The sequence below is a fragment of the Cavia porcellus genome, unplaced genomic scaffold (assembly GCF_034190915.1).
Source record: "Cavia porcellus strain 051 isolate PalLab524CR breed Dunkin Hartley unplaced genomic scaffold, mCavPor4.1 scaffold_18, whole genome shotgun sequence".
Classification (NCBI taxonomy): domain Eukaryota; kingdom Metazoa; phylum Chordata; class Mammalia; order Rodentia; family Caviidae; genus Cavia; species Cavia porcellus.
Genome location: NW_026947501.1, coordinates 56,855,870 through 56,927,958, shown reverse-complemented (window position 1 = coordinate 56,927,958; position 72,089 = coordinate 56,855,870). Strand labels below are relative to the sequence as shown.

Below are 72,089 nucleotides of genomic sequence, written 5' to 3'. Positions count from 1 at the left end.
CTCAGATAGATAAGCTGTGATACCATGATGCTAAGTTATGCGACAATGTCTCTGCTGAGGCTTGGATGACTCCAGAGGAAAATTCTTTCCAAGCATTGACTAAAAAGTAGGTTACTCATTAGCCATGGCCTAAATCTAGCTGTTCCATCTCTTTTGCATTGTTCCTTCCATTACAAGCCTTGCCTGCCTCACCACTTGTCTATGCATCCAGCTGCCATTTCCCCAATGGAAGTGTGATCAACAAATACCAAGATTCTGCTTGCCTCATGGCCTTCTGCTCCCGGTGAACAACTGTTCATCTCAGATCCCTGCTGCACCACAATTTTGTCCCTTGCTCTTTTCACTGTTAGCTGTGATGCCCAGCAGGAAATAAGCCCACTCTAGGGGTCCTCAGTAAAGCACTCCCCAGTCACTACTTGGGTTCTGGTCTAGAAGGGATCCCTCCTGTGTGCTGACCTTCTGTGCTGCAGCACAAGCCCTGTTAAAATAAAGACTTGCTTTTGTGTTTCTATAAACCTGTGGTGCCGTGGGCTCCAAAAGTCCTGAAAGTCTACTCAGGATTTTTACAGTATGGACTACAATAATATGGTATATATAGTATATAGTATAATAGTATGGAAAGAGCAGTCATTTCAAAACAAAGAGCAATAAACACTCAGGACGATCAATACCAAAGAGCTCCAAAGCCAGCAGCCAACAAAGACCAGCAGCAATGAATAGTACTCAGTAATAGATTAGCCTACAGTGTCCAGCACAAGCCAGCATCAGATGGTGATAGCAGATGACTGTGTCGACTATTAGCATCCAGCATCACCCAGTGTCATTGGAACTACTAGCAGAGAGTCACTTTGCCCATTCAAAATTTCCAGCTGAATTGAGCAAAAGGACCCTAGGCGATTTGCAACATCTCTACAGGTGGAAGAAAATCCTCAGTTTCTTACAAGGCTCTTCTATACTTCCCTGCCTACTCCTGTGCTTGTCAAGATGGGCCATTCACTGTCTCTGAAACTTTGTCTCCACTCTCTCAGTTCTTTTAGCTTAGTTTTTGTTTTCTTTTACTACCATATCCTCATCTTCACATATATTTATTTACCTGTCAAAATTCTGGGACACTTTCAAAGCCCAAATCCTATCCTGCTTCCTTTAGGAAGCTGTGGAAAATCAGAATATATCACTTCAAAATATGACTTTTTGCACAAGGTCTGTTAAACTAAAAATGATTAGGAAACAGGTGGAGCTGACCATGGTTTTAGATGCCTGTGGTTCCAACTGTTTGGAAGGCTGAAACAAGGATTTCTTGAACCCAGGATCTGAGACTAGGCTAGGTGACATAGTGAGACCCTGTTGAAGGAAGGGAAGAAAGAAAGAGGGAAGGAAGGAAGAAAAGAAGAGAGAAGAGAAGAGACAAGAAGAGAAGAGATAAAAAGAGACAAGAAGAGAAGGAAAGAGAAGACAAGAGAAGGAGAAGCTGAAGAAGGAGGAGGAGGAGGAGGAGGAGGAGAAGAGATAAAGCACGGAATAAGAAGGAGGAGGAGGAGGAGGAGGAGGAGGAGGAGGAGAAACATATGCTGCAGGAAAGCTCTCTGCTCTTCCTCTGTTTGCCCAACAAAGCATGGATTTAGGAAGGCAGAAGGCAACTCACCCTCTGTCTATGTGAGGGGAAACAAAGGTTAACTCCTGATTGCAACATTAGACCCTTACAAACTAGAAATGCTACCAGATGAATGTCCAAGCTTTACTCACTAGCCTTTATCTGCCATTTACTTGGCTTAAGTTGGACATTTATCTGGGGAGCAGGGGGACAAATGGCTCTTCAAGAGTAATGGCTTACTTCAGCTAGCACAGGAGGCAGCTTGATGCTTCTTAATGGTTTTCAGCATTCTTTCAGTTTTTTCCTGCAGTGCCTGGAAAACAACCTTCATCAGTATATTTTTTGTTACCATCAAAAATACCTGAGGTTAGGTGCTTTGTAAAGAAAAGATATTGATTTAGCTCACTTTTCTGGAGGCTCAAAAGCATGGGCATGGCTTCTGGTTCTCTCTAGCAAAGGCTACATAGTAGATGGCAGAACAGTGATGAGGGTGTATGCAGAGTGAGGAGCAGCTTATGCAGAGGAAGGAAGTGCTCAGCTCACTTGTACCAATCAATTCTTGTAGAAGACAGTCAAGTCCTGCCTGGCCTACTGGAGCCAGATGGCAACTATCCTTTCATGAGAGTGGTAGCCTCATAACCTAGTTACCTCATAACGGACCCCCATCTAAATGTCCTACCACTTCAGCACTGCCACAGTGGGGACCATGTTGCCAGCCCATAACCCATAATTACGTATAAACCAGAGCAACCACATGTCTCAGACTCTCTTGCAGCTAGAGTTCCAGCTGTGATTTCAACTCTGTCAAGCAAATACATTTGTGAGAGACTTGAATTGGAGTGTATCACTAGGATAGAGTCATCCATTTTAGATTTTAGCAAGCACAACATGCTTCAGAGGATATATTTCTGATATCCAGATCACAGGTAAAGCCATGTGTTTCTGGAGATAACAGCTATGTGATCCCTATACTGGGGTCCAATTGTGTGTAGGCACAGAACTGCAATGGCACTTTCCTGATTGTAATAGAAATGGCAGCTCCCCAGCAAGGCAGTTCTGGAGGATTCCTCTAGAAATTTTTCTAAAGTGTCTGGTCTAAAGCCCCATCTACAAAGCTGCTAGCAGATTCTGCAAGTATCTAATTCTTTACATGAAAGAATTTCCTGATTAGAGTATTTTCTGTTTGCAGTCACAGAATCCCAACAAATAAAACATTTCCATCATTTTTCTCATCTCTGTGTTTCAGCATGCATTTTATTTATTTATTTATTGACACAGAGTCTTGCTATGTAATTCAGACTGGCCTTGAACTCTCTATGTAGCCTAGGCTGACCTCCAACTCACAGTAATCCTTCTGCCTCAACTTCCTGGATTATAGGCATGTGCCACCATGCCCAGCTGGGATGTATTCTTGACTCTGTCTATCCCTTGCCTCCTTTCCCTGACTGTTTGGATAACTCCTTCTTTTACCACTATACTTGGTTCAGATATCACCTCTCTGTTGAACCCTTTCCTGCTTATTTATAGTAGGACACACTTGTTACTTCTCATCATATCTATGCACACTACATCTCTCCTCCTCTCCCTGTTTTCCCCATCTTCTTTCTTTCCTAATTTCTTCTCTCCTTTATTTTCATTTTCATTTACTCACTAATCACAAGTTTATTAAATATCCACTGTAAAATAGTTGCTGGAGACACGAAAGGACATATAGTCCAAGCCCCTGCCTTAAATTGCTTACAGATTCATGGAAGAGCCTCATAATTAACATTTAGCTTGGCAAATACTATGCTAAGGATGATCAAGGTCTCTTATCTGTTAGACAAGGTATAAAATTAAATCTGGCTGCACATCAACACATACATTTCTGGAGTAGTTAATCTTACCTGAGCACTGAAGTCTTAATAAAATTAGCAACAAAGGAAAGAGGAATGATTTTTTAATCAGCAAGAACAGGATTTATAATAAGACAGAATTTGTGAGGGATCACTTCCAGTATTTCATGGTGACTGTTTTTAAATATGCCACATGTGCAGGGAACTGGGAGGGCAGCTAAGATATCCTGGGATGTGTCTGTGCTAACACCATATGACAAACCATTGAAGGCACAAACTACAATATCTAGGTAAAGCAGTGTGGACTAAGATTTGGAACAAGGCAAGACTGCAGAAAAGAGACTGATTAGGAGTTTGCCTCAGAGACTCATAGACGAGAAGACAGAGTCTAAACAATGATACTGTCCATCAGGAAAGAAGTTGGTAAATTCAATAGGATTTAATGACTGCTGAATTGTAAGAGATGAGCACTAAATGTGGAGGGACAGTAAAGATCAAGGAATGTTTTCATTTTGATCTAAAATGATTCCCAAATCCTCATGTGTTTGGAAGGTGATTGCATGATGGTGGCTTATAGCTGACTTAAGGCTGTTAGATGGTGGGATCTGGTCGGAAGAGGTGGATCACTGGGGGTGAGGCCTAGAAGTACCTCCCTTCCAGGTCTTCCCTTCGTTCTATGCTTCCTGGCTCCCCTAAGCAGCTTTCCTCCACTGAGGCTCTTCTACTGTGCTGTCAACCACACAAGGATTGATATTTTTGAAATCTGAGACAAAATAAAACATTGCAAGCCTAAAGCCAGTAGTTTGATCATCTATTTAGAGGACAACACATAAATAATATAGCATCTATGAGGGATCTCCTTCTGAAGGTGGTAGCCATTGTTGATTCCCTATGATCTTGTTTTAAAGTCTTGTATAGTTTTCATTGTTTTGTTTCGTTTGGTTTTATTACTTTGTCTTATTGATTTTATTATATCTAATGGCATGGGCAGTTATTTCAAAGACAACAAGATATATTGTGGTAGCCATTTCGGATTTGCTATCATCTTGTTTTGATGTTCTGTTTTGCTTGTTTTGTTTTTATTGGCTCTATTATATTCTGTTTTTTTTACTATGTCTGAAGGTATGGGCAGCTATTTTGAAGACAAAAGAGGCATTATGGTAGCTATTGTTGATTTCCTATTATCTTGTTTAGGAGTCCTGTATTATTTACACTGTTTTGTTTTGATTGGATTTATTCTGTTTTATTTTGCTTAGTTTTATTCGCTTTAAAGTAAAAAATAAAACTAAAAAACCCTCTCATCCTAAATTGCGGGCATCAGGGTATCAGGTATTTTGTCTCATTGCCAAGGAAGGTGACTAAGACCAGGTTATTCTTATCTAGAGGTTCAGGTAACTAGATGGGTGAGAAGAACAGTAGCATCACTTCCTGAGAAAAGATACAGAAGGAGGAACAGGTCATTCTTCAAAGAGTAGTGGGGAGGGTAGCTAGTCAATTTGGAGTTGTTTTGTGTTTGAGATGAAGGTGGAGAACCAAATGGAGGTGTCCTGTCGGCAGCTGGGCTTAACACACTTGCAAGTTAGAAGACACGACTCCGTTAAAACAGAGATCCACAAGCAGTGGCCAAAGCATGGAAGTAAAAGAGACAGTATGGAGTGGAGTATAAACCAACACATTGTTCATAAAATGACTCAAAATATTATCAATATTCCCTGCCATTAAAGAGTCTAATATTTTTATCTCTAGCTCTGTTTTTACTGCAGTATTTGCAATAATAAGATCTCAGAAAGTGGAAACAGATAAAACAATGATGAGTTAATTTGGTCATTTTAAAAAAGAGGGGCTTTAATATAGCTAAAAATTAGCTATATTAATTTTAAGAAGAGGCATAGGTTATGAGAGAATCCAGAAAAGCAAGACTACAGGATTCACAACCAAGAAACATCAAACAATGGCGCGCCAGTTTGACTCTGAGTGGCATTTCCAATGTTCTGGCTACTTAGGTACCGGAGAGGATTAAGGGTTCAGGACCACTACTCTAAAGTTGTGTGGTATAAAGGCATCCTCCCAAATACCCTCCATTCTCATCACCTAGCTACTGTTCCTGGGTTTTTTTCTATCAGAGATCTATTAAGAAAGTAAATTTCTTGCATTTACTGATTGCTGGTGAAGTAAAACTTCCTTTCCTTTGCAAAAAAAAAAAAACAAAACAAAACAAAACAAAAAAAAAAAAAACCCAAAACCCAAAAAACTCCAAGCTTCAATGAATGTCACGTCTGAAGTGCTAGCGACTTCCTTTTGCTGGACTTGAAGAGCGCCATTGTTTCCCGAGCCGCGTGCGAACTGTTTAGGAGCGCCTAGGAGACCGGCTGCACTGCCCTCGCTGCAAGGGTCTGCTCTGCTTTCTAGTAGCTCTGTTACCTTTGGTTCCTGTGGGCAGGGATTGCAAGGGTTTCCAACAGGCCTAGATGTCTAGTAGGTAGCTGAGAACTTGCACTGACCACAGCTTCCCCCAGGGGGCCACAATGAGAACAAATTTCTGTGGGAACCCTGGAAATGATTCTGCAAAGTCACTGGTCCCCCTGCAGTGATTAGCAAACCCTAATCTGCTTTCCTCCATCTGCTACTCAGTAAAATTTCCAGGAAGCATGAATCCAATAAGAGCTATCTGAATTTACCCCAACAGAGCTCCCACAGAACCCCCTATTCCTTCTGGAGGACATAGTTGGTGACAAATAAGTCCCACTTTCTCTAGACACTCATGGTTACCCAAAATATATGGAGAATGTATTTGCTCAGGCGTTTGTTGTCTGTTCCCATCACTGGAATATAAATTCTTTATTCTTATTCGTAAAACAGTGTCACACACATAATAAATGCTCAGTAGTTATTTGTTAAAAGAGTGGAATCTTTCTATACTGTTTTCTAAATAATCCTCCAGTTCTTGCACTGGCTGAAATCTGCCTCTTCTCTAGGACTGTCTTTCCCCTGCTTCTTTCTCAAGGAGAAGTACCTCATGCCCCTACCATCTACATATTCCGGGTTCAAGGAGTTAGGGCGATTGTGGGCATCCCACTGAGATTTCCAGGTTATGACTTCTCTAACCTTTATAAAATGTAAAACCAACTCAAACAAACCAAATTCGCAGTCCTCTGAAGTTTAGATCTTCCTATAATCCTCTTTGTAACTTTCAGCCACGGATATCTTGCTTATTCCTTCTATTTTTTAAATATTTGGCACTTAGAACTTCTTCTTTGTCCCGATGTCTTCATTTTTTCCTAGATGCATGTCTCCTGTGATCTCTCAGAGCTATTCTCTCCTCATCAACCCCTGAAGTTATCCTTTGTCTTGCCATCACTCATAACCTTTTGCCTCTAAAAAGTCCAACTATAAGCATTCTATTCTCTGACCAAACAAACGATCTAATGGTCTATTTTCTTGTTTGATTTGTACTCAGGATTGAACCCAGTGGGCACTAAGGTATAGCCCAGCCACATCTACCTGTCACCAGAGCTTGTTCTCTGTCTCTTTCTTCCCCTCTTTTTTCTCAGTCTATTATTTCCATTGCTTTTGTAGTTCAACTTCCTGCAAAGCCTTTAGGCTTTTGACTTAGACAACTCTGCTCGACATCCTCCTCTTTAGAAGCCTTTTCCTTCTAGTCAGTTGTTGTACCATCCTTTTGCTCACATTCTCCAGTGCTTAGTACCTTCCCTTCTCACTGTACTGCAGGCAGAATTTTGGATCTGCACAGGATCTCAGATTCTACCCCAAAGTCAATGAGCACCTGAGGTGAGGGGCAGATCAGCACTTAGGGCAGTGATGCTATCTGAAACGAACTGGCCTTTTGGTTGACTCACAGCCCTTCCATGTTTTTGTAACTATTTGGCTGTTGCAGCTCAAAAAAAAAAAAAAAAAGCTTTCAAATCATCTCTGCTTTCTTCAGTCTCCTACTCCACATCCTCTTCCCTCACTTAGAGTGAAATTACAGAAGCAGGAAGAGACTTTTTCAGTTCCTCATCTGCCTACATTAAAACCTGACAAATCTTATTTTTATCTTTTCCTTCTTCTTTCTCATTGACAGAGGCAGACACCCACTCTTATCGGAGGCTGGCTATTTAACTGAAACATTCAGCCTCAAAGCTCTGGCATGTTAATCATTCTGAAGTATTTAGTAAGTAACTCTGAATGCCTAAATCACGCGAAGGGGTCACTATGCAAGAGCTTGCTCAGACAAACCCCAAACCCTACAGTTTTTTTTTCATTAGTACCAGGAATCAAGTTCATGACCTCATGCCTGCCAGGCAGGTGCTGTGCTACTGAGCTATATCCCCAGAACCCTCATAATTTTTTCTCTGTGTATAAACTGCTTGCCCAAGTTTATACAAGGTAGGTTAAAAAATTTATGTTCTTTATCCCCTTATTACTAAATAAGATCTTATTTAGTCTTTATTTCATTTCAGCTTGGGTAAATCTGAAGCATAAAGGTCTGCTTTTTTTGCTTATCACACAAGTAGTATTACTTACAGTGATCATCTGCAAAATTAATAAATGAACAGACAAGAAAGCCTCAGCAGTTCAGAGAATGATTCTTGTCCCTAACAGCTTCAGCAGGAAGATGATACTTCTCCAACATGAACTTGTTCGAAGAACCCATTTGAGAGATATTAGCTTAAGAAGAGTCATAAGCTAGCACTTTCCTTGGTATGCATTAGGGAGCAGAAAGACAATTCATTATCCTCACTAACCCATATGGTTTTTGTTTTGTTTTGTTCTTTACTGAGAATCAAACTCAGGACCCTGCACTTGCCAGATAGGTAAACTTGAGCCGCTGAGCTATATCCCCAGTAACACTTTTGCTCATTGTTAAAATAAATTTGCCTTTGCAAGTATTTGGACAAAAGAGTTTTGTTATACACTGGAGGCTACAGAAATTGTTGTTCTGTCCTGTAGAAGTTTCCCTGAAAAAGAAACTTCTCATTTTAATTTTTTTTAAATTGGCAATGTTCTGCTGTTGGGGTTTTACAGCATACTTACAATCATTAAGTCCCAGAGGGCGGGCTGGCTGGAAGATAGTGAGTTTTGCTCTGTGCCTCTCCATTACACTCCAGAGGGTGGGCCACTTGAAAGAATGTAAGACCAGGACAATAGTGTGACACACAGACCATGCTGTGGTTTATTTAAATGTCCCCCAAACCCTCACTCATTCCTGGAGATGACTGAATCTAGCATTTGATTGGTTCCTTGTCTAGCGCTGAGATTGGTGGTGTGAGTGTTCCACCTGCCCAGGGGTGGAGCCAGTATAAGGTGCAAAGACAGTAGGTATTGTTCTTTTGCTTTTGCACTTGTTTGCAGCTGGCCATGAATGGCTGCCCCGCCATGCCACCCTGCTGCTGGGAGCCAATTGAGTGTGGACTGAAACTCTCAAGAACTGTAAGAAAGAAATCTTTCCTTCCTTAACTTTGGGTGTCAGGTATTTTGTCTCAACAAGTAAAAAAGTAACCAAGATAGATGCACACACACACACACACACACACACACACACACACACACACCTCTAGAGGCTGAAGTAATCAGTGAAGCCGATAATGTGGAAGTGTCTGAAGCAGCAGGAAGGAAACGGCAGCTTCTCCCTAGTGAATTCACAGACAGAAAACCAGTCCTAGGCCTCACATCCAGAGGCCAACATCAGTTCTATATCTGCACATCTCTGGGACGCAACATGGACATTAGTACAGAACTATAGACACCAGAAGGTAGGTTATTAGGATAGCTATAAAGAGCCAACTACATCTGCAAGACATCTGTGAGGAGGGGACATCTCCTTTCCTCCTTGAGGGAGGCCTCAATGCTAGTGGCAAGTGATATATTATGGGAGGTTGGCTGGCATTACCACAGAAGACAAAATTAAAGAAAAAAGAGAAGGTGGAGAAGGGCAAGACACAGAGGCAGGGTTCAGCCCCAGATCTCAAGCCTAGGACAGGCCTTGAACCCAACAAGATGACTGAAGTTGGAATTCAAACACTGGACTTTCTGAAGTGATAACAGAAGTGAAAAAATAAGTGGAAAAGCTAAGTGGGAAAACAATCTCTCAGGTACAAAAAGAAATGATGCTCAAAATCAAAGATATTAGATGAAAGAACAGGTGAACTTAGAAAAAATGGAAACAAAAAATTCCCAACATAGGAGAGAAATGGAATCCATGAAACAGATACAAAAAGAGATCCAGGAGATTAAAACTTCCAGAGAAAGTATATGCAACAGATTGAATGAAAGGAAGGATAGAATTTCAGATCTTGAAGACAGAATTGCAGCTAGCGATCATGAAAAGAAAAACATCTTAAAAATAGCAAGAGACCATGAGAAATCAATCCAACAGCTACAAAATGAAGCAAAGAATAACTACACAAGATTGGCAGGAGACAGCATAAATGCCATAACAATAATAAATAAATAAATAAATAAATAGATATAGATATATACCTAATACAGGAGCATCCAACTATGTAAGACAATTATTGGTAGACACAGAAAATCAAATAAGCAATAACACAATTGTAACAACTGACCTCAATACCCCATTGTCACAGACAGACAGATCAACTAGACAGAAAATCAGCAAAGAAATTGCAAGCCGAACCAAACCTGTGAACAAAATAAATAGTAAGAAGCCATACCCTGGAACCCCACTGTAGCATCCAAGAGAAATCTGGTGAGCCCATGAGGGGCCAGAGAAGAAGCCAATCCCCGATGCCCACGACTATCAGAGGAGCATCTGCAAACTACTACCCTGTGCCTCTCCACCACTCCAGGAACCCCAGATTAGAGGAACCCAGTCCAATCCCCTGCACTGAAGAACTGGCAGCAAATGCAGGAAGCACCAGGTATGCAGTAATGGGCACATTCAGAGAAACACAGGGAAATGTCAAGATGAAGGAGCAAAATACAGTCTCAGACCTCAGCCCACTCAGAGCAAGTTCAGAAGACACAAGCATAGTAGAATCTAGAACAATTGAAATTTCTGAAAAGATAACAACTGAAGTAAAGAAGCAATGTAGTTCTTGTACTCTGATTGGTTAATTTTACATGCCCATGTCTGATAGTCTGGATAGCCAGTTTGAAAATAACAGGAAGCATTATGGTAGCCATTGTTGATTTTCTGTTGTATTATTTTGAAGTCCTATATCACTTTCATTGTAATATTTTGATTGCATTTATTCTGTTTTATTTTGTTTTTATTCCCTTTAAAATAAAAGAAAATAATAAAAGGACATAAGAAATAAAACATATCCACAAATTTTCTGAGACCTTTCTTATTGAAAGGTAGAGGCTAGTTCCTTCCCTTTGAACACAGAAGTGAATGAAGTAGAAGTTATATTGCATGACCAAGGTCATCAAGTACCATGGCTTTCTCCTGGTTCTCTCTTTTGAGACACTTGATCCCATGAGGTGTGGTCAAAACTGCAGAGAATATTTACATTTAAAAACCTTAGCACAGTAAATGACACGTGGCCATTAACCCTCCTTAAAATACTTTCCCTGGTTTCTAGCACACTCATCCCATTTTCCTTCCCACTTTCTGAAGCAGTTCTGAAAGTTCTCTTTCGTAAGTGTCTTTAGTTCGACTGTCATGGCTGCCTCTATGTCTTGAATCAATTCAAAATGTTTACTTTACATGGTCATCTGGACTTTGGGGAAGAGTTAGACTTTGCTCAGTCAGTGCCAGATCAAGTAGATGTGGTGAATGACAACATCAAAATGCTTTTACAAGGCTGTCTGTTGAATGTCACTAAGCAGCAAACTGCACTGCACTTTTGATCATATCTCAAAAACACTGAGAAAAGATGACTTCTGAAAATGCTCCAGAAAGTACTAAGAATGATGGAATAAGTGTTTTCAAAGTGATAGGGACTCTTTTGAGGGAATTAATATCAATGTATTTTCACTAGTAATAATTTTATAAAATGTAAACAATCACTGTATATTTTGAACACATCAGTTGGCATAGTGTGGAGAAGACTCATGGGAAGACATGAGGAGGTATTTTGATCAACAGTCCCACTGAGACCCCAGCAAGAGCCAACATCCATCTCTAGGGCTGTGAATATGGGGCCCTGGAGTCACCCAGGTCCCATCCTGTGAGCCCCTCAGCCTATGCTGTGTGGAACAAACACAAAATATCCCTGTCAAGCACTGCCCAGAGTCAGAAATTGAGTAAATATTGTCTTCCTTTAGTTTTAAAAGCCATAAGTTCTTAAGATGGTCAGTTTCACAGGATAGGTAAACAACTACATTGGAAATAATACTGAAAAAGCACTTTCATATCTTTAAATGGTATGAAAATATTTCTTTATTAACTCTAAAGTAGGTCACTGGTACTTTTTTCACAGATGCATGAGAATAATAAAGGCACATAACTTGGCCACATTTATCACTTTTGCAGTAATGTGACCACATTGTCTTCACACAACTGACTGAAGTGAGAAGTAGCAGAGGAGAAGCTTGAATTCAGACAAATGTACTCTGGAGGTCATGAAGTCACTCACTAACCCACCCTGCAGCTCCACCCCGACTTTTCCAACCTGTCCTCCTTCATGAGCTCCTTTCTATCAGAATTTTCACTTGGTTAAACTTGTCACATTGCAACAACTCTAGGAAACTTCTAGAAGCATCTATTTCAGGCAGAAGTGATAACATCATTCCCCTTCTTGCACGCATCCATGGTGACACCATCTTGTTCTGCAGGAGAGCAGGCTTTTGTCTCACCTTAATGAACTCCACCATCTGGCTGTACTCTGCTGTAACCATAACCTGGTTCCATGGAGCAAATTAGCAAAAGGCTTTCTTTTCTGGTTTTGTTCTCAGCAGGTAGGAAGTCATTCAAAATACTGGTGTTTTCACTGCATGATACTTTAAAGGCATCTCTCAGAACATTGTCATAATAATATCTATGTCTATGACCTTAGAATGTGGGGATACCTCCAGAGTCATACAGTGTAAAATTCATACACCCAGAGGAAGGGCCCAGCAGCTTCATGATAACTCATAAGTATGCAGATAGGAAAATGAAAAAGCCTCTAACCTTTGTGAGTACCCAGTCAGAGGCCATGGGGTAGGAATCCTAGCACTGTGGGAGACTGAGGCAGAAGGATCACATGCTCAGCATAGCCTGGGAAACTTAGTGATTTAGCAAGAACCTGTCTCAAAGTTTAAAAAATTTTAAAAGACCTGGGAATACAGTTCAGTGTGAAGGGCCCAGCTTCAATCCTCAGTACCATACCCGCACATGCACACAGACACAGACACACACACACACACACACACACACACACACACACACACACGTGCACACACACACACAGAATATCAATGTTGATAATAGGGCTGACCTCTACTTACTGCCCACAAGGTGTGAGGAAAAGACTCTATGGCACTGACATTCCCTTGTCAGAGTCTCTTCAGAGCAAGAATATTTTTCTCTTTGGTCAAGTGATTGGCCAGGCCTAGGAAATGTAATCTATATGGTACAGAAAAGCTGTACTTTTAACCATCAGAACCCACTTTCAGAACAGGAAAGAAGACAGCATACACCTTGACCTTTCACCTTCCAAAACCATATTCCAGACTATCCAGCTCTGGGAAAAACCATCTTCTTCCTCAAGAGGAGCCTAACCTGTTGGTTTTCCTGTCTCTTATGTTGGAGATGTGAATTCTCAGAAAAAGTCTTACTTGGGTTTCTATTTTGTTTTCCATTCTTGGAGTGGGGAAGTGATGATCAGTAAACAGCCTCTCATAATGAAGATGATTTTCCATGATCTTCTATGACTAAGCAGCTCAAGCAAAGACTGACCTGTTGAGTCATGTCTATGGCACATAGTTCCATAGGGGAGAGTTATATTTGATCTTTGACTTCCTTTTTTGTCATGGAAACCTACCCATGCTGAGCGGCACATGCCTTGATTAGGATATAACTTCTGTGACATTGACTCATGCCTTATAGTGGATGGCTTAATTTTTAAATCATGTGACAAACACATCTTAGAAAATCTGTCTAATAAAGAGAAATTCTGTATATTCAGCATCAGTGGCTGAAACCCTTGAACCCAAGGCATAGTTCCATAGATGCTGGGACTCCAGATTCTTCTTAGAATCAGCTGGAGGCTTCCTCCAAATTTAGGTTCCTGGGCTCAGCAATGCAATTTTGTGTCATCCAGTTTGCAGTGGGGTCCCGAGAATCTTCATTTTTAAATATCACTCGGCTGATCTTGATATAGAAGAGAATTTGAGGATGCCTAGGGCTCCGTGTGGTTGACCATGGGAACAGCCTCAGTATGGGTCAGCCTATTCTTGAGAATACCTCTGACAGCATTCTTCAGTCTTCCTCACAGGTTGCATCTGCATCTCAGAATCATTCAAGGTCCATAATTATGCTTTCTGTTTGTGCTCAACACTGAATTCAGGGTTTGGGAAAGCAGGGGTGGTGCTTGAACTTGAAAAGTCTTGGAAGTCAGACCCTATACAAATCTAGCACAGAACCTAAAGTACAATTCCATACACAGAGTATCCCAGTATTCATAGATATTGATTCTGCAGCCTCTGTGGATACCAAAACCTGTGGATTCTGAAGTCCTTTACATAAAATGGTACAGTATTTGTGTATGACCTATGCAACTCTCTCATATATTTTCACATCATCACCGACATATTTGCATTAAGTCATACTTAAAATATATAATATGATGTATATACTAGATAAATAGTTTTCATATTGTATTCTTATGTAACAATAAGAAAAAAGTCGGTACATGTTCATAATAGGTGCAAGTTTTAAAATATCTCAATCCATAGTCCGTTGACTCTGTAGATGTAGAGATCACAAATGCGGAAGTTCAATGTGGAGTAAATATACATAAGAAAGGGACAAAGAAAGTGAAAGAAATAGCAGCAATCCCTTTGCAAAACCAGGTGTGGTGGCACATGCCTGTATTCCCAGCATTTGGGAGCCTGAGGCAGGAGGATCTTTGCGAGTTTGAGTCCAGCCAGGGCTACAAAAAGAGCTTAAGTGCAGCATGAACTATATAGAAAGACCCTGTCTCAAAAAGGCAAAAACAAAACAAAAAAAATCTTGTTTATACTATTATGAAGCATGCTGGTGAGTTCTTGGGTGCAGAAGGGATTTTTCTGATTTAGATCCATTTCCTGGTCCACAGACCCTTTGTTTTGTGGTGTTTCTCCTCAGATGAGCCCCTCCAACTTAGTTACTCACTGTAACCCCTGTCGTCCCTCTGTCTACATTTTGCTTCCCTCTGCCAGCTCTTCAGAGGGCTGACCTTTTCCCTTGGTTTCATAGTCAGTTTTGAACACCACTGAGCAAGATACTTCCAAAGGAGCCTGGGTGCAGATGGCTTTGCCCCTCTGCCTTAGGAGCATCAAGAACTGCAGCCCACTGGTGCCTGCATCCCCATGCCAGTACTGCATCTGTGAAGGATAACAGATGAATGGATATGATACCTCGTGGGTATTCTTTTACCAGCTGATGGTAAAAGAAAAGGCAACTGGGTTGGGGGTTTAGCTCAGCGGCATGGGTGCCTGCCTTGCAAGTGTGCGGTTGTGAGTTCAATCCCTGGTACCAATAAAAAGGAAAAAGACAAAAAAAAAGGCAACTACATTTATTGAAGATGATGGGAAGATGTGTTCAGGGCAGGTCCAAACAGAAACACGGTGTCAGGATGGTGGGGAAATCAAAGCACAGTGCCCACACATAAACCAGGCTTTCAGATTTTAAAGGATGAACACCCCAGCCTTAGTGTTTCTCACTGGGTCTCTAGATAAGATTGACAGGAATGATTGACATGGTGCTGAGTCACCTTCAGGGACATTCAACATGTGCACACTCACACCTGTTCGGGTTCACTCCAAGAGGGACCAGATGAGCCTCTGAACTCCAGAGTAAGGATGTGAACATATACAGTGTCCATCTTTCTCTTTTAGAAAAGTAGCATTATCGGGGCTGGGGATTTAGCTCAGCGGCATAAGTGCCTGCGTTGCAAGCAGGCAGTCGTGAGTTCGATCCCTGGTACCGATAAAAACAAACAAAAAAAAAGAAAAGTAGCATTATCATATGATGAAGTCATTCCAGTCTACTGGAGGATGAAAGGACACCCAGAGGAAAACCATGGCTGCCAGCCACCAGCCAGTCCCAACTGCCAGTCATGTGGTTGAGACCACCTAGGGCCCTCTAGTCCAGTGGATCTTGTAGCTGAATGTGAGTGTGCCTGGCATAGGAGCAGAGGACCCAGCCAGGATCCTGGCCCACAGGATCATGGCAAAGGAGATTTTAATGCTTTAAGTTTGGGGCAGGCTTGTTATGTGGCAATATCTGGCTGCAGATGCTATGCAAATTGGGAGTCTAGAAATTCCTCCACTCCTCTTTCTGGTTGGATTCTTGTGGAGAGTGAGGAAAAAAGCATGCTAAATAAAAAATAGTCCAGACATGATGGCACACACCTGTAATCCCAGCACTCTTGGAGGCTGAGAAACAGGAGGATCACAAGCTTTTACCCAGCCAGGGAAATTTGGTAATTTAGATAAGTGGATAAAGAAAATATATTTACCCATGATGGAGTAATGCTCTGTCATAAAGAAGGATAAACCTGAGTCATTTAAAGAAAAAGGGATGCACCTTAAGACCATAATGTTCAGTGAAATAAATAAGACACACAAGCTTGAATGTTGCATGGTTTCTAAGAATAATCTATAATATAAGCAAAGAGCAAAATAAAAGATCATAGGAAATATGGAGATAGATCATTCTCAGGAAGGGGATCAAAAGATGGAGGGGGGAAACAGGTAAGGAGAAGGGAACGAAAAACGGATTAAGATGTGTTAAGTGTATGTATCGACTCCCCACAAGGAATGTCATCACTATATACTGCAAACAGGAAGTAATGTTTAAAATTTTAAAAATGTTTAAAAGGACTGGGAGTGTCTTTAATATAGAAAGGATAGAAATACATGTTAAGACTCATGCATGTGTAAAATCTATAAACAGTTTATGAGAACTGATCTTATGACACATGATGAAATGAACAGATATTTTGAAGAAAAAGAGACACTACAGTACCCAGTGCTGATACTGGAGTGTTATAATGTGAAACCCAGCAATAGTATTATTCTTTGTGCAGAGTGATACTAGCCTGCTTGGGTTTGTTCAATCTCAACATAATTGAAGATATGTATAGCTGCATGTATGTTTAAGTGTATAGGATTGATAACCATATTTCTAAGTTTTTGTTGGGTAGTTGAACAGATCTGGTTGCAGTCTCACTGTTTGAATCCCACTTTATATGCTCCACTTTAATATCTTGAATAACTATTTGTAAGAGGACAATCTGTAATCATCAACTAGTGATTTCTTACTGTTTATTTTTTTCTTTGAAAGTATGTATTATTTCTACTCATTTTCTGTTTTGTTTAGTCTTTCTTTAAATAAAATTTAAAACTTCTGGGAGAACATGGTGGATAGATAACAGCAGCTACAGAGGCTCTCTGAGACAGCCAGGTTAGATTCCAGGAATGGTGTGGTGTGGGGAGCCCTAAGCAGGGGGAAATATACCCACTCAGGACCCATACCATCTGTTGGGAATCACGAATGTTGAAATAGATGGGAAGCTCTCGAGCTGTCAAGTAAACAAAAAACAAAACACAGATGGATTTATAATTAACTTTCAGACTTTCTTTTTTTCTTCTTTTTTTATTTTAAAGAGAATAAAACAAAACAATACATAACAGAACAAAGCAGATCAGAACAAAACAATGCAAGCAACATAAGATTTCAAAACAAGAAATAGGAAATCAACAGTGGCTACCATAATGTCTCTTGTTTTCTTCAAAATAGTCCATATCTTCACACACAATGAATTCGAACTGTATAAGTTTGGCACTTCGCTTGGAACCTGTTAGGGCCCCACACAGTGTCCTCAAACCGCTGGGCAGCTTTGGTGCGCTGTGTGGCAGGAGCTGAACTTTCAGACTTTCAGCTTAAAAATTCTTTGGGTAGAATTACCGCGCTAAGAACATTTGGCTAGGAGAATAAAGAAAAGGAAATAAGGCAAGGCTGATTTGTAGATGAAAACCCTAGAAAGGATCTAAACACATTTGCTGTCCTAAGAGATTTTCAAGATTTGCTTTTTTTTTCTGGAGGTTGTATTTTTCCCCCTTGATCAATAGTGAAAATATATCAACAACGGCACAACTATTTAAGTTGCTCACTAGTATATTGGGTTTTTAAAAATATCTTCAATCAGACAAACAAGCAAATCTAAATATAGATAGTTACAAAATAATTAAATGCCCCACGATTTTCTAACACAAATTTCTGAGAACTTCAGCCAGACCTCCTAAAACACTTACAGAAGAAGAAATGGGGCCCTTGTCCCATACTCTTTGGTGAGGTGGAATACAGCTAGTTCCAAGGTGAGTCATGGTTCACCACTTATGAGGATCCATGTGACTCATCTGACTTCAGGGTTTTCTGTGCGAAGGACGAGGTATACCAGAGGAAAAGAATAGGGCAGCAGCAGCTGTTCATGGATGGAAGAAAAACATGCTATCCGTTTAACTCCCCTGCCCTGGAATTTTCTTTTAAACTTTAGAGAAAGCTTCCCCGAAATCCAGTCCTGTATCCATATTATTAAATTCCTTTTTTTAAGATAAAAGACTTGCTTATACAGATAAACTGATTTCATTTTGGCAGATTCAAAAATGCACACAACCGTGTTCCCTCCATTTGCCTCTTGCCATCCCCTCTGCACTAGTTTCACAGGAGAGTGGAAGGTTCAATGTACACAATGTAATTTGCTCCGATCCACCCCTTATTATCTGTCCTTACACCCTTTCTTATTGACAATAATAAGCTCACGTTCAGATTTTAAAGGAAAGATAGGAAGAGCATATTTCAAGGTCAGCAAACCTGGAATGGAATGGAAGCTCCCATCTCAGTGTTGGCAAGGATGGTCCTAGTTCTCCAGATGTAATGGCTTTGGATGTCATTCATCATTGCATCTGAGAGGGTTAGGAGATTCCATAGCATCCCCCCAGGGCCCTCCAGAGCAGTAAGCCTCTGAGTTCAGAGGAAAGGAAGTAGTGGGCAGTGTGTGTCTATCACTGTTCTGGCCCTCTTCACAGCTGGTAGTCAGTTTTCTCAACTTCACATTGGATACTCTTACGTAACTGACAGAAAGTCAGCCTCTGTAACCTGCTTCTCCATCCAAAGAAGCATCTCTAAAGATCCTGTACATCACAATCCTCAGTCTCATCAGGTTTTCTGACCATCAAAGGACATCTGGGTTTGTAGATAAAGGCACCAGCTTAGATTCCTATGAAAAATACAGATGCCAGTGATAATTCATTGGTCAAAATCCTCTCTGCTTCAGGATTACCTGAATCAGGGGCTGTCTTTGAAAGTGACTAAACAAATCGTCATCTGGAATTCTTGGAAATAGTTTCAGGTACCTTGGACCAAGAACTTTAGATCTTCTTAAGGCCCAGATATACAGTGGCGAAAGAAGTCCCCCAGCACATGATTTCTGAGCAGCAGTGATTACCTGTCTCCTGAAGTGTTCTTCTTCCTGGGTTCAGAGACTCAGCTCTAGTCAGATCTACGTCCTCTGGGATGCTGGCTTCAGACTCATTGGTTTTTAATGAGCAAGGAAGGAGCCCTACACCCTGGCTGTGGGTGTGCCCACTTTGGCAAGGAAGCTGGGCTGACCAGCGGTGCTGGAAGGCTTTGGACAGATGGAAGCAAGCACCACAGGTGTGGTTGTTTGGGACTTATTTAAAGCAAGAGCAGAGCAAACACCAGCAGAAAGCAATGAGGCCATCTGCTGAGTTAAAGAGTAATTGGAGGCAGAGGTTTGGCTTGCTTGACTCACTGAATAACAAGGTCATAACCCGTTCACATCTGATCTCTGCAAATCACAGCACTCATCTCAAATGTTTTACATACTTTGTGTGTAATATGTATAAACTTATATTGCACAAGTCTGGAGAGCTTGGTCTGATTCTGATAAGGTTCTAAGTGCTTTATGTGAGTAAGCTCCTAATCTTTTAGGACCCATTATTATTTATTTCTTACATAAGAAGACAGAGGCCTTGAGAGATAAAGAAGTTTACCCAGTTACTCAGCTTCTAGGAAACCTAGTCAAGATGGGGGCCAAGTGTCTCCAGGGATAGCAGCTATGTGGCTTTCCTCTGAATTTTGGTCTCTGGCCTCCCACACTGTAACCAGCTCCCTATAGCTCCCATGTCCTCTTTTGGGAGCAAAGATGATTGAAACTGACTGAAGAACATTCAGCAAGCCTCAAGGAATAATTCAGTATATGTTTCATAGGACAAATAAAAGGAAGAGCTCCTTTCCGGTTGGACAGGTGTTTCATAAGGTGAGCACTGTAGATATTTCAGCCTTTTTATACAGTTCTTGATGGGAATGAAAATGATAACACAAGCGTGCTCCTACTTGCAGGCAGACCTTTGATGTCTGGAAAGCAAGCTGTAGTGTTTGCATTTTACTTCTTCCAATGTCTCTCCCTTTTGTTTAGATACCTGTTCTATGTCTCTTACAATTCATTAGGCCCCGATAGTCTGCTTGCTCAAGTTAATTACTTGAGTCCTTTAGTATGTTAAATCACTTAAGTCCTGAATTTTAGTTTATTCCAGGTTAACCGTTTAGGACCCGTGCCTCATCTGCCTAACTTCCCTTATCCCCTTGTTTTATTCTTCCCTCCACAACAGTGACACTGACTGTGTAGGATGCACAGGCAATGAAGTGTCTCCTGAAATATTTCCTGCTCAGAGAGGGCACTGTTGAGGAGAAGCAGCCAGAGCTTACTCCTGTGAGGTTCATCTCGAGGTCCTAATTAGAGGCTAGCAAGAGTACAAGTTCATAGCCTGTCTGCATCACCACTTGTAGCTTTCAAGATGTCAAATGAGAAGAAACAAAATTAACTTAGAGGTTGTGGAAACATGATCCAAATAGCAACTCTACAAGCGATAATGATAGCCTTATTATGGGGGAGTAATGAGGATGTCTATTTTAGATCCTTGTACAGATCCCCATGGTGGGGATAGTTTTTAGTGATCTTTGAAGCACAGTTGGCTAGTTTTTATGTTATAGTGCTCATTATTTCAGATTGACTGGCATAAAAACAGCATTTTCTTCTAGGAATGGATATAATTTCCCTCTTTTGACAGTAAAGAGGAATCTATAAGTTTGTTTTTTTAAAAAAATATTTTTATCTGATGTAACTTATTTAAAGATAGCATTTTATTTATATACTTATAATTTTTATACTGAAAAAATGGAGGTCTTCTGTTTTTGAAGGACAGTCTTAGCTAAATAAGTAAAAGAATGTTGTTGGATTTTATAGTTATTATTGTGGCTTTTTTTAGACTGTCAGCAAGAGCCAGTAGATAGGATTTGGAACTATTTAACTTATTTATCCTAAGTTACTATTAATATTTCTGTATATCTCATTACTCATAGTTTCTTGCTGGACTTTTTATTTTTAAACAGAGTCTCACTGTATAGTTTGGGCTGGCTTTGAACTCAGTATGCAACCCAGACTAGCCTCCAACTTGTCTTGCTAGATGTTTAAGACCAAGTTTAAGTGAGACCTATATGAAACAGAATTAACCTCTTGTATTTAACATCAGTCAAGGCTGCCCAGGCTTACTTTTGGAACTATGTACAGAGTCTCTTAGCTTTACTTCCAATGTCATCTTTCAGGATGAGTAACAGTCTTGCTTGACCATATGGCTTGGCAGGATGGGAGGTGCTTTTTCTCTGGTGACTCTCCTTTTAACACAATGTAGGTCAGTTGACTCCTGTCTTCTGTGGTCTAACAATCTCCCTGCTCAGACAATTGGGTGACTCAGCAAACTGATGGGATCCTGCAGAGATGTTTTCTCATGTCCTGAGTCCTTGCTGACTGAAGAGGGCTAGGACCAAAATGTTGGATGCTCCTTTAACCCAGTTACATATTTAGCTTTGGTCTTAGAGGCCTAGTTGTCAAGAATATCAGTTACACAAGCATTGAAGTGAGAGCAACAATTGCTTTAGAAGTCAAAATTTTTTTTCATTTTGAAGAGGAAAAAACCCAAGCAAAATAAAACAGAATAGAGTAAATCAGAACAAGACAATGAATGTCACACAGGACTTCAAGGCAAGATAAAAGGAAATCAATAATAGCTACCATAATGCTCTTGTTATCTTCAAAATAACTGCACATATCATCAGACATAATAAAATCAAACAAAACAGAACAGAATAAAACCAATCAAAACAAAACAAAGAGAGCAAAAAAAACACAAGATAATAGGAAAACAACAATGGTTACCATAATGCTTCTTTTTATCTTCAAAGTAGTTGCCTATACCATCAGATATAATAAAATCAAACAAAACAAAATAGGATAAGATCAATCAAAACAAAGCAATACAGGGCTTCGAAACAAGGTAATTAGGAAATCGATAATGGCTACCATAATGTATTTTGTTATATTTGAAACAGCTGCACACGCCATCAAATATAATAAACAATTAAATATTTCAGATTATGAAACAGATTCAAAAAGGTATCCAAGAAATTAAAAACCCCATCAAAAGCTGGCAAAACCAATTGAAACAAACTGAAGATAGACTTTCATCCTTGAAGACAGGTTTGCAGCTAATGATCATGAAACAAAAAATTTCTTAAATATAACAAGGAACTAGGCAATAACAATTCAATAACTGCAAGATGGTGCAAAGAAAAATAATTTAATAATAATAGGTGTCAGTGGAAAAAAAAGGGTCAACACAAATGACATAAAAAATCTATTTACAGAAGTAATAGCAAAACCTTTCCAAACATGTGAAAGGTACATGAACTACAGATAAGTGAAGCATATAGAACTCCAGCTAGCCATAACCAAAATAAATCTACATCTAGACATATAATAATCAAAATCTCAGAAATTCAGCGAAAGAACAGAATATTAAAAGCTGTTAGAGACAAGAAACAGATCACCTATAACGGAAAACCCATCAGAATCACAACAGACAACACAAACCATCACATAAAGAAAAGGTTGGAATGAAGTACTTCAAATCCTGAAAGCAAACAACTTCCAACCCAAATTGGTATACTCTGCAAAACTTTCTTTTGAAATTAATGGAGAATAAAATACTTCTATGACAAAGAACAACTGAAGGAACTTGTGATCACCAAACCAACACTAAAAAGTACTGAAAGACATTCTAGAGAGAGATAAAAGTAACCACGGTTCCAAGAACAGTGGTAGAGGGGACAGACAATCAAATGGAGGGGAAAGTAGGCAGCCAACAGCAGGATAAAAGCATGGCAGAGATGAGCCAGTGAATGTTGGTCATAACTACATAATTAATGTAGATGGCCTCAATTTACCATGTTTATAGCAGCACAATTTGTAATAGCCAGATCTTGGAAACAGCCTAAGTGTCCATCAACTGAGAAATGGATAAAAAAAATTGTGGTATTTTTATACAATGGAGTACTACTCAGCTATAAAGAATGACCACATTGAGATATTTATAAATAAATGGACACAACTTGAGACCATACTCATAAGCAAAATAAATCAAACTCACGTGTATAAATACCGTATAGTCTCCCTAGTGTAAGAAATGATAAGAATACATAAGATTTTATGGTAATCATGATTCCCCACTACATTTCTTTGAAGCCCTATAATGTTTTCATTCATTAGTTGGAATGGTTTTATTCTGTTTTGTATGATTTTATTATGTGTAATGGTATGAACAGCTATTTTGAAGAAAACAAGACATCATGGCAGCCATTGTTAATTTAATATCACCTTGCTTTGAAGTCTTACCGTGTGTTTGTTCTTCTGTTTCCATTGATTCTATCATATTTTGTCTTACTGGGTTTTAATATGTGTGATAGTATAAACAAAATCTTTTATGGAAAATGAGATAATATAGTAGCCATTGTTCATTTTCTGTTATTTGGTTCTGAATGCCCTGTAATACTTTCATTCTCTTAATAGTTTTATACTATTTTGTTATGTTTGATACTACTGTATGTGAAGGTATGCTCAACTATTTCAAAGAAAGAGACATTATGGTAGCTACTGTTAATATCTGGTTGTCTTGTGGTGAAGTGCTGTGTTGCTAACATTGTTCTGTTCTAATCTGCTTGGTTCTGCCCTCTTTTGTCTTAATCTCTTTAAAATAAAAATAAAAAATTTTTTAAAACTTTTTTTGAAATTAATGGAGAAATAAGACACTTCTATGATGAAGAACAACTGAAGGAACTTGTGATCACCAAACCAACACTAAAAAGAGTACTAAAAGACCATCTAGAGAGAGAGAAAAATGACATGGTTCCAAGAACAGTGGCAGAAGGGAATCACTGAGTTGGGCAAACAATCAAATGGAGGGGAAAAGTAGGGAGCAAACAGAAGGAAAATAGTATGGCTGAGAGGAGCCAGTGCATGTTGGCCATAACTATTAATGCAGATGACCTCAACTTACCAGTAAGAAGACGCAGGAAGAATGGATCAGTAGACAAGATCCATTAGTATGCTTTATACAAGAAACACACTTAGCTCAAAAGAAAATCCATTGACTGAAAGTCAAAGGAGAGAAAACAGTGCTCTAGGTGACAGGGAACCAGAAAAAAATAGGGGTAACTTGCCCACCAACTGCAGAATGGATAAGAAAGATATGGCATTTTTTATGTAATTAAAAGCTACTCAGCTTTAAAGAAAGATAACGTTGAGGCTCTTATAGGTAAACAGACACAACTTAAGATCATGCTCATGAATGAAATGGTCAGAGTCACATGGGTGGACATTGTGTTGTCTCCCTCATATAAAAAACTAAAGGAGTTAGTGGGATCCAAAATGCACAATAGATATTTTAAAAGTGAAAAGGCAGGAAATGTTTAAAAAGGGAAGACAGTGTCCATTGGTAATTTATGATTATGCTTTGAAAGCCCGAATTATTTTCATTGTTCTGGTTAATTTGGTTTTAGTATGTTTTGTTCTGTTTAATTTTTATAGAAGTCAAATTTTTATAGAATCATACAAGATTTTGCAGGGATAGTTTGAAATCTAAAGCACAACATAATACTTTAGCAGAATTATGTTAAAACTATTAGATGAGAGTCATGTTTTTTTTTTACTTTTTTGAAAGTAAACATAGACATCTATTTTAGTATATAATACCTTACTATAGAGAAGAGCTGTAGATTTTTAAGTGGAACATTTGTTTGCAATCTCTCCTTATTACAAAACCAAGTATGAGGCTGTGTCTTTTGGCAACAGGGCTGAGTCTATAGAGCATTATAATTTCTCCAGGGAAAGAAAGTTAGGATCATCTTTCAAAGTAAAGAAAGACTCAACATAGGACACAGAGGGCATTTACCCTAGGTTTTTCAAAATAAGTCTAGTATTATCACTGTATTATTGGCCACGCCTCACCATCTCCTGGTAGATACCTTCTCCATACCTTCACCATGCAGGTGTGTAAGGAAAAAAATCAAAAGTTTTTATCAGTGACTGAGGAACAAATTTCTCTCTGTTCTTAAGAATATAGTCCAGAGGTGCAACCATGGAGGAACACTAACAAAATTTCTCACCTGAAACATATAAGGCATGGGGGAAGCATGAGACAGTCCTTGTCATATCACTTAAAACCTCGTCTAGCTTGCAGCAGTGTTAGAGGAAGACTAATTTCCCTTTGTCCTACCAGCAACAACCACAAGGTGCCCTGGCCCACGCCCATGGTGGAGTGAGATGGGAACTAAGTAGCTTCTTGTGGGAGCCTTTCTCCCTTTGTTCATGGTCACAATAGGGAACTCCTTGCTCCCCTCACTGCCTTGAAACAACAGTGGGAAAAAGCCATTTTTCTTTAGTCTCATGACTGCAGTCAAGAGGTGCCCCAGTGAGCACCTGAGAGGGAAAGGGAGGAGGTCCTGTCATCTGGGGTGGCTTCTAAAGTCCCTTTCTCCTAGGAGATCCCTTGGAAAGGATACATTTTGAAGACTTTCCAATGTATGAAGAAAGCTCTCTAGAAACTGTCATACATTGATTGAGATAGGTCAAGTGGCTGGCTTTTTCCTAGTGAATGCTAGTCTTTCTTAAGAGGTAGACTTAGCTTTGAAGTATCTCAGGAGATAAACACCTAAGGTTCTTGCATCATTGTCTGTGATCCATGTACATTGCAATATATGTTGACCCAGGGAGAGATGTCTCTCTGAGGTGTTGGATAGGTTTCTCTGCCTGTATCTTTTTAGTTCAGCTCAAATAAAAGGAGACGTTTCCTAAGAAAGAGGGACCTATGAATATCCTCATGGGAGTCACTTGGAAGCACGGGGAATAGAAATGGGGAGGCCTAAGAGATTGCCTAGAATAAAAATAAATCTTTTAAAATATTTTTAATTGGCTCCAAGTTTATCAAGTAAAACATAAAACATGACATTTTGGGGATAAACATTGAACTCTTTATTTGCATTTACAATGTATTTTATGTCCTTTCAGGGATAGATTAATGGAAAAAGAAAAGAGAAAACGTGGCATCTGAGGTCTGGCTGTGTGGGATGACTGCTTTATCTTGAGGTCAGAGCTGCCTGTGCAACGAAGCCAAGACTGCACCCTGCCTCACTTTTTGTCTTAATTAGCTAAGGCGAGTTTGTCATTCATGTACAGATATATTGAGTATATCTCATTCCAGACATGTAATTATTTTAATCCTAATTAACAGTTAAGATTCAGAAAAAGGAGTTGTACACAACTACTGGGTTTTACTCAAAACACCACTCTAAACATTTTTATATGTAGGGACTTGGGACCTACACAGTACAATGAACTCAGAGAATTTTTTAAAAGTCTGGAGATTTTACTTAACAGCCATGAGATACATTGCAATGTAACACAATTATACAACAACTGTAAAAATGTTTATCACCACAGGCAATTTTAGTAAGGGAGTTCATTAGCATAAAAAATACTTTTTCTTTTCTTACCTTTGCACATTTGAAGCCCTCTGTGCTTGAAAAACAAAAATACATTTGGCACACTGTGAGGTAGGAATATTTAGCTTCACAGCTATGCACATAACTTTTGGTCTCTACTTGGTTTTTATATTATGGCAGAATTTAGATTTCTGACAGATTTATAGGGTACAATGGCACAGAGTAAAAGGAGTGAAGACTTTTAGAGGTTTTATACATTTCATAAATTGAGCCAGTGATGGGAAATAGATCTGTTATGCAATGTACAAGTGTGTTTAATCAAAAAGTATCAAAATATATAACAAAAAATCAAGTTTTAAATTGCAAGACCAAACTGATAGAGATACCAAATTTAGGTCATTTCTTGTTTAAGAATTAGATGTGTGATGGTGGATAGATAAGAGCAGCTATGGAGGCTCTTTGAGATAGCCAGCTTAGAATCCAGGAATGATGCGGTGTGAGGAGTCCTAAGCAAGGGGAGATATACCCTGCCAACCCAGGAATGAACTAAGCTGAGAGAAACCAACTGGAAATGTAATCCTGGTGCTATAACCAGAACAGATAAAATCTCAGCACTGAAGCTGGAACCTGTGCCTCTGGAAACCATGAGTTTAATTTCCTGGTGCCGCTGCTGTGTCCCAATCAGCACAGCAGGAAGAGAGATGTGTAAAAACTCTGAGAGCGGGAACTGGCAAAGGGAGTTGAGAGTGGGGCTGGCAGGGAGCCCTGCATCAACCTGTGGTGAGTGAGGAGAACGGGGACCTTCCATAGACTAGGAGGCTCCAACAGAGGGCATTCAGGGACTGGGCAGACTAGGTGGAACAGGACGCTGCAGTGACTTTAGTCACATATTCCCCTCTCAAGCAGGATTGGTGGGGAGCGCCTGACCTGGGTGAAGCCGTGGAATAAGACCCAGTAGGCTAGCACAAACCAGGTCCAAGCACCTGGCGGTACAACCTAGCAGTGAAGCCTTCAGTAGGTTGGTCTGCAGGGGCGGGCCCAGCAGAGGTTGCCCAGGTCTGTGTCTCCCTGGTACACTGCAGTGGGTGGGAACACCTAGCCAGTGCAATTCAAACAAACTGTAACCCACAAAGAAAGAAGCTGGGCCTCCTATATATGCTTGTATGGAAGGAACAAAAAGTATAAGAAGAGGGAACAACAAGAAAGGGCCCTCAGTCCCCAATCCTGAGAACACTAATCCAGAAAAGGTAAATGCAAAGGAGAATGAGGACAGAAAACACACAATATCAGACACGGCACCAATAGACATAAAGCGATATCTTAGGGACCTTATAGATGAGTCCAAAAGTGAAGTATTTAACAAAGTAAAGCAACATATAAGTAGAATAGTTAGAGAAATTCTAAGCCCCACCCAAGAAAAAACAGATGGTGGAATTAAAGAACAGAAAAAAAGGGGGAAATTGTTTGATGAAGAAAATAGAGAAAACATAGACTACGTGAAGCAGGTTCAAAGAGATTACCAGGAAACTAAAAACTCTATTGAAAGCTGGCATAACAGCTTGAAAGCAACTAAGGATAGATTGTCTGAACTGGAGGACAGATTTGTAAGGTGGGAGCATGAAATGAAAAACTTCTTAAAAATAACAAAGAAACAAACTGCAACAATACAAAGACTAGAAAATGATAAGAGGATCTATAACTTAAGAATTAAGAACATAACAGAAGAGGTAGGGACACAAACAAATGAACTACAAAAGCAATTCACAGAAATAATCCAGGAGAATTTCCCTAATTTAGTAAAAGGTAAAGATACTCAGATGTATGAGCCATACAGGACCCCAGCCACCTACAACCCAAACTGAATTACACCCAGGCATATAATAATCAAAATTCCAGAAATACAATATAAAAACAGAATATTAAAAGCCATCAGAGACAAGAAACAGATCACTTACAAGGGAACACCTATCAGAATTACAGCAGACTTCTCGGTACAAACCATCAAATCACAAAAAGCATGGGGGGAAATAATTCAAGCTTTGAAAGATAATAACCTCCAGCTAAGATTGATATATCCTGCACAACTGTCCCTAGAAATTGGAAAAACAAGGTGCTTCCAGGATAAAGAGGAACTAGGGGAATTTGAAACCACCAATTCAACTCTACAGAGAATACTGCAGGACATTCTAAAAGAGAAAAATACCAAGATTCCAGAAACAGTGGCAGAGAGGCCACAATGAATGGAGCAGAAAGTGGAATGAAGACAAACTGACAACTAATGACAGAAAAAGAGCTCAATAGAAATAAGGCAGAGAAGGTTAGATGGTAGGAACAGCTATTTTGGAGAAAACAAGACATCATAGTAGCTAGTGCTGATTTAATATCATCTTGTTTTGAAGTCCCATCAAGCTTTTGTTCTTCTCTCTCCATCAGTCTTAACATGTTGTATTTTATTGGATTTTATTATATGTGATAATATAAACAAAACTTTTATAGACAAGGAGATTAATCAGAAACCATTGTTCATTTTCTGTTGGTTGGTTCTAAATACCCTGTAATATTGTGATTACAATATTGTAATATTGTGATTCTCTTGAATGGTTTTACATTTTCTTGATATGTTTGATGCTACAGTACCCGAAGTTATACTCAGAGATTTCAAGGAAAGAGACACTATGGTAACTACTTTTATGTCAGAATATCTTATGGTGAAACACTATTTTGCTTAAATGGTTATGTTCTGACATGTGCTGTTTTGTTGTTATGTCCTCTTTTATCTCAATCTCCTTTATTATTATTTTTTTATTTTTATGTTTTTAATTAAGGGGAAAATAAAACATAGCAGGATATATTGTAGTAACCCATTTTGATTTCCTATTAAGTTGATTTGAAACCTGGTATTACTCTCACCGTCTTGTTTTGACTGATTTTACTCTATTCTGTTTTGCTTGATAGTACCAAGTTTGAGAGTATAGGCAACAACTGTGAAGACAATAAGATTCACTATGATGCCCATTCTGGTTTGACTATTATCTTCTTTTGAAGTCCTGTAATGTCTCCAATGTTTTGGTTTTATTGGTTTTGTTCTTTACTGTTTTTTTTTTCAATTTTATTATAACTGATGATACAGGCAATTCTTTTTAAGATAGCAAGAGGCATTATGGTAACCATTGTTGACTACCACATTATATTCTGTTTTTACATTATGTGCTATGTCCATCCTTTTGATTTGACTGACTCTGTTTTGTTATGTCACATTTGGTTTTATTCTCTTCAAAAAAAAAAGAAATAAGAACTGTGGGAGTAATAAAACTCAAAATGTGTAATTGTCATTATAAAAAATAGAGGAAAAGAAAGTGCTCTAAAGGATATAACTGCAAGTATATTTAAGAGTATAAGATAGACAACCATATTACTCTGAGTTTTTGCTGGATCATTGAACAGAACTGTTTGCAGTTTCACTGTTTGAATGTCCACTTTATATGGTTAATTTTGTAACTTGAACAACTATTTCTAAGATGACAATATGTAATCTATTAACTAGTGATTTCCTACTGTTTATTTTTATTTTTTTGAAATTCTGTAAAATTTGTACCCTTTTTCTGTTTTTTTTCTTTTTCTCCTTAAATAAAATTAAAAAAAATAAAATTAATAAAAAGACACTACAGTATCCAACTGATCCCGTAGTGTCATGATGTGAAATCCAGCAATACTATTATTCTTTGTTCAGAATGATTTTAGCCTACTTTTAGTTTGTAGAATCTCAGCATAAATGAAGATATGGATAATTGCACGTATGTTTAAGTGTATAGGATTGACAACCACGTTACTAAGTTTTTGTTGGATAGTTGAACAGAACTGTTTGCAGTCTCCCTGTTTGAATTTCCACTTTATATGTTTCACTTTTGTATCTTGAACAACTATTTGTAAAAGGATAGTATGTAAACATTAACTAGTGATTTCTTACTGTTTATTTTTTCTCTGAAGGTATGTATTATTTCTACCCATTTTCTATTTTGTTTAGTCTTTCTTTAAATAAAATTTAAAAACAAACAAGCAAACACAAAAAAAGGACTGGGGGTATAACTCCAGGCAAAGACCCTAGAATCACTCCCTAGTTCTGAAAAAAAAAAAAAAAAAAAAAAAGTAAAAAATAAAGCAAAGGATGGATTAAGAAGTAATAATACTCTTCTGTGATTTCAGAGTCCTGAGATTCTAGGACATTTAAATGAGGTAACGGGGCGGGGGCAGGTTCATTGAAGAAGTGAGCAGCGTGGATAATTGGGGAGCAAACTTTCAAAATTGGAGGCCAGAGGGAAGGGGCGGAGCATGGCCCCCGGAATGTTTGTCTTTGGAGAACAGCGAGGTGCCAAGGTGGCTGAAGCAATATAGCAGTGGAGAGAGAGGCCCCCCAGGGTGATTAGAGAAGACCCCTCTTCCCTGTCAACCTGTCCCCACTGATTGGGAAGTGCTCGCTGGACCCAATCTGTAAAACATCTAACTGGGAGACCACTGTGTCTGTGGACCTTTGAGTAGATGAGCTCACTTGACCGATGCAGGTTTTGTACCTCGGATGCCAAGGGCCCTCTGAAAAATGCCTGTGCTCTGTGTCCCAAGGTAGAAGGGGCTGCGCTGGAATGCAAGGCACCCGGCCCCTTTGCCACTGGCATTCTATGACCAGGACATGGCGAGCGGCGAGCGCATGCTAGGAGAGTAAGAGGGGATGCGTGTGGGGGGAAATAATTCATAGCTGCAGCTCGGGCACAAGCAGAGGAGACCAGGTACCCCTGCTGTGCTCTACTATAAAAACCTAAAAGCGTGAGTGTGTTTAACTATCTAAAGTGCTACTTAGGCTGCAAATTGTCAGAGAGCAGGGCTGATGCCCTATCAAGTAGGCACTGAGAATGTTGTTATCTGCAGGAAGAAGTACACGAGCTTCCTAAAGTGTGCGCTGTTTCAGAAGGACGAATCCATCGTGAGGCAGAGACTTGGGGGAGGACACGGGGCCTGGCACACACGGGATTGAATTTGCTCTTGTTTCCTCCAGCTCTGTCCCTCAAAAGGCTGAACTTGATCTCTGTCGCCACCTGCAGCCCAAAAGCTGCGCTGCAAGGTCCCGTCTCAAAAATCTGCCTTTATCAGCAGAGACCAGGTTTCTCCGGGGGAATAAACAGATTCTTTTTTAATAGAATCATAAAGAGCGCTTTTAGTTAAGCCAGTGTGAAGTCCAATCAGAAACAGGCTGAACCCCAAGGCTCTGGGCCAACGTGTTAACTTCCTACTTATGCTCATTACACTCATTTCTGTCAAGTTCACTCATGGGACACTGTAGTTGCATTCTTTAGAAAATGACATTCAGGGAAATGTGATAGTTTTATTTCCTTTTCTTCACTTTCACTTTTTCTTCCCTAACTCTTGGTCGACTTCCCAAAACTGACATGTTTTGCATGTTCTCTAGATATTGTGTATGTTATTTTGAGGAGTTGTTCAATGGAGGTGATGGAGATGTACAGGTTGGGGTCTTCGGATAAAAGTTTGGGCCAAAGGGAAGTGTTACTTGGTTCTGAATCCTGGTGGTAATGTTTTAGAGGATGCAGGCCTAGAAGACCATGAATACACTACCCTCTGGAATAAAATAGTTCCAAAACTTCACAGTATAAAGATGAGACTGTCTCCAAATCTACTGCTGCCTGTATCTGGAGCCTCTTGCAGACATGCACACAGCATGGACACACACCCAGCACACATACATATGCACAGGTACACACTATCCACAAACACATGGATATATGGGTGCACCCTACTAGTGCTCTGAGCTCCATGGTCCACCTAATTGAAGATTGCCACACCCTGATCTCAGACCTACCAGTTCAGTCTGAGATATAAACAGTGGATAAGACCAAAGCATGCCTCTCCCTCATACTTATATAATTATATCTCTCACAGCCTGATTGCAGCATAAAGGTTTTGGTGTGGCCTCTAGGAAAGAGAAGGAATTTAAAAGATGAGCCTCAGCTGTTTCCAATTGTTACTTTTAAATCCCTAAGGACAGAACAGCTCATCACTATTTCTACCAGAGTCCTGTAGATTTTTGTTTTGTTTAGCTTTACACTACTAGGGCTCGGTTCCAGGGCCTTGCACACTCCAGGCAATCACCTTACCACTAACCTGCATCCCCAGCCCCAGTCCTGCAAAGTTTGAATCAAAGACCTGAGATAGGTTTGGAATATCTTCCCACTCACTTACAAAGTAGTCAATAAATATTAGCTTTTATCTATAACATCTGCAATCCACACTGTGCGCCCTTGAAGAAGAGGGATTGTATATTTGAAGTCTTTGTGTTCTCTTTCTCTGCCAAGCGCTAACACAGCAATAGTACACACTAGATGCTCCAGATGTTTTTATACTTCTTTAGAGAACCTGACCTAGTTTAGGATAAGGCTCACTAGCACGAGGATGCCTGATCATGCCTGTGTGGTCCATGCACTCAAATCACACGAGGAAGGCCAGCAAAAATGAGTGATGATATGCTAAAATAATCGGGAGACTACTAAGTGGAGACAACTCCAGAACCTTGAATTCTTGCTGAAGCAAATTACAGTGCGACTCAGCACCAGCTGCCATAGCCTAGGAAGATAAAACTTTATATTAACCAACTAGAAACCAGCAATTAACCTCATTAAAGACTTTACCAATCAGAAACTACCAACTAAGCTTCAAGTAAGGACTGTACCTTTAAGTGATTTTACCTTCTCTTGGTTCCCAAACACTTTGTAAAAGTACACAAACACAGGCACGTGCATGCAAACACACACACACACACACACACACACACACACACACACACACACGATTCTTCAACAGAGCATTAAACAATTTGCAACTGGGCACTGCCTGAGTCATGAATGATTCAAATTGACTTAAGTTTCAGTGCATTTATGCTTCTCTTTTAACCTGGGAATGCAGGAAATGAGCTGGCTATGGGAAGAGGTAGCAGGGGCCCAGCTGACTGTGGAACTAGAGCACCAAAGCTGAGCTCAGGTAGTGCCAGAGTGAAAATGAGGTGCGGGGATGGAGAGTGTTAGGAAGAGGAGGAGGAAGCTGAGATGAGCTGATGCCTTGCTAGCACCCGAGTCCAACAGTGATCAAAGGGGCCCAGGCTTAACACCCCAGGCTGCTTGAGATGGGTCCTGTGGGTGTCCTGCATGCCATCTAAACTCTGAGCAGCTCCACCCGTCTTCCCATTTTAGTTTTCAGCAGCTCCTCAGCCACAAGCCTTGGCACCAGCCACAAGAATGACTCACCACTCTCCAGTGTGCTGGGAGCCCACCTCTATCACACCTTTCTGATTGTTGTTTCTGGCTAGAATGCTCATGCTGTGTTCTTCGCCTCTTTTGTGCTTCTCCTTTGAGGCGCAGATCAGATGCCCTTTCCTTTGTAAAGCAACAGCTGCTCCACCTCTGGGCTACAATGCCATTGTTGCTCCACCTCGCTTTGCTAGCCTTACACTGTATCATGAACATCCAACCAGAACCAAGTAGTTTGTTCCACCAACTCATTTAAGATCGTGTGTGTACTTGGCATTTTCTCTGTACCAGCTGCTGTTCTGGCCACTGCTGATGCAAAAATTAGATGGAATGTGCCCTTGAAGAGCACAGAGACCCAACACATAGTCACACATGACAACAAGATAGCCAGGAGCTAGAGTAGCTGGGGACACACAACGGCTAGGCAGGGCAGCTCGTGGAAAGAACCAGCAACCATGAAATGCACCATGCCTCTCCTTGCTGGATGCCTTCCTACAGCTTCTGTTTGTACTGAATACACAGAAGCCCTTTCTTTGTCTTCAGGCACTTCCCAACCCCAGCTTAATGATCTTGCTTACTTCCTGATCCTTTTTGGCTCTCCAAGCTGCAGCCCATCTCTGGCCTTTTGCTGTTATTTGAACACACAGGTGTTTTCTGGATCAGGGCAGGTGCCTCTAAGGCTGCATTCCTGGCCACAGATCTCTCCCAAGATCACTCCTGTTCCCAGCTCCTCCTGTCCTTTCGCCTGAGCCCAAAGAGTCCACCCTGACCACCCTGCCTGATTTACCACTGAACATCTTCTGCCTTCACCTTCTACTGTATTCATTGCCCTTGTCTGTTTCTTTTCTTGTTTATGTACTTGTTCAGTGTTCTTTCCACTCGATGTCAAGCACCAGGAAAGTCTACTTTTTCATCTTTCTCTCCTGAGTTCATGGAGTGGAATAGACCTTTGTGGTACAGATTGTGCTCAGGTGTACCATGTATGAGCTCAAGCTCCAATATGGGTAGCCAGCATGACCTCTGGCAAGTGATTTCATGTCTCTGTTTCCTCATCTGCCAGGTGGAAGTGGGAATATTTATTTTGCAGAATCAATCTAAGGAGACAGACACATTATTCTTGAAGGTTCTGACCCATGGTCAGACTCAGGACACATCAGGAGAATGCTGAGTAGTTGTTGCCAGTGCCCATCTCTGCCCTGGAACAACAGTCTATCTGCTCCAGCTTGAGCTGCACAGCTTATCCAGACAATGGAGAAGCACCAGGGCTCAGTGAACTGGTCCTAATACCAGTTCTAATTGCAAAAGCCCAGCCAAATTCCAGCCTGGCATTCCCAAATGTGACAAGTCATCTGAGCTCAAGGGCTCCACAATGGCCTCAAATTCAAAACATGCAGGGTAAGGCTTTGGAACAAGAGCTTGCCAGGTCACCCACGCCTCTTGCATGGAACACTGCAAGCAGGGCCATCTGAGGTCCTGCACTACTCTGCGATGGCTGATGTAACAATTACCATGAACTTAGAGGTAACACAAGACACATTTATTATTTTACAATTCTTGGGGTTACAAGGTTGCAAGAGAGAGCTATACTCCTGGGGGGCGAGGCTCAGGAGGAGGATCTGTTTTTTTGGATTTTCCAAGTTCCAGGGAATACCTGCATTTGTTGGCTTATGGTCCCTCTCTCCATCCTCAAAGTTAGTCAAAAAGTATTTCCCAATTTCCTCTGCATCCTACCTCCATCTCTTGGACACTTGTGATTATACTGAGCCTGCCTGGATAACCCTGGACACCTAACTCATCGTATTTACAAAGACCTTTTTGCCATGTAAGGTAACATAGTCACAAATTCCAGGAATTAGGATGCTGACATCTCTGGCAAGCCATTCTTCTGTGCAGTAGATCTGAGTAAGATGCACTTAGTTTGGGGTACCAAGCTGGAACTTGGTCTCCTAAGTCCCTACCGACTCTGTTCGAAGTAGAACTGAGTGTGGGCTGAGGGCTCACTCTCCTTGGAGAGCCGTACAGGCTGCTGGGGCTCATCTGGACCACACAGGAACCAGCCAGGGTAAGCAGCAGACTCAAGCCTGAAGGCAGAGCCCAAGCTGCTCTGGAAAAATGTGAAGCGGGTCACCTGCTCGCCTCCCTTGTACAAATCCTCAATGTTCACATCCTGTGGGAGAAAGTGGTAGCTGCATGGTGAAGGCTGATGAATAGGGGACTAACCCTAGAGGCCTCTGAAACTTGGCCAAAGAGGACTCAACAGGGTAAGGCTTTACCAATGGATATGACTTCCACAGGTTCCACAAGGCACAAAGGGGCTTGGTGCTGGATACAAAGGGAGATGATGGCAACCTGAGGAATGGGGATAGGTATCCCCAACCAGGACCCCACAAGTGGGTGCAAGATGACCAGGGGTTCAGCCTGGGCCTGCAGTAATACTTTCCAGTATGGGGAGGGATTTCTCACCTCCAGTTGTAGAGAAGGTCCTTCTTGTGTTTCCACACATGCCAGGCAGCGACTCCCTCCCTGGATGCCTAAGAAGATAGGGATCTTGGTGCGATCCAGACATCTGTTAGGAAGGATGCAGATCTTCTCTGGGAGGAAAGAGAAGAGGCAAGAGATAAGGGGAACTCAAGTTGCAGACTATTGGCAAGTGAAGGGTGAGCGGGAAGAAAGAGGACCTGGGGGTAGCTGGTCTAGCTGGGGCCCTTGCTACAGGCTGCAGGGGAACTAGGGCTCCACAGGGTCAGGCTCCCTCACTAAGACAGGCTGAAATTAAAACCTGCCTCCTCCCCTCGTTACAGGGCAACAGCTGACCCTCTGAGGGAGACAGCAGGGGAGCAAATAGTGTGGGGTGAGTCTGGGAGGAGGCCCCCGAAGCTCACCTGCATTGCAGTTGTCTGCATCAGGATCCCCCACCAGAAGCCGGTCATCTCTTAGGTACAGAACCTTCTGATCCAAATCTCTGATTCTGGAACACAGTGATGGGGCTGATATCCTGTCACCCTAGGTCACCGCTGAGCCCCCAATCATTCTAGTCCCATATTGTAAACCATCACACTGGGCTTTTGAGGAATCTTCTCCCTTCTACAGGTGAGAAGAGGAACACCACTCCCCCAGGAGCAGGCAAAGCCCAGGTCAGACGGAAGGCAGGAGAGGACTGCTGGGTTTGTGTCCTTCAGCTGCTCACAGGAGTGAGAGAACTAACCCCTTCTCATAGCAGGGGAGAGAAAACTTTCCTAGTTGTAAGAGAAGTTGCAAAGGTGACCTTTATTCCAGATTTTCTTTTTTTAGTAAAGAAATTAATTAAATGTATAATAAAGTGTAATTTACTTTTTGGACTTTTAAAAGACTTTGCAAGAGAAAATTCATCAATCAAAAAACAATTCCCAAACATTCTCAGGGCTACCACCCACTCTAGGAAGGGCAGGGGTGTGGTTTGGGTGAATGAAATACAGAACTGGAAGGCCAGTCTCTGGGGATGACTGGGTTGCTGGGAGGGTCAGTACGTGCTGGGAAGCTGGGCTACGCAAGCACATAACCCATTAAAGTCATGCAGATTGCAAAGTCAGTTGTTGAGCTAGTTTCAAAAATAGCTTTCAGCTCTCCATATCTTTGAGGCTGAATAGTTGGACCAATGACTCCACCTCCAGAAGATTTTTCTCTCTCAGTAATAGCTAGTTATCATACATTTTGCTAATGACTGCATATTTCCAGCAGGTTCACTTGTATAATAGAAATAAAAGTCTGAGAAGAGTTGCCAACTGGTGTTCTCCATTAAGCCCCAATGGTCAGGATTTTACAACTCACCTGGAAGCTGTATCCTTTTTGGAGACCAATAAATTGCAGCAAAGAATGCAAATTTCATATGAGGCCAAACGCAAATAAGAGTTAGAAGCCTGAACTGAGAGTGAAGGGCACAAGGCCACCATCAAGATGCTGTCACTCATCCAGAAAGTACAGCCTAATTTACGATTGGCTGGCACAGAGGCTGGAGGCTAGCCTGCACCATCCCTGCATCCCTGCCTACCCCAGATAACAGCAAATTGGGGAAGACAGCAAAAACTCAAGTCAGCACGCTTCTGAAAGGCCCTAAGCAATACGGAGAGGGCCAGAGACCCCCCCAGGACACTCCAATCTGAAAGAAACCAGAAACATGACAAGAGATAAGAATAAAAAAAAAACTCCAGCTGCCCAACATGAGAAAATAAGCCCAGGAAAAGTAAACACTGAAGAGAACAAGCACAGTAACCATCCAATACTGGACACAGCATCAGCCGAAATTAAAAAATACCTCCATGACCTCATAGAGGAATTTAAAGTTGTACTCCTGATCCAAGTGAGGCAAGATATAAAGAGATTAATTAAAGAAATGACAAGCCCCGCCCAAGAGAACACAGATGGAAGAACTGAGGAAATCAGAAAAGAAAGAGAAACTTCTGAAGAAGAATTTAAACATAACTTAGAATACATAAAACAGATCCAAAGAGATTACCAGGAAACTAAAAACTTCATTGAACACTGGCAAAATGCCCTGACAGAAACTAAAGCCAGCCTTCTGAAACTTGAAGAGAGATTTATGACATACGACCGTGAAAGAAAAAGCCTCTTAAAAATAACAAGGAACCAGAAAAAAACAATTCAGAGGCTAGAAGACGACAAAAGGGTACATAACTTAAGAATAAAGAATGTGAATGAGGAAGCAGGAGCAACCAAGAATGAAATACAAAGAATATTCACAGATATATTAAAGCAAAGCTTCCCATGTATAGCAAAAAGAAATGATATACAGATAAAAGAGGCATACAGAACACCAGCTACCTACAACCAAAACAGATCTATGCCTACACATATAATAATCAAGATTCCAGAAATCCACCAAAAGAACAGAATATTAAAAGCAGCCAGAGAAAAGAAGCAGATTACCCACAATGGGAAAATTATCAAAATAACAGCAGACTTATCAACACAAACTCTTAAGTCAAGAATGGAATGGGGAGAAATATTCCAAGTCCTGAAAGAAAATAATATGCAACCAAGACTCATATACCCGTCAAAACTCTCTCTCAAAATTAATGGAGAAATAAGATGCTTCCAAGACAAGGAGGAACTGTGGGAGTTCGTGGCCACCAATCCAACCCTACAGAGTGTGCTGAAGGCCATTACAGAGAAAGAGATGAAGGGATACCAGGCTTCCAGCAACAGTGGCAGAGAGGCCTCAATGAACGGGGCAGACAGGGGAATGAGGGAATAAGGTAGACAAATTATAGCAGAAAAGTGGAGTAGCAGACATGAGGCAGAGACAGTAAGCTATAGTCTTTAGTATAGACAGCTCTGAAACACTATTAAAAAAGGCAGAGGTCATTGTTAATAGTGTATCAGGATTTAAAAGACACAGTAGTCTTATTGTCATATTTAGCTTGAATTTAATTTGTTCTGGTCTGTCCACCCATGTCAGATTTGAGGGCACAGACATCTGACCCAAAAATAGCAGGTTATACCATGGTAACTATCCTTACTTTCCCATTAACTTAAATTGAAATCCTGTATTACTTACATTGTCTTACTATGACTGATCTTAATTGAATCCAATTCATAAGACCATGGGTATTCCTTGGCTGATTTTATTTGAATTTGGTATGCTTGTTAGTATCAACCCTAAAAGTAGAGGCAGCTATTCTGAAGATGACAAGATGTAAAGGATATCCAGACTGGTATTAATTATTAACAGCTCTCAAATCCTACAATGCTTTCAAAGTTGTGTTTTTATAAAAATAGGTAATATTATGTTAACTATATTAAGCTGATGATGTGGACAAATCTATTGAAAATAACAAGAGAAAATATAGTAACTATGGAAGATCACCTATATTGTGGTCTTATATGTCTTATCAATTGCATGTTTTTCTAGGAATTTGTTTTGCTGTCTTGTTATGGTTTGTTTTTCCCTATAATACAGAGAGGATAGATATATGTGTAGAAATTCACACATAAGACTTTTTGAAAAAATTATTTACAGGAACAGATTATATAATGCAAGATGTAATGAACAGATACTCTGAAGAAGAGACACTAAGAAACCCAATGCTAATTTTGTAGCATTATGATATAAATTCTAACAATACTATTATTCACTGATCAGAATGATATTAGTCTAGTCTCTTAAGTTCAATTTCAGCATATGTAAAGATGGGGACGACTACCACGAAGAGAATGAGAGATGCGATGGTAGTTATTATTGTCTTTCCCAATGGTAGATCTTGAAGACCTAAAAAGCCTTCATCATCCTGTAATGATTTGATTAGTTCTATAATATGCAATATGTATATAATGTGGGTGAAGATGGGGACAACTATTTGTAGGAAACTGGAGACAGTTAGATAGACAGTGGGGATCTCCAGTGGACTTGCTTTGAAATCTGTATTTCTTCAAATTGTTTTTTTAAGTGTTTTGTTCTGTTTTGATATGTTTAATCTTACCCTCTTTGAGATGTAAAACAAGTGTGTAGGACTGATAACCATATTACTGAGTTTTTGTTCGATCATTGAGCAGAACTGTTTGCAGTGTCACTTTTTGAATGTCATTTTAAATACTTTAATTTTGTAACCTGAACAGCTATTTCTAAGATGACAATATGTAACATATCAACCAGCGATTTCTTACCGTTTGTTTTTCTGTAATTTTGTATTATTTCTACCCTTTTTAATCTCCATGTATTTTTTTAATTTCCTTTTCTTTAAATAAAAAAAAAAGATGCTGTCACTGAGACTGAGAACTGTCTCTGGTTTTCAGAGAGAGTAGGACAACACCGCAGGGGATGTGGAGTCTGACCTCTGGCTTTGCCTTTTGGCAGCCACACCACATGGAGAAAATTATTTCAATTATTCAAGCCTTTCTTTCCAGATCTTTAAAATGGAGTTTGTCTGCTCCTCTTACAGGTGTCTTGGGATAGAGTTGAGGTGGCAGAAAGACAGGCATTTGGAGACACTCAGGAAACAGCTATTGTTATTGTGGTGATAGAGAAGCATAATTATGGGTCATTTCAGATTTCTCACTGAGAAGGAGGCTCACCCTCTCAACCTCAGCCTTCTTTTTTTCTCTCCAGATGATCCCCACCCTGGTCGAGAAAGTGGGGTCACACCAGAATGACTTACATGTAATATCTTGCCATAGGGAGCGAGCACATTCCTGCAGTCAGGAGGGTCTGGTCCTCAGGAAGGGGAAGGAGGAAAGAGCTGTTAGAGAAGGCAGACAGATAGATCAGGGGATGGTGCACTGAGCTCAGAATTATCCAATTACAGGATGCAAAAGTCACTTATAATTAGGCTGCCAGAATCCACCTCCCCATCAAACTCCGGGTAGTTCTGCCTCCCTCTCATGGGAGCAAGTGAAGCTGGAAGGGGGATGAGCCTGGATCATGAGTCCTGCTTTTCCTGTTCTGGAAAACTAGAGAACAGGTTCCCTCAAATAACTTAACAGAACATGTTCCTGACTGGGAATGATATAAGATACTCTCAAGGACCACAGCGGGAAGCAGGTATGGAGGGACAGATTGAGGCTGACAGCAGCCGAGTTATCTCAGCACTGAGATCCATGGTCTGAGTTTTAGAAGAAACTGGGCTCCAGCTAAGGTGGCTTTCAGCACAGGATCTACTGCTGTCATCTTGGCCAAGCCATCTTCTACCCCCAGGCCTTGAGGCAGTTTAAGAGCTAGTGAGAGGGAAAGATAACAGAGAACCTAAAAAAAGCAGATGGATGGACAGTTGGTGTCATGAATCAAACTACATGTGTTGCTCTTATTCCAAAGAAAAATGATGGACTTCCCAACATTTAAAGATATTCACTACATTCCTTTTTATAATACTGTGAGGTTGAACACAAGCTAAGTATCAAACAATTGACTTTAAAGGCATGACAAATTTGGAAACTGCGGCATATGTGCCCATTAAGATGGTACTACAGAAGAACATTTTATGACATAAAAATTTCTCAAGAAAAAATAGAGGTTGTGAAAAATACATACATTGTAACCCATTTAAACCTCCATGCACTGAAAGGCATGCACCTACAAACACACTGCTGTGTTATAGCACCTGTTTGTGGCTGGCAGGACTAGAAGAGATGCTTTAACATTCCTAACTCTTCCATAATGAATACTCACTTCCTTTGCCACATAAAATATGCTTTAACTTTTAAAAGATGGAAATGTTTCACTAGTCTCATTGGCTCCCAAACTTGACTGCCCAGCTGAATTCCCTAGGGGACTCTTTACATATTAATTCTTGAAGGCATGGGAATTGGGGTGCTAAGTTCTTCTCATTCACATATATAAGCTGGAGTTCCCTAGGTCTGGGACAGGGTCCAAGATGCTGCATTTCAAGCATGCTAATGCTGCTGGTACCTGGGTCACACCCTGAGTAACAGAGTAATAGCCGATTCCCTAGACTATGTAGTCCAGTGCCAGGATGGTCCTTCTGCAAACCATACGATGTGTTTCCTCTTGGCCAAACTTTTGGCGGTACTTTTGTGGTGGCAGCAGAAGTATGGGCAGCCTCATAGCTGCGCTGAGACTCAGGAGGGACAGGTAAGTGGAGAGAACCCTAAGTGACATGAAGCTGGGTGGGCAGGTTGGTAACTTCCAATCTTGGTTGGTGTCAGCTCAGAGAACTGGCAGAAACTCAGTATGAAGCAGTCCAGCTGCATTCTATGGGCTCCAGAAACCCCTATCCTGGTGCAGCTATCATATCCCCTCTGCCTGGGCTCTGGCTGGACTATGATGAAAGGAGGAACAGTGAGAGGCTGGAGTCCTGCTGCTGGTCATTTGCCAAGATCCTTCCCAATGTGGCACGCAGTCCCTCCCCAAAGCCTTCCTTTCTGTGTTGGTCCTGAATGACTTTCCACTGAATTTTGGCCCATTTCTTTCTTTTCGTCCTCTGCCTCCTCCTTGCATGTGGCCACTGGCTGTCTCATACCTCCTCAATTCTCTTTTCCTAGATCAAATACTACCAACAGAGCACCCCGGGCTTGCTCCATCTTCTTTGGCACAACACATCCATTGCCCCACACTTTATGTGGAGGTCTGTGTTCTCCAAGACTTGGCACTAACTTGAGCATTCACTTCCATGGATCCAAATCCAATGACTCTCTGATTCCTTAGCCATTTGGTCACTCCTCTCCTCTCTGCCTCAGACCCATTGTAGCTTCTTCCTCCTTCAGCCACTGTCCCTAAGACAGAGAAGAATAAAGAAACGAAAGCCCTAAGCACTTCTATTTCATATCCCATAGAGCTGCAATTCATAAATCTCTGCAGCAGCAATCAGCATCTTGGTCTTGTGCTTCCCAGGCCCAGACTAAACATACTACTTTATCCCCAGCCATTTACAGGACACCCCTCTAGATCCACCATCACACTCAACCAAATGTATCTAAGTTTAAATTAACTATTTTCTACCCCCTTTAAATCTACTCACTCCCTCAACTCCATGACTCTCACTCCTACTGTTATCATCAATAAAGTTCAAAGCCTGAGATACATTGAAAATGCTTCCCATTTCTCTGATTTTATGTCTGCTTTGCCAATGAATTGTGATGGATTATTCCTTGAAAATACAACTTTGTATTATTAATCATCATTCCAACTGGGCTAGTGTTCTATTTTTCAATCTTCAAATCAACCCAACCTATCTGAAGCCTCTGGAGCTCATTTTCAAAGTTATTATGCACTACATCTCAGCCTAACTCTTGAATCTATAGTACCAAACCAATTTGCCACCATAAAGGCCCTGATTTACTTGTATGAAAATATTTTACTTTTCTGCAATACAACTTTTCCCCATCTTCTCAATCAGTGGGTCAGCACCATCTTTGATCTTGTCTCAAAATTTCTCTCTCCACATTCCTGTCATTTTAGATCTCTCAGTATTCAGATTGCTGGACATATATCAATATATGTGACTTTGGTAGTCTAGTTCTTCCCAGTTAATTACTGGCTCAGAGCAAGAGCTTAGACATACAGGGTCAAGCCACTTGACTGCCAAACCTCAAGACTGACATCTATAAACTCCAAGGATTAGATTATGTGGTTGTTAAGGTTCTTTCTAGGTCAGACTATCTATGATTCCATGACTCAGGTTTAATGGTTCTTCTTTACCATTGTCACACAATTCTGAACTCCTATTAAACTTTATTGTATTCTTTATGTTACACATGAAGATATTTGCTGCATGGGGTACACCTCACTGCTCGGGTGCACCCCGACACATATGGCTACGTACAAACAGGACAAATCCTCACAAAGCACAAAAATGCCAAGACTGGGTTCTTGACTTAGCTTTGCTCCCAATGCTTTGCTCCTGACTTTTCTTGCCACTTTTTGTCCCTGGGCCTCTAATTTACACTCATTGGAATGCAATGTCAGGCAGGGTTATTGTTTTACAAAGCTGTTTTAAATTTCACAATGAGATTTTTACATAGAGACCTAATACATGTAAAATGGATAAAGGGATTGGCTCTTACTGAACAGGGAGTGTGAAGGTTCTAGAACCCAGCAGGTTTCCAACCTCCATCAACCACTTCTTAAATTCCACTGGCCTAGATTTCTTCTGAGATTTCTTTCTAAACATCTGTGGCTCTCAATACTTAAAAAATCTTGATTTGACTTAGCCTGTACCTTTGCACAAATTTCTCTCTCTGCTCCGAGTCTTACTACCCACCCCACCATGTCCTGTGAAGCGGATTCCTTGTTATCCACGTAACTTTGCCAGGAGGAGCTAAGAGGCAGAATTTCCAAGATACTGGCAGAAAAGAGAAGAAAAGAGAGCAAGACAGAGCAATAAAGGCTGAGTATTGCCTGTCCATCACTGACCTGCAGATCCTGGGTGTCTGGAACCTTCAACTGACTTCTCCAGGACAACCACACTGTGTTTATACTGTCCAGTTCCGGGTGGGTCAAGCCTATAGTGATCTCTGTAACTGGCTTCAGGAGGGGAGGAAGAGGAGCCTGGCAATTTCACAATGTCTTCAACCCAGTATGGATAATAAGAAGGTCGGGAGATTAATGAAGGCTTGTTGAAGGATGAGAGAGTCTCCATAAAGCCTTGTCGGAGGCAAGACACTGAGCTCCACTCTGTAGCTACTGTCATTGACTGTTATTAATGGCTTGGCAGCCAGATAAATACTACTGAGATCAGACTTCTCTGATGCCATAGGGCTCCATCTGAGGCTTGGAGAGACAGTGAATGCAAGAAAGTGTGTCTGAAGGGGCCAAGGACAGATCAACCTCTAGTCCTGGAAGCCAGGGTAGAGTCAGGGCTTCCGAATGAGAGCCAGGGCTGATAGATTATGTGACCTGGTTTGGAAAGATCAGAGAAGAGTCTCTATTTTTCAATAAGTTTAATTATTTGGTACCAGCTGGATCAGATAGAGCATTTAAGGAAACTCAGCTGCAGAAGATATTAATCTTAGGGTCACCCTAACACTGAGCAAGTGCCATGTGGCTTGAACTTCTAGAGAATACACAGATGTGAGCAGAAAAAGGTCAACAAACTAACAAATATCAGTTGTTAATTGATATTACTCCACTCAATCCAACCACTGGCCAAATATCAGTGCATCCATACATCCATACATCCATCCATTCACTCATCTTCCCATGCACCCAATCACCCATCCATTCTTCCACCCATCTATTCAACTTCCTAAATATCCACCCATCCATTCATTCATCAATCCGCCCATCCATCCATCCACCCATCCATCCACCCACCCATCACAAGGGGCAGAAAAGCTGGGGGATAATGTTCTCTGGAGACAGTCTTATTTAATTCTCTTTCTCAGGTCTTTTGTAAAGTTCTGATTTGATGAAGAAATAAGAGGAGTCATCCTAAGACCCAGATACTGACAGATACCTAGAGTTTTGTTGTGTGAGGCAAATGTTCATTCTTTACCCAATTTCTCTCTCTTCTGTGGGAGGGCCAGAGTGGATGGTGTTTATATTTACACTGTTATATGACAAGAACATATGCAGTACACAATCTATATTGTTAGTAGCCTTACAATTCAGCAGAGAAGTAAGTCATAAATATTTGAAAATAATTTAAAAGACCAAACTCTAAGCTGTTAGTCAAGAACATGTTGTAAAACAATAGAAGCAGAGAAACTGGTTGGGTAAAAAATATTAGAATCAAAATGACCTTCAACATGACATTGTCTCCCTCAAAATAGAGAAATCTGTGCTGTCATTCCTGAAAAATTCTGAGAAATAGGTTGATCAGTCCCTTCTTCAACATCTGTAAGTAAGGAACATGACCTTTTTCTTCCTTATTCTCAGGCCCCACCCTCTCTTCGTGGTAGTGGGGATTAAACCCAGGGCCTTTGAACTGAGTTGCATCCTTGATCCTTTTTACCTTTTTATTTTGAGACAAGTTCTTGATAAGTTGTTTAAGATGAGCTTAAATTTGCAGTGCTTGCACACCCATATCCAGAATCGCTGGGTTTCAGGTATGCCCAGGCCATATAACCTCATAAAGAAATGCTCACAGTGGTGTGGTCTCTGTGAATTATTTTGTGGATCATGCAGGAAAAATAGTCTCCACATAAATTCTATTCTTTCATCCTATTTTGCTTTCTGGGGTTAAACAGAACAGGCAAGTTCTTCTACTTGAGAGGCCCCTGGGAATCTGAAAGGAGCTCCCTATATATTGTTTCTTCAGGAAAAAGACTTTCAGTGTGTTTGCCTCTTCCCTATGACCTGGTCTCAGGACATTCTCTGCTACTCAGTGGATACAAGTGACACAAAGCCTACATGATGTGAGCATTGAGCTTCTTTAACAATATGTATAGGTCTGTTATTTACAACAAAATCTCAGAAATCTAAATCTGCTAGGTCGTTTTCACTTGAGCTGCCATGATGCCAGGGTCCCCCACTCTATACATTCCCAAAGGAATAGTGTTCCCTCCACCATCAACTTAAATCAACTCAGATAGACTAAAGTCCTTGAGAATTTCATCATCCCACAAATAGTGAAGCAACCATTTCACACTTGAAGAGATTTTCAAGAATATGGCAGAATTTGAACAGTTCCTTTAAGAAATTAGTGGGTGGAGGAGAGAAAGAAGGTGCCATGGTGGAGAGTTTCCATATTGTATATACTCAGCAGTTTCCAATTACCTGATAAGTATTATGTTTGGTGCTCAGGAACAGACTGGTATAGCTCTAAACATGAAGTTATCTCTGGGGCCCATGGATTTTAAGCTAATTTGCTACAGGTCAAGAAATGTGTACTAGAAATTGCCAGAGCAGATAACCAGGAAAGATGAGCAACCTCTCTAGGCAGGGAGGACAGGTGAGGGAGCCCCATGAGACTGTGCCTGGCAAGGGCGGAGACTATGAAGAGGGTATGCAGAAGCATAGCCTGGCACCTAGGACCCATGCTCTCTGCAGCTTTGAGAGACCTGTGGTAGAAACCTCAGCTGCATCTGACCTGGGGCTCCTGAAGCCTCTGAACTGGCCACCTCCTTTCTCTGTAGACTCCAAACCAGCCATGCTAGCCTAACATTTGAGCTGCAGGTCGAATACCTGGGCCTAAAATGGACCCTTCTCTGGCTTGTTTTGGCTTCCAGGGTTTAAATAGGCAAACTGGAGACAGACCACGGAATGTAGGAATAGGAATACACAGATAGTCAAGAAGAACTAAACTCTGAGGAAGAAGAATATGTAACAAATCTAGCATGATCAGCTTTTAAATAGAATAAATCGATTTAACAATGATGAAGAACTTATGTTGAGGAGGAAAATATCACAGAACATTGCAATCATAATAAAATAAGTGCACTGGTTTCTCTTTTCTTTGATGTGAGTTACCTATGGCTGTACAAGTTACTGCAGAACCTAGAGACCATCCAAGTTGATTAGCTTACAGGGTTTCTTAGGGGAAGAAATCTGGAGCAGCTCGGCTGGGTGGAGCTGTCTCAGTTTCCTCCAGGCTGCTGCCAAGCTATTAGCTGGCTGCGACTGCCAAAGTCTGGTGGAGCTGAAGAATCTGCTTCTGCAGACATGCATGCAGCTGTTGGTAGGAGACTTCAGCTTTCACTGCACAAGGCTCTACTTAGCTGCTCATAGCATGGAAATTGGCTTCCCCCTGAGTAAGGGAGGGAAGAAAAATTGAAATGGAGAAACCGGGGTGTTTTTTTATAACCTAACCTCAGGAGTGGCCCTATTCCAGTGACAGAGATACCTCTAGTACCATGTAGCAGGGAATTCATATAGGTGTGAATACCACGTGATGGTGGTGGGGATCATCATCAGCTCTATTAGTTTCCTGAGGCCACCACAGCCAGTTACTACATAGTTATTGTCTTTAAAAACAATTTATTCTCTCACAGTTCAGAACACTAAAACCCAAAGTCGAGTTGTCAACAGGGCTGTGTTTCCTCTGAAGGCTGTAGGACGGATTCTTTCTCATATCTGGTGGTTGCCACAGTCTTTGGTGTCACTTGGCTTAGAGGAAGGTAACTGCAACCTCTGTCTTTGTCTTTATGTAGATATCTTTTCTGTGTCTCTGTGTCTTCTTCTTATAAGGACATCAGTCATGTGGGACTTAAATCCACCGTAATCCAGCATGTCTCAGTTTTAACTATTTGCATCTGTAAACGCCTTACCTCCAAGTAAGTTCCTGGTCTGAGTTTCCAGGAAGGACACAGGTTTGAGAAGAACATTTTCCAGAGAGTACAACAGGACTCTTAGATGCTAGATCCAATACCTGGAATCCTAAGGGATGCTATGATCACCCCGGTCAAAGTACAAGATTTTCAAAATCATATTTGTTTTTGTTTGGTTAGTTATTTTGCTTTTTCCATAAAACCCTTACCTACATGATTCTAGCTATACAAACCCATCACATCATCTTCAGTGAGTTTGCTGGAATCCCTGCTCCTTCCACCTGAATCAGCCAAGTTTGATTCAGTTTGCTTTTCACTCCAGGGAGGTAGAGACTGAATACAGTTAGAAATTGTGTCTGGTTCTCTTACCTCAAGATTAATTTCCTTTCTTATTATTGCATAAGTAGTTCATCTTCATTTTAGAAAAATTAAGACTACAGATAAATAAGAAAAAAAGTAAAAGTGTTCTGTAGCCCCACCGCACAAACATTGCAGCACGTGATTACAGTCCTATCACCCAACGGAGAAGGAGTCTATGGACTGAGTCCCAAATCTCAGAAGAATTTTTCAAAACACAAGGCTAGGAGAAGTGAAAGAGGCCATGTGTCCTGGAAGTCAGAAATAAGAGTCCCAAGAGCAAAAGTTTGGAATCACTTCCTGTGAGGCTCATCCTGTACACCCTCAGCCTAGCCATAGCTGACTCTGCTTAGGGGGTTTTGGGGGTCAACTTGCCCTAATCACACTGTTGGAAATAGAAGTCCGTGATGGGGGCATCCCAGGGGCTGTCCTTAGGGATCTGGGAGAGCTTGACAGGCTGGTCAGCTTCCTGCGCTGTACACAGGAACCAGCCTGGGTATGCAGCTGATTCGAAACTGGAGGTGAGCCCGAGCTCCTGGCGGTAGAAGGTGAAGTGCTTGGACTCCTGGGTGCCAAGGTAGAGCTCCATGATGTTCACTGGCTGCCGGAAGAAGGCCATGTGAGAGCAGTTTCAGGGACAGTAGAACAGATGGGGTGGGTGAGACCAAAGCTCAGGGGAAGAGGCAGTGCCTCGCAGTTCCCTCAAGGGTATCCCCAGCGCCCTGAGGTACACTGTACCCAGCCTGCTTACTCTGCATCTGTGGACTTAGTCACTGCATGGCAAGCATGCCTGAGAAGACTCACCTCTAGTTTCAGAGTAGGTTCATTCCCTGTCCCACAGGATAGGCACCGACTTCCTCCCTGGACTCCCAGGATGACCGGGCATAGCCTGGCATCCAGCCACCGATTGGGGACAACACTGATCTCTTCACCTACAGGAAAAAAGCAGAGTTCAGGGACCTTGGCTGCCCTTCTGTCCACTGTAGCCCACACCTTGGACTCTGGGTCCAGGACCAGTACGAGATGTCTAAGCCCACCTGGGCAGAAAGGAAACCTTGAGCATTGTCACATTGGGTAAAGCTGCTCTCCTGCCAGCAGGCCCAGTGTGGACATCGAGGCACAGAATCACATCCTGCCTTTTCCCACCCCAACTTTCCATTCAGAGCCAAATCTTCAAATCTCCAAGTCTTCTCTAAACTTCAAGAGACTATCTCCTAATCACCTCCTTTAGTGCTCCACTCTCAGGCCTCTTTTCTGAAAGTTGTCTTGATGAGTTTCCCAGGAGTTGTTGGGAATCTTTCTACCCCTGTGAGATGCCTAAAAGCAGAGGCAGGTCTCACTCTTCTCTGTATCCCTATCACTCCCACATACCCAAACACAGACAGGCATACACACGCTTTGCACATATGTACAAACGTACAAATACAAACACACATGTATACACATACATAGTTCGTACACCTTCATACATACTCTGTACACATACATACATCCATACCTGCTCATACATACCTGCATACTTATATACACATTTACACATATAACCATAACATGTGTACATAGTTTGCACACAGTATAGTTATACATGCACACATCTGTAATGCTCTCACATACATACCAGCACACATTCATAGATACATACATGTAATACTCTTACATTCATACTAGCACATACTCACATAGGCACAGAGTGTAGTGGAGGGATCTACCTGGCTCCAGGCCCCCATAAGAATGCCTCGGTGGACAGGTACGCTCTGCTGTAGAAAGACCTGATGCCTTACCTGGGCCCAGTGAATTAGCTGGAGGCCACACAGCACCACCTACTGGTTATGTTCCGCCACTGCCACTGTGGGTAACTGACAACTTTCAGGGAGCACAGGAGAGCAGGATTGGAAGGAATTAGCTCATCACTCAAGGGAATATAATTCAATTCTCTCCTCAGCACCCACTCCCAAGGAAATGAAATTTCTGACCTACTCTATCTGGGAGGGAATACAGGACACTCATCCTGGGAATATTCTCTCTGCAGAGTTTTCAGGTTGCACAGGGCCTGAGCCCTGGCTTTGCTGGAAGTCTAACATATGCCTCCCTGGCTGACCTGGCATATCTGGAGTCTGCAGACCTGTTTTGGTTTATGTGACTGCTTGAGGCATCTTATGGCCCCTCTCTCCAGAACGTAGAGACCTGGGGACCACTGGGTCATGCTTTGCCACCAACCTTTAATGACCTTCCCTGCATGCATCCCTCCAGCTAGAAGCTGGTTATCATGCAGATAAAGCACCTTCAGAGCTGAATCCTTCATTCTAAAATGGAAAAGGAGGAGATTTTATTAAGGGAGATGTGAGTGCTCCATTTTGCCCAGGCACCGGAGTCCTCCAGCCTCATGGATCTTGTTTCCCTTTAGTTCTGGTGTGCCAACAGAACAACACAACCCCCTCACCTGGCTCATGGCCTACTAATGGGATGACCCACAGCCCCCATCCATTCTGAGGTTTGCACCTTCACCTTGTTCAGTCTTTTCTACCCCTACCAATCTTCCCATTGTCTCTTCCATAAGAGGAACTTAATCGTGTGTGGGAGCCTTGGACTCTGCTATTGCTGCTGATGAGCCATATCAGACAAGTCATTGCTAAACCAAGTGATACCCAGCCCTGAGTATCAATTAACCTTATTGTTTAATTATTATTAAAGACTTCAAGGTACATTTATTTCTACTTGGCCACAGCTTCCATGCTGAGTGAGAAATTTGTAAAGTTATTTTGCGTTGTGAAGTTATTTTTCTTTTCTTTTCTTTTTTTAAAATATGGAATGCTTCACGGATTTGCATGTCATCCTTGTGCAGAGACCATGCTAATCTTCTCTATATCATTCCAATTTTAGTATATGTGCTGCCGAAGTGAGCACGCGAAGTTATTTTTCATGTGTGATGTCTGTTGGTTTTCTGATAACCTGTGAGACAAAACACTCACACCTAAGTGGTTTCTCCGAGTGTTACCTGTCTGGCCCAGCATGATTGGGAAGTTGCATTACTTAGTGCACTGAGTTGTGATTAGGACCTTCTATAAGAGGTCAGGTAGCGTAGCATTTTCCACATGACTTGATCAGAGAACTCCCTGTCCAAACAACTCGTAGAACTGAGACCCAGAGAACATGCTTTGAAAAATGCTACAATGTCATTCCTTGGTATCCATGGAGGATTGGTTCCAAGGCTCCTACAGACACCAAAACCCACCATAGTATTTGTTTAGAACCTACACACATCTTCCCACATCAATATTACATATCATATCTAATCCCATGTAAATGCTATGTAAATAGTTGTTATATTGTATTGTTCAGGGGATGATGACAAGAAAAACATCTGACCACTTTCAGAACTGACTCAATGATTTTAATATTCTCAGGATGCAAAGAGCTGACCATTTTAGACTCAGTTCAGAGAGGATCATTCTTAGCCTTTGCTGCAAAGTACAGACTACAACCAAGTACTTGGCTCAGTACATATAAAGAAATGCATAGACAGACAGACTAAAGTTTTTGTTTTAGTCTCACCCAGCCCACTTCCTGTACAAAGACAACAGGGAGGAAGTGACCACGGCTGCTGTCAATTCACTACCACAGAAGACAACAGCAGAGCTCTGAGAGGAGCTCCTGACTCTTGTCTTCACTAAGGCTAGACCAGGCTGCCGCTCTAGACTGGGTGGTCATTGTTCCCCTCTTACATCAGGGCACCCTGTGAGATGGCCTGCCCCATCCTGCCCCAATCTGAAGAAAGCTAGAAGAGCTCTCAAGCCATTTGGTTGCTGCTCCCCACTTCCCAGCTACCTGCTCTGCCTGTGAGAGGTCCAGTGAACACCTGCAGTTCCTCACTTCTCCTTCACAAGCTGGGCAACAGGTCTACCTGGAACCTACTTTCCTCAGGTCATCACCAAATCAGAGGCCTGAACACTTACCGGAAGCACAGCGCCCCACTCAGAACCATCTTGAGCCTCACAGTGTGTAGATGCTTCTGTTTTGAAATAAGCAATCAGAAATTTAAGAAGACCCTAGATCATCAACAAGGTCTTCAGCCTCCCCATAGGTGAATACCCTCCATCAAGCAGGAGACTGTGGATCTGGGGTTCAGGAGAGAGCCCAAGACTTGCCAGCACCTCCCAAAATACCTCAAAATGCTCCTTGTCCTGGTAGGCATCCAGGTGTCTGCCTGCTCCTCTAGGATGCATCAGTCTTTAAAGGGCATTAAGGAACCAGGGAGGAGCCCTGAAACTTACTATCCAGGGAGGAGCAGGGTTACCCAGCTTGATTTTACACCACCCTAAGCCTCCAGAAATGCCCACTGCTGCTCATTATCTATCTCAGGGAAGGGGAAGGAGGCTCTGGAGACAATTCCCCACGAGCACTTCTGGACAACTTCCTTGGGGCTTTCCAGCTCTCAAGAACACTTAGCTCCCGCTGGTCCGGGAAACCAGATTTTAATCTGACTTCTTCCTTCTCCTCTCCCTCTTGCCTCCTTCCTGCTCTTCCTTCCTTTAGTACCTCCTTCTTTCCTGCTTTTGTCCAGCCTGTAGGAGATGGGGATGGTAAAGGCAGGGATCTCCTGATTAGGGGAGGCGCACACTACAGACTCATTATAGAAAAACCTGAAAATCCAGAAGAGTGAGAAAGGAAGCATTCAAGTGTCTTTGTGAAAGGTCTATCCATAACCATTGAAAACACTTTTTCCTTTCATGCATGTAACTACAGACAAGTTTTCTGTCATAAGCATCATAGAAACCTCTTCTTGCTGCTTCTTTATGTGGCAAAGTAACAAATTATCTTTCAATACCAAATGTAAATAATGACACTATTATGGCTAAGTTAGATAGAATTTAGTGTGAACTCAAACAGGGATGGGCCCTTGAGGCAGTCAATGCAAAGGATGGAAACACCTCAAAACTACAGCTGGAGCTGCATCTATTGAAGGTCCAGGTCTCAAGATAAAGGTGCAGTTCCAGGCCTATATGCCTGCCTAAGGAATAAACAATAACCTGAGTTGTGATTGGTATCACCTGGCTCAGTAAAGCTCTGATAGACATCAGTCACCGAGGTGGGTGATCAGAACACCTGGACCTATCCTTTCCCAAAATACCATTGTTCTTTCCATGTACTCCTGCCACATGACTTGCTTCCCTACTGGAGCAATATTAGCTAAGCAGCTGTACTTATAATTTCATAAATTGATTGTGGTTTGACCTATGCTGCACCTGCATTGTAATCACTGTATAAATTACCCCTGACAAAGAAACTGGGCAGCAATCCACCTTCAGAACCCCTCCTGTCTCTCAGGAGCCAACTCTCAATAAACATTTTCTACTCTTATGGCAGCTAAGTTAGGTAGAATTGTCCATTGTCCTCTGGAATTCATTTTTTGATTTTGGGGGACATGAATTTGGTGTATCTGACATCTAGAAGGTTATTACTATACTCTACATTGTTTTTGTTTGTTTTTGCTATTGAGCTCTATGTTTTGACAGCATCTATAATTTGATAATTTCTCTTTCTTAAAATTGGTAAAGTAAATTATAAACAATACACTTTTAATGCCTCCACAAACTCTCTGTGATGGATCTGAATTAAAGGGAAGAAACAAAAATAAAGATAAGGATCAGTGCAAAATAATTTATTTCTTACATATCATTGATAATTATTGATAAAATATACATTTCAAAGAAATGATTTTCAGACACATGGGCCAAAAAGTCCTTAAAAAGATTTTTAAAAAAAGAACAAAAAAAGATAAAGAGTGTAAAAAATATCATTTTCCTTGCAAAAAAATTCATTACATAATATGACTAAAATAATAAACATCTTTCTGAAAAATTAATAAAGAAGCTGAACTATGAAAAATTATTAAACAGTATATACATTGTGCAAATAGAAACAACACTGATATAGTTGCAAAAAATAAAACAAAAATTCCAAAGAGTTAATCTGTTAGCAATGTGGTTTTAAGCAAATATATTCTTGATCTGCAAAGTGATTGTCAGAGCGTTGGATATTGTTTCTACTTATAAGCCAAAAGTCCATCTGCCTGGGCCACTGTCCCTAATTCCCTCTGTAATATGCCCATATGCTTGCTGGACATTGTTATGGGGATAATAAAGCTCTTTCCACATTCTGTCCGGCAGACAATGAGTCCTGCACATGACTGCCCTCCTCCCAGAGGAGCCCTCTCAGCTCCCTCACTAGCTGAGCATGCAGGGAGCTGTCTCTGCCAGCTTTGCTTATGACAAACTGTGCTGAAATCAGGATCCATGCAGCACAATGAATGGAGAGATGCATGAATAAGCTAAGGAGAAGGTGAGAAAAATAAGATAAGCCTTTAAGAAAACACTTAAAAATAAGGGAAGAAATGGCAGTGTGGGCTCCCAACACTGTCAAACAGGTTCCACCAATAATTAGCTGTCCCTGGAACAGGTCGATTGATTTGACCTACTAATTCCTACTGACCAGGTCCCAGGTCCCTTATGATTTGAAAGTTTCCATCAAAATTTATGATGAAATTTATTTCCCAGTGTGAGTTAATAAGAGACTATTAAGTCATGGAAACAGATGAATGGATTGATCCACTATATATCACCTGATGAATGATTTAATGGGTTATTTCAGGAGTGGGGCTGTTACAAGAGTCAGTTTGGATCTGTCTCTTGTGTAGACCTCTTCTAACTTGTAATGCCCTGTGCTGCCTCTAGTCACTGCAGAGGGTCTACCAGCAAGGAGGACCTCATCAGATGCAGCCACTGATCATGAACTTCCCAAACTTCTGAACTGAATAACCTCTTCTCCTTATACATTAACCAGTCTCAGGTATTCTGTTATGGCAACAGAAAACAGACTGAAATGCAGACTTCATGAACTTATAAAGAATTAAAGTTATTCTTGGTGATAGGAAAAATAACTCTAAATAGTGTGGGCTTACTGCTTTTTGATATATTAGGCAGATTTTGAAAGTATCATTTAACCAATCTATTCCAGCAATTCTTTCCCTGCTATTAATAAAATCCTCTGGTCCTTGATTCACCTTTTGGTAATCATCTTTATTATATTTCTGATTTCCTTACTTAATAATCATAAATCTTTGATTGCTGCATATCATATGTTTTTATGAGGAGAAAATTTTGAACTTCATAAAATTAAAGTTTAGTATTACCTAAGGACAATGTTATTTCATTCCAAATTCACACACAATATATAGCAAATTTAAAATAATTTTACAAATGCTTCGACACTCCATACTGTGAGAGGCAGGACTTTAGTTTCCTGCCTTTGAGTGTCAACTGCATCTAGGGACTGGTTTCTAGTGAATATATTACAAGGTGGAACATGACAATGGGTCACTCCTGAGACAGGGTTATAAAAACATTGCAGGCACATGTTTACTCTTTCCTGGATCATTCACCCAAGGGAAGCCAAATTCCCTGTCATAAAGACATTCAAGTGGCCCTAAAGAGATGCTCAGATAGGGAGAAATGGAGGTCTCCAACCAGCACCCTAAGAGTGAACAACTCCAGAATTCCAAGCCTCTGCTCCTATTTCAGCCTTGAAGTGACAGCAGTCCTACTGATAGCTTATGTCTGTTTCATGAGAACTCCATGAAGCCAGTATTCTAGTTTCTGATTTCTGGAACCAGGTACAATAATAGATTTTTCTTGCTTTAAGTAGTAGGTTAGAGAAGATCATCTTCCCATTCTGGGACAAAATATCTGACATATACAATTTAAAATACAAAAAGGTTGTTTTGATGAATGGTTTCTGAGGGTTTAATCCATGGTTTTCTGACTATTGGAGAGAACTAGTATGGCAGAAGGGCGTGGTGGAGCAAAGCTGCTTACTTCATGGAGTTTGTGAAGCAGAGATCAGGGGAACAGCACTAGAAAGGAAGGGGTGAAGGGCCAGATATGGTCCCCAGATATGGGCTTGGAGTACCAAGACACATCCAAAACTACGCTTTGCTAACCACTGAGACAGCTCCCAAGTCAGTCAACTTGACAATCAACAGTAACCATACAGCTGTTAAACATAATCGTGGCCAGTATGCCTTGCCATCATTATTGGCAGTTTCAATTTCCTCTGTTTTCTCTTTCTTTCCCACACTTTTTGCTGTTTTCTTTTTCATCAAATATATAAGTTCTTTGTAGTCTTTATGTACTCCAAAAAATACCACAGCCTGCACTGGGTCAGTATCCCTTGTAGCGACTCATCATCACTTTTGTGGGAATCCCACAAAGATATAAAAACAGACAGATATAAAGATGTAACAGTTGTATTCATTTTATGTCTATGTAAGCATAAACAGTTGACTTCAGTATGACAATAAGTTCTTGTTAGAGAGATATGTTTTATAGTAATTAAGATATTCAGTATTCATTTAGTGTTCAGTATGTCTCTGGTATTTTGTTTAGTGGTCCATTCTAATTTTTTTGTTTTATGTTCGTGTAGATTTTCTTATAGTAAATAGTATGATCAGTTTTACAAATCTAGCTGTCAAGCATAAAAAGATTCACTATATTGCCCAGCATTTGACCAGTAATCAGCATAAGAGTAACATCTGAAGCCAGGAAACCTAACTCCAAAGCAACTGACTGCAAGATCGAACAGCAGTCAGAGTAACTCTTGTACTCACTAAGTCAGAGTTGTCACTCTTTTGATCCCCAGAACTTTGTGAGTAAAAGGCAGATCTTCACTGTGATTCCCAGGTCTTCCACTAACTCTTGGTTCTCACCCTCCTCATTCAGGAGGGTAAGAGCCATGCAGACCTCATGTTCTCCCTTGAACAAGCCAAGCATAGTACAACTTCAAAGCCTTTGTACCAGCTGTTATCCCTGCCTGGGAAGCTCTTCACCATTAGATCAGTATGGTCCACTCTCTTACCTCCTTTTAAGTCTTTGCTACGGTGTCACTGTGTTAGTGAAGTGCATGTTTACCCTTTTGTGCTTCCCCCTCATGCTCCCACATTTTTCTTACCATGATTCATTTCTTTCCAGAGTACTTGCCACAATTTAACATACTGTACAATTCATTCACATATTGCTTTTTAATTTATTGGTTTCGCCACCTAATACTGAAAGATAAACTCATATAAGAAAGGGTTTTGCAATCATGTTCAGTGGCATATATCAAGTATGTGGGCCTAGGATACAGTATGACTTCCATAGATACATAACTCACCTATATTTAGTGAATTGTAAGCTGCTTAACATTTTAAAAGGCCAAGGAATTTTCTAATATTTTGTTCATGATTATTATTTCATTTCTCAAAGAGCCCTGATACTTTTGAATCCTTGTTCTCTTGATGCTGCAATTAAGACCATATATTTGACTCATAACACATCTGAAAAACAAAAGATGTCTATAAAGTCACAATAAAGTCAGCCAAGACTGCCCCACTATTTACATTATAGATAAAGTTTTGTTTGTAACATAGTCATGCTCATTTATTGACAGATCTTCTATTGTTTTCTATGGCTTTTGTACTACAATGGCAGACTGACTGTATGGTCTACAAATCCTATAATGTTTACTACATGGATGAGAACTTTGCTGAATTCTGATTAAGAAGTTTACTGATCACCACCATGACTACAATCACCATCACCGTCACCATCACCATGATCACCACCACCATGATCATCACCACCACCACCATGATCACCACCACAACCACTATGATAACTACAGTCATCATCATTATCACCTTCACCATTACCATGGTCACCACCACAATCACCACCATAATCATCACACCACCATGACCTTGGGAAATTTTCTTCATCTTTTTGACCTAGTGATTCATCCCGCCTAATTTCTATTTCTCTATAAAAGCATAGTAATGTCTCTGTGACTGGGATATTGTGACGACTGGATGAGTCAGAGGCTATGAAGAGCCAGATTGGTACCCAGCACAACTCCTGATCACCTGTCCCCTAGCCTTCAAATTCCCCCATCTCCCCTATTCTCCTCCCAGGTGCATGTGTAAAGTGGGCACTGGGAACACAGGATCTAAATCTGAATCAGGTTCTGAGATCAAATATTTCCTCAAGTGTCCTAACATGGCATTTTCTACCCAGAGAGGTGAAAAACCCAGACTCACCACACTCAGCCTTGTTGAATGACAACAGCCTATGGAGAGGGATCTTCAATTTCCAATAAGAGGGATTAATTTTCACCACATGCTCACTGTTTTAAAGAAGCACAACTTTAACTCCATCTCACATCACATCAGTTCTATTAGTGAAGTACTATTTTAATATTCATTTAACTGATAAGATAAAATGAAATTTAAAGAGGTTAACTTATCCAAAGTCACAAAACTATTAAGTACCTGATACTGGTACTCTGGCAGGTCAATTCCAGGAAAACTAACCCCACTCCCTATTGTGGAAAAATGAACTGTATCAGATTTATAGATTAAAGAAATATATGAATGGAGGGCAGTTCTAGAGACTAGGGCATCTTCCTGGGAGAGGTCTCTATGTGTGAAGAATCAGTGGGCTGCTTGAAAAGAATGGAAGCCTCAGGAACAACAACAGAAGATCTTAACAGATTTAAAAGATCCACAAAGATCTTGTCAGGTATAGGAAAAATGATGGTGATGCACAGAACAGCCCACTGGGTTCTGAGCAGAAAAATAAATCCATTTCCAACCTGACTCTTTCTTCTACCCAGACACCCTTGCCCGGTCCAGCGTCATCTTCCAGGGCCACAGTAGGGTTGGGGTGGAGGGTGATATGGTGTGTGAGAGAGTAGGAAGTGGCCAGTTCTACAGGCTGGGATGGGGAGGGAATGTGGACAAATACAAGGTTCCAATGTATGTCACACCCACAGGCAGTTTCTCCTAACTGAGTCACCAAAGGCAGGGCCAGAACCTCCTTGCCTGAGATGCAGGTAAGATCCTAAAGAACAGGTCCAGGTTGATATCTCAGAAGCCTCTGGAGCCTGTGGACTCACCTCCCATGGGTTGGGTAGTTTAGCCATTGATGGAGGAGCAGGACATAAAACTAGAAAATGCCAGAAATAAGCCAGCAGTGAAAGAGAAAAAGCAGCAGGTCATAAAGAGTGCTGCTTTGGCTCCATTCCCCCTGGCCTGGCCTAGCTTCTCCTGCCAATCCGGAGGGCTCACTCGGTGTGCGAATCTCTGTCCATGTAGGAAGGAACACTTTCAGACAGGGGGACAGGGCAAGCAACTCTTGCATGAACCACTTATAAGCATCCTCAGGACCTATGCTCCATCAGTCCTTCCACCTTAGTTTCTGTCTCTTTCTGGAAACTACCAGTTTTCAATCTCAACTTCCTTTGGCCCTGTCAAGGAGATGTGACAGGAAGTGGTGGAATCATCTTTATTCAAGAGCTCCTTGAAAACAGGAGCTAATTTTTTTATCTTCTCTCTTTTCTTTTTCTCTTCTCCTATCTTTTGTAACTCACTTATTATATGGATGTCTATGTATTTGTCTTTTTTGATACTGGGAATTGAACAATAATAAGGCAGTCTAGGTTGACCTCCATAGGTTTTCTCTATTGATTTTAGAAGATGAAAGAAGGGAGATCTAACATGGCTGACCAGAGGAGGACTCCTGTCAGAGATGCTTACAGACTATTCACTGACCAGGAAGGTATTCTGTGGGGGTGGGAGCTTTTGAAATGGAAAATTATTAGGAAAGGCAGCACATGTAGATCAAGCTAAACAACTGAGTAGTTGAAAAGTGGAAGCCACACTGCCACAGCTGGTCTGTCTACTCCCATCCCTACCCCAAACCCACTCCTCTGGGGAGCAGCCATTTGAGAGTGTTGCAAGCAGCCTGAGGGCCTGAACTAGCACCACAAAGGCCAGACTATCATGACAGAGCTTGCACACTGATCCCTTGCTCCATCAACCAGTCCCTCAGTCCCCCTCTTAAGTACTAGGGAAATCTGCATTCCTGTGGAGTCTTCTACACTTCTTACTGCAGGCAGGGGAACGCTCCCTATCTCAATTTTGGCCAGAGGGAGATGAATAGACAATTGGCACCATGTGCACGATTCCACCCTGAGTCAGCCTAGATCATGGGCCCACCCACCCAGTCCCTGGTGAGCACACCCAGTCCACCCAGCACTTGCCCTGTGCACCCACTTGCACAATGAGTCAGAGGTGTGTGCAGGCAGGGTCCACCCTACGTGTCAGCTCCCTGCAGGAGTTGCCGAGAGCACACCCACCTGCAGAATCTGCATGTGACCATCTGTGAGCAAACTGAAACTAAGGTGAGAAGGGAACTGTGTAGACAATTTGGCTTCACAGCATAGCAGTCATTAAAAGAATTGTATGTGAGTCCTCCCGTTAGAGTGCAGGGGCCAGGTCCTTGCCAGATGTTTGTTGTTTTTACCATTTCTTCTCTGTCTCTGTCTCTGTCTCTGTCTCTCTCTCTCTCTTTCTCTCTTTCTGCTATTTTTCTTTAGCTCCAGTATCTGTGGCAACACTATTTCTTATTGTTTTCCTTGTTTCTCTCAATTTTTAAATACTTCCTTTCAAGTTTGCATTTTCCCTATATTTCACTGTCTCAGACATTCCCATCTTATTTTGTATTAAACTTCCACCTTATCCTATCCCTTTTGTTTTACCTAGGGCTTGCCTTCCTTGCCTCTTCTCCACTTTATAGGGGCACAAACAAATTAACAGGTTCTGACAGCCTCACACCATTCCTTAATCCATAATCATTCCTCCTTCCTCCTACTTCCTATTCCCACTGTCACAAATATGTTCTTAAAATCTTCAAAATTAACCCTTCATTCTAACCATAAAAGACTCTGACCCCAGACCTAGGTTTTTAATCAATTGTTATTTCCCCTATGCTCTTTTCCTCCTGCAGACTTCCACACCCCTCAAACCCATTCCTACATCTCTTTCTTTTCCTTCCTCCTTCTACATCTCAGACTAGTCACTAATAACATAGTACAGACTGTAAAGGTGGTTAATAAAGGGTGAAAATGTGAATGCAAAGTTTAGCTCATTTAAATGATGTTTGATCAGATCTGTTGATGTTGTTACAACCAACATTAATTCTCTCTCCCTAACACAATAAAGGGCACAAACCATTTCAACTGAACAGCAGAAGGAGTCAACAACATCTCTTGACAAATAAAGTAATAAACATGATTCTGGAAGTAAGAGTCTAACTAAGAAGATCTTCATGTCACTTACAATCTCTTACTTAACCTTAAACCTCAGTGCACACATGCGCACAGAGAAACGTGGAACAAGATAACGAAAGGCTCCCAAGACAAATTTAGGAGCCACTGATGGAAAGGAAAGCAAACACCACTTAGCAAACTTTACAAACTGATTAAAGAAGAGGTAAAGAAACAGTGAACTCAAAGAGGACATGACCCAAAATTTCATAGATTTTTTTCATACAAAATGACCAAAGCAGATATGGGAGAAACATATTAAAAAATGGAAGAGCTGACTAAGGGTCAAAAAATGAATGACCAATTTACCAAAGAGTTAGTCTATATATAAAAAGGTATCACTAAGAACTTCTAGATATAAAAAGTTGCAGAAATTCATAAATTGTAGAAATTACTAATGTGAGTCATTCAAGAGATGCAAATTAAAACAAAGCTGAGATTCCATCTCGCTGCTGAAAGAGCAGCTATTATCAAGAAATCAACCAATAACAAATGCTGGCAGGGTGGAGATTGTGGAGGTTCATTGTGGAGATTCCTCAAGAAACCAAAACTAGGCCTGCAGGGGAAGAGAACAAGAAGCCACCAAGAAGAAAGCCCTCTCTTGTGAATCGGTGCCATGTGCAGGCCACTGGGGAGAGCCAGATGCCAGCCCCTTCTGGTACGCAGTCTGGGAACAAGAAGAGCCAACCGCCCCCCCCCCAACACACACACTGCTCCTTCAAAAAGGACTAGCTTCTCAGTAGCACGTACAACTTTCTAAAAGATAAACCACATGCTAGTCTACAAATGCTGCTTAAATAAATATAAAAGAATAGAAGTCATCCATGTATTCTATCAAACCATTGTGCAATGAAACTAGAAATCAATCACAGAAGAAACTATAGAAAATTTATAAACATCTGGAAAATTAACAGCACACTCCTGCCAAGGGTCACACAAGAAATAGAGGAAGAAATTAAAAAATTTCTGGAATCAAATTGCAATAACAATACAATACACCAGAACCTGTGGGACACAATGAAAGCAACCCTCGGCAGGAAAATTTATTGCAATTAACACTCCCATTAGAAAAACAGAGCAGGCTCTAATAAATAACATACTGATGAACCTCAAGATACTCAAAATACAACAACAATCCAAGACTGAACTGAATTTAAAGAGGAAATCAAACATCACCACAAAAATTAGTGAAATTGAGACTAATATATATAACAAGAATCAAAGACCTGGCTTTTCAAAAGAAAAAACAAAATAGATAAACTATTAGTCAGACTTACCAAAACAAAGACAGGAAAAACTCACATTAACAAAATTAGAAATAAAAAGAGCAAAATCACAAAGGACAGCCAAAATCCAGAAGATAGTAACTACTATGAAAAACTGTATTTCAATAAACTGGAAAACCTTGAAGAAATAGAAAGATTACTGGACTCATACAAATTACCAAAACTAAACTAAAAAGATATAAATATTTTTAATAACCCCATATAAGCAATACAATTGAGGAAATAATAAAAAAGCTTGCCAACTAAACGTCCAGCAGGCTGGGGATATAACTTGGCAGCAAAAGTGCCTGCCTGGCAAGTGCAAGATCCTGATTTTGATTCCAGCTGGCAAAAATGAAGGTTGGATAAAAATCTAGGGCCTGATGGATTTACTGCCTACGTCTACAAAGCCTTTCAGGTTTTACCTTACATTACCAACATTCCTCAAACTCTCCAGTAAAATGTAAAGGGAAAACGTATTTCCAAACTTATTTCAGGAAACCAACCTTAATCTGACCACAATACCAAAGAAAGGCCCAACTAAATAAGAAAACTGCAGTCAATCTCCTAATGAACATACATGTAAAAATCATCAATAAGATATTGGCAGATAGAATGTAATACATCATCAAAAGAATCATACACCATAACCAGGGATCATACACCATCTCAAGGATATAGGTTGGTTCAACATATGAAAACCAATAATATATACTACCTAAAGAGGAGAACAAAAACCCCATTATTACATCAACAGATGGAGAAAATTCTTTCAATAATTCCCACAGCAATTCATGATGAAAATCATGAAGAAAATAGGTATAAAAGGACCTTATGTAAGTCTGATAAAAGCCACTTTTGAAAAACCAATGGCCAACATCATACTAAACAGAGAAAAATTGAAAGCTGTCCTTCTAAAATCAAGGACAAAGCAAGGATGCCCACTGTCACCATTTCCATCAGAATATTACTAAAAGGTTAGCCAGAGAAATCATGCAAGAAATAAAAATAAAAGGGATATGAATCAGAAAGGAAAAAGTCAAATATCATAATTTACATATCTTCTACAGAGAAAACACAATAATTCTATGAAAATTATTTAAATTAATAACCAATTTCGGTGATAGCAGGATGTGGAATCAACATCTAAAAGTCAGTAGCACTTGTATGCACCAATAATGACTCAGAATGACTGAGAAAGAAATAGGAAAACAATGCCATTCACAATAGAATCAATAAAAAACAAATACTTAGGAATTAACTTAAGGAAGTGGAAAAACATTGTACAGTAAAAATTTCAGTACTCTGAAAAAGGAGATTGAAGGAAACATCAGAAAATGGTAAAATATTCTCTGTTCCTGGGTAGGCAGAACCAATATTGTCCAAATGGCCATATTCCTAAAACGCATGTAAACTTAACACAATGCTAATTAAAATATCAAAAGCTTTTCTCACAACCAGAGAAAAAAATTTCTAAAATGCATGTGGAATGAGATGAGCCCCAGAACAGCAGAAAATAATTTCCTAGGCAACAAAAGCAAAATAGGATGCATCACAATACCTGACTGCAAATTGTACAATAAGGCTACGTGCTAAAAACAGCTCTGGCATGAAAACAGACGTGGATCAGTGGAACAGAACAGAGGATGCAGCATCATCCCTACTCAGATCCAGGTATTGATCTTTGGCAAAGTGACTAACAGCACTGGAGGAAAAGTAGCCTCTTTACCAGTAATGCTGGGAAAATCGGCTCTCCGTCTGCAGAAGACTGAAGCTGGACCCTTATCTCTCACCATGTACTAAACTGAAATAAAAATGGTTCAAAGAAATAAACACTAAAAGAAAAACAACCTAATGGAACTTGAAAAGGGGAAATTATTGAAGTCAGAGATGTAGGCAAGGATTTTCTGAACAGAGCTCTAGTTGTACAAGAAAGAATAGCAAGAATCAACAAATAGGATTACATCAAATTTAAAAGCTTCTGTACAGCAAATGAAACAATTGACAGGGTATAAATTTACAGAATATAAAATATTTTTTGCCAGCTACTCCTCAGACAGAGGACTAATATCTAGAATATACAAAGAAATCAATAAAATTAGGCCACTCATAAAAATGATTAAGTGAATAGACACTTATCAGAAGAAATAAATGTGAAAAATGTGAAAAAATGTGATAAATGTGAAAAAATGTTCAACATCTCTGGCCATTATAGACACACAAATTAAAACAACAAATACCATTTATTTTTTCACCAGAAAAAAAAGAAAACATCAATAAGTTAAATAATAACAAATGTTGGCATGGCTGTAATGGAAAAGGAACACTTTTATGTTGTTGGTGGAAATGTAAACCACTATGCAACTTCATATGGAGATTTCTCAAGAACAAAAGATAGAAATTCTGTTTGATCTGGCCCTTCGAGCCATCTTCTCAAAAGAGCTAAAGACACTGTATTACAGTAATATATGCATACCCATGATTATAGCAGATCAATTCATAATAGCTAAATCATATAGGCAGCCTTATATGTTCATCACAGATAAATGGATAAAGAAAATGTGGTTTCTACACACAATGGAATACTACATAGCTATAAATAAGAATAAATTCAAGACACTTGTAGAAAAATGGACACACCTTGAAAACACAATGTGAAGTGAGAAAAATCATACACACAAGCTTAAATATTATGAGTTCTCTCATTGGAGTAGTGCAAAACATGAACAAAGAGAAAAATTAAATATCCATAAAAGGAAACAAAATTAGATCTTTTTCAAATAGAATTCAGTCCAAAAGACTGAGGATGAGGGAAGGGGAAAGGAAGGAAACATAAAAATGGTTTAGAATGTACAAGTATCAAATACTCATGATGAATATAAATATTGTGTGCTGCAAATATGAATTAAAGATAATGATAATACTTTATAATGGAAATGAGGAAAGGAGATCTAGAGATAGAGGAAGATGGGTGAGGAGGTGGAGGGGAATAAAAATTAATAAGGATATGGTACCTACATAAACCTATTGCTTCAGATGAATGCAAAATTTATTGTAAACATGGGCTGATAAAGTAAAAGATGAAACAAAATAAAATAAATTTTAAAATAACGCAAGTGCTCCACCACTAAATTACATCCCCAGTTCTTTTTCATTTCTGTTTTGAGAGAGGATCTTGCTAATTTGCCCAAGTTGACCTTAACCTTGCTCATGGTCCTTCCTTCTAGCCTTCTAAGCATCTGGGGGTTTTCAGGTATCTATCACTGTGCTTGAATAATCACCATTTTTCTTAATTGATGAAATATACATACTATTAAAGTTACTATTTTGACCATTTAGGTGAATGTCATTCAATGGTATTTAGTATGTTAGGATTGCTGTACAAATATCACCATCATTTGTCTCCAGAATTCTCCTCATCTTGCAACTGAAACTCTGTGCTTACTAAATAAAAACTTCCATGTGTGCCCCCCAAATCCCTAACAACTGCCATTCTGATTTTCCATTCTATGAGTTTAACTGTCTTCAACAAGTGGAATTTTACAGCACTTGTCTCTTTGTGACTGTCTGATTTCACTGAACATAAAATCCCCAAAGTTCATCTACACTGCTAGAGACCAAGACCCAGCATTTCTCTGAATTTTATTCCTTAAAGATGAATTATATACCAAAGTATGTATGTATCACATTTTCTTCAGTCTCTTATCAATTAATGAACACGTTTAAGTTGCTTCCACCACTTGTTTATTGTAAACAAGGCTTCTATGATTGTGGGTATTCAAATAGTTTCTTCAAGTCTCTGTTTTCAGTTCTTTCAGAAGAGGAATTGCTGGATATGGTAATTTTTGCTGGTATATTTTTTGGTGTTTTCAGGCAGAATATTATATGTTAACTAGATCTTCCTGGTTAATAGTGTTGTTCAAGATTTCTGTGTCCTTTTGGCTTTTTAAAATTTTATTTTAAAGAGGTTAAAACAAAACAACAAAGCAGATCAGAAGAAAATAATACAAGTGACACAGATTTCAAAGTAAGACAGCAAGAGATCAACAGTGGCTGCCATAATGTCTCTTGTTTTCTCCTAAGTAGTTGTTCATATCTTCACACACAATGAATTCATACAAAACAAAATAGTATAAAACTTATCAAAACAGAGCAATGAAGGCATTACAGGCCTTCCATATCCTTTTGTATTCCTGATTTTCTGTCTACTTGTTGCATCAGTTATAGTGGAAAGATTCTCCAACAAAAACTAAAGGTATGCCTATTTCTCCTGTTAGCTCAATCAGTCTTAGCATCATGTATTTTTAAGATCTTTTGTTAGAAGTATGCATACTTAAGATTGGTTATGTTTTTTGTGGACAGTTAAACCTTTTGTAATTATGGTGTGGTTTTCTTTGTGCTCAATAATCTTTCTTATTTTAAAATTTTTTTCTGATATTAATACAGCTCCATTCCATCTTTTATTCAGTATTTTTATGGTATATATTTTTCCCTTCTTTTACTTTTAAATTATACATGTCTTTACAATTTTTAAGGGTGTTTCTTATAGATATGAGAACTTGCATTGCTATTCAATCTGAAAATCTCAGTATTTTAAGTAGTACATATGTTTATGGCATTTACATTTAAAGTATCGTTGTAGTTGGGTTAGTGTCTAACTTGCTGTTTTCTTTTTGGTTAATCTGTTCTTAGTGTCCTTTATCCTCATTTGCATTCCCTTGAGTTAACATTTTTTATTAGCCCATTTTCTCTATTTTACTGACTTTGCATACATTTAAGTATGTTCATTGGTTACCTTAGGGCTTACAAGTCCTTGGTTAATGAGCCTAACTTCAAATAATTTTGTGACACTCTAAGCATAATAAAAGGACCTTATAACAGTGTATTTTCAATGCCTCTTTCCACCCCCGGGGCTATTGCGATTGTCACTACAACTGGATATTAAAACATTCCAAAGAATTTGAGAAAACAATGCTTGTTCCTCCCAGCCAGCCTAAAAAGCCTCGTAATTCACAAGGTATTGGGTACAACACTCAGAAGGATTAGACTTAGAATAAATCCTTGTATGGCTCCACCTATCAAATTTTAAAGTTCCAAAAGGATTCAAGTATTTTAACTGGACCTCAGAATAAGGCTTGAGAATATTCATATTACATATGAACACCCAGCTCCCTATAAAAACTGGCTGAATGTTGGGCTGGGTAGGAAATACATAAAAGAAGCCTACTGCATTCTGTGATGGTAGAATGCTATTTTGTTTTGTTTTGTAACTGCAGTAATGGTGTATGTCAAAGCACCACAGGAGCTAAATGAAAATATCCAATGACAAAAAAACAGAACGGTTTGGGAATTAGAAAGAGTCCCACATGTCTATAGCAAGGAGTCAGAAGGGCCTGGGTAGACTGCAGAGAGGAAAGAAGACAGAGACACTTGGATGTGAGTGAGCTGTGTAAGAGCTTCGATTGTTACTCTAGGTATAAAGTGAAACCGTCGGAGGGTTCTGAGTGAAGAACTGATGTGACCATGTTTGTGTCTCTGATCCTGATTGCTGGTGGATGGACATTTAATTCAGGGAGGAAAAAACAGAAACAGGAAAACCAGCTGAACTGGAGCTACATTCCAAGGAAGGAGTTAATGGCGGTATTGAAAAGGTGCTATCATAGCTAGGAGTTAGAAGTTGCATGGAAGCAAGCTTTGGCCAAGCATGAGTAGGATTTTTAATGTTTAGGACTGATCAACAGTATTATGTTTCAGGAATAACAATTGCCTTTTATTGCCAAAGTTGAGACTCTATTTGACTCTGAATTTTGTTATTGTTGTTTTGTTTTTGTTTTGAGGGGGATTTTTGTTTGTTTATTTTGATGGGTAGTAGAATGTTTAATTTTAAACTTGTTGTTCAAACTTCAAATACAGCATGAATAGCAAAGAACAGTTAATACAACATCTGCCACAATTCTCTGCACTACCTTTTCTGTATTGCTTGATATGCTACTATTTCTTATATTCACGAGACTCTTAAAGGCAACAACGTAGTTTTCTACTTTGAAATGTTTCTGCTAGTCTTCTGAAATTACTTAAAATAACTTTTAGTATCCTACTGCTACATACATTGGTGACATGATTCAGCATATTATTAATAACTTTCAATTCTCAATTCTAATTTAAACTGAGGTTCAACTCTAAGCTCAACCTAAAACAAGGATTTTCCTAAATCAGTATAGTTAGCTACTCTTCCCAAAAATATTTTCACCTAAGGTTAATTTCTTTCATAGTTTAATAGCCAGTTTTAAAACATTATGCACTAGTGTCCATTCTTCCTTTCAATTAGGTTTCTTCTCTATTTTAAAGTAGAGGTTTATTTGTTCAATAAGTAATATTGATGTATACTTTTCATTTGTTTCTGATCCAGGGTAACAAATCTGAAGAGAAAAAGGGTTAAGAAATGCACCAGATTACCAGTTCCCCATTGCAGTGATGTCAAGGAAGGTCTCCTGCACATGAAGCAGCTGAGTACAGCAGATAAATGCAATTGAAACAGTCAACAAGAAAGCAGCTGAACCTATGACATCCACTAATCTTTATGGACCTTGACCCTTAAGAGAGAAATCGAGAGACAGCCACATGTCTACATTCGGTACCTTCTTCTAGTGAAAATGAGAAACCTCTGAGTTTCAAGTCCTTCTTGTGAATATTAAATGTCCAACACGTTTTGCAAAAAGCAATCAGATTTATACAAGAGATACACGAACCACAAAACATATAACCATAGAAACAATCATGACTTCTTCATTAGAACTAAATGCAATCAAACACTGTTCTGAAGCAGAAAGTGCTGTGACTTGTTCCAATCCGTAGCTTGAGAGAGTAAAAAAATAATAATATTAAACCAAGGATTAGAGGATTTTCCACATGTGTCTCACTGCTACAAGATGAACAGCATTCTTCATAATGCAATAAGTCTTCCCATGATATATCTTTTGTTTCACATTCTGGCCTTGTATGCTCAGAATCCTGTCTAGAACTTGAACAGTGAAAGTTGCAATTAGTACCAGATTCAGGGCCATCCTCGTTAGAATAAAGCTTCTTGTAATGGTGAAAAAGTGCTTCCAGAAGTCCTGTCCACCTGGCACCAAAGTGACTGTCCTGTTTCAGGACCTTTACTAGATACTTCATCAGAGATATTTGTTATCATCCTTTGGGAATCTTTGCTGGGAACCCTCCTCAGTGTTGTTGAGATCCAGGCTGTCTCCTAAAGCCAAGGTCTTTCCTACTATGTGACTCTTCTCCCCTGGACACACTGGAGGTCTTTAGTGTTCACAATTAAACACAAGACCCTCTCTGTGTTCCAGCTAGTGATGGGTACCAGAGACCAAGGCCCAAAGGAAGTTCATCACATAGTGGCTGACATCAGAGAGACTGTGTACCTGACTTGACTGGATTTCTTAGTAGCTGTGTCACTTTGAGTAAGCTTCTTTAGCCTCAGGGACTCTGTGTTCTTCTGTGAGAAATATCAGTGGGACCTTTAGGATTAAAATATTACTCAGATAAAGCTCTGACAACCTTGCCAGAAGCAGAGTTAAGTTCTCCAGACTTGTGCAATATGAGTTTATACATGTTATGCACACAATATGTAAAACACCTGAGATGAGTGCTGTGATTTGCAGAGATCAGATGTGAACAAGGTTATGTCCTCAAGGCATTCAGTGAGTCAAGCAAGCCACACCTCTGCCTCCAATTCCTCTTTAACTCAGCATGTGGCCTCACTGCTTTCTGCTGGTGTTTGCTCTGCTCTTGCTTCTAAATAAGCCCAGATCAGCCACACCTGTGGTGCTTCCTGCCATCTATCCAAAGCCTTGCAGCACCGCTGGTCAGCCCAGCTTCCTTGCCAAAGTGGGCACACCCAGAGCCAGGGTGTAGGGCTCCTTCCTTGCTCATTAAAAACCAATGAGTCTGAGGCCAGCTTCCTAGAGCACTTAGATTCTGCTAGAGCTGAGTCTCTGAACCCAGAAAACAGAACACTACAGGAGACAGGTAACTACTGCTCTTTGGAAGCCATATATGGGGCACCTATTTTCAGTACTGTATATCTAGGCTTGAAGTGGATCTGGGGTCCTTGGTCCAGGGTATAGGCTACTGGAAAAGATAGAGCTATTTCTTTTTATCTGTATTTTATTTGTACATGTTTACAGTTCATGTAGTCTACAGTTGTCCTGGGAAATGGTTACCTGTACAAATTACAGCATTTTAAAAAATTCCTTTCCCCTTCTCTCCCCTATCTCTTCTCCAGTTCCCCTATCCAATTTTCATTCTTGTTGATATTATTTTTCTTAGTCCATGTTATTGATATAGGAAAAATATATATAACTACCAATCTGCTAGATGTCAGATATACCCAGTTCATATCCTCTGAAATTGAAGAATGAATTTAAAAGAACAAATGAGGTTAAGAATAGGAAAAGTTTATTGAGAGATAGCTCCTGAGAGATAGGAGAGACCTAGAAGACACCAAGGCTTTTTGTCAGGGATAATTTATTCAGCAAAGTCACAATGTGAGTACAACATGGGTCAAACTACAATCAACCTATAGGATTACAAGGATAGCCAGTTAGTTAGTTGATATTGGTCCAATAGGAAAGTTGGTTATATAGCAAGTATACATGGAAAGAATAAGGGCATTTGGGGAAAGGATGGGTCCAGATGCTCTGATCAGTCACCTGGACAACTGATGTGCATCTGGACTTCTAGCAATCAGGTGGAGATAATTATAGCATAATTCTAAGTTACTGCTTATCCCTTAGGGAGGCATGTTGACCTTATTAGTGTATCTTTGTCTTGAAGCTTATTATTCTTCAGATGTATTTCTAGCCAAAG

At 40.4% G+C, this 72,089-nt stretch overlaps 3 protein-coding genes, 1 long non-coding RNA gene and 1 other non-coding gene across 7 annotated transcripts in view; 1 reads left to right on the top strand and 4 right to left on the bottom strand.

Annotated features, from left to right (window-relative positions):
* Positions 1-16,778: 16,778 nt before the first annotated feature.
* Positions 16,779-19,241, bottom strand: LOC106026531 (uncharacterized). Of its 3 annotated transcripts, XR_010040973.1 has the most exons (5): positions 19,029-19,235; positions 18,395-18,800; positions 17,836-18,005; positions 17,292-17,506; positions 16,779-17,102 (listed from the first exon to the last, which is right to left on the bottom strand). It is a non-coding gene; the product is annotated as an uncharacterized LOC106026531 (long non-coding RNA). The 3 variants fall into 3 exon arrangements; XR_001200169.3 differs by lacking the exon at positions 16,779-17,102 and having other exon boundaries at positions 17,168-17,506; positions 19,029-19,241; XR_010040972.1 differs by lacking the exons at positions 16,779-17,102; positions 18,395-18,800 and having other exon boundaries at positions 17,177-17,506; positions 19,029-19,222.
* Positions 19,242-35,271: 16,030 nt separating this feature from the next.
* On the bottom strand, positions 35,272-41,047 carry Il1f10 (interleukin 1 family member 10). The gene is made up of 4 exons (XM_003465054.2): positions 40,896-41,047; positions 36,627-36,712; positions 36,208-36,335; positions 35,272-35,911 (listed from the first exon to the last, which is right to left on the bottom strand). The coding sequence occupies exons 1-4, from the start codon at positions 40,925-40,927 to the stop codon at positions 35,699-35,701; spliced, it is 459 nt and encodes a 152-aa protein (XP_003465102.1). The 5' UTR covers positions 40,928-41,047; the 3' UTR covers positions 35,272-35,698.
* Positions 41,048-48,089: 7,042 nt separating this feature from the next.
* Positions 48,090-52,967, bottom strand: Il36rn (interleukin 36 receptor antagonist). The gene is made up of 5 exons (XM_003465055.4): positions 52,920-52,967; positions 52,710-52,765; positions 50,974-51,059; positions 49,561-49,688; positions 48,090-49,357 (listed from the first exon to the last, which is right to left on the bottom strand). The coding sequence occupies exons 2-5, from the start codon at positions 52,736-52,738 to the stop codon at positions 49,133-49,135; spliced, it is 468 nt and encodes a 155-aa protein (XP_003465103.1). The 5' UTR covers positions 52,739-52,765; positions 52,920-52,967; the 3' UTR covers positions 48,090-49,132.
* On the bottom strand, positions 51,554-51,660 carry LOC111755499 (U6 spliceosomal RNA). Its single transcript, XR_002790049.1, has one exon. It is a non-coding gene; the product is annotated as a U6 spliceosomal RNA (small nuclear RNA).
* Positions 52,968-71,068: 18,101 nt separating the features above from the next.
* Positions 71,069-72,089, top strand: part of LOC100734419 (interleukin-36 beta-like) — a 19,480-nt gene continuing 18,459 nt past the window's right edge. Inside the window, exon 1 of the mRNA XM_003465020.3 lies at positions 71,069-71,249. The gene's annotated coding sequence lies outside the window, so the exon portion shown is untranslated. The remainder of the gene's footprint in view (positions 71,250-72,089) is intronic.

Excerpts from the sequence above, each read along its gene's own strand:
- Il36rn (XM_003465055.4), bottom strand. The coding sequence starts at position 52,738 with ATGGTTCTGAGTGGGGCGCTGTGCTTCCG. Across the intron at positions 51,060-52,709 it reads AGTGGGGCGCTGTGCTTCCG|AATGAAGGATTCAGCTCTGA; the intron begins GTAAGTGTTCAG and ends TTTCCATTTTAG. Across the intron at positions 49,358-49,560 it reads AACCTACTCTGAAACTAGAG|CCAGTGAACATCATGGAGCT; the intron begins GTGAGTCTTCTC and ends TTCTTCCGGCAG.
- Il1f10 (XM_003465054.2), bottom strand. The coding sequence starts at position 40,927 with ATGTGCTCGCTCCCTATGGCAAGATATTACAT. Across the intron at positions 36,336-36,626 it reads TGCAGACAACTGCAATGCAG|AGAAGATCTGCATCCTTCCT; the intron begins GTGAGCTTCGGG and ends CTTTCCTCCCAG. Across the intron at positions 35,912-36,207 it reads GACCTTCTCTACAACTGGAG|GATGTGAACATTGAGGATTT; the intron begins GTGAGAAATCCC and ends TTTCTCCCACAG.